Source organism: Betta splendens, chromosome 21, assembly GCF_900634795.4.
Source record: "Betta splendens chromosome 21, fBetSpl5.4, whole genome shotgun sequence".
In the NCBI taxonomy this organism is placed as follows: domain Eukaryota; kingdom Metazoa; phylum Chordata; class Actinopteri; order Anabantiformes; family Osphronemidae; genus Betta; species Betta splendens.
The window spans coordinates 9,758,302-9,830,390 of NC_040899.1; the positions used below are offsets into that span (position 1 = coordinate 9,758,302).

General features: G+C 45.2%; 2 protein-coding genes across 5 annotated transcripts in view; both read right to left on the reverse strand.

Annotated features, from left to right (window-relative positions):
• Positions 1–36,213: 36,213 nt before the first annotated feature.
• On the reverse strand, positions 36,214–52,040 carry kcnj3a (potassium inwardly rectifying channel subfamily J member 3a). Its single transcript, XM_029136859.3, has 3 exons — positions 50,202–52,040; positions 49,199–49,415; positions 36,214–38,099 (listed from the first exon to the last, which is right to left on the reverse strand). The coding sequence occupies exons 1-3, from the start codon at positions 50,877–50,879 to the stop codon at positions 37,504–37,506; spliced, it is 1,491 nt and encodes a 496-aa protein (XP_028992692.1). The 5' UTR covers positions 50,880–52,040; the 3' UTR covers positions 36,214–37,503.
• A 4,372-nt stretch (positions 52,041–56,412) lies between these two features.
• Positions 56,413–72,089, reverse strand: part of galnt13 (UDP-N-acetyl-alpha-D-galactosamine:polypeptide N-acetylgalactosaminyltransferase 13) — an 18,241-nt gene continuing 2,564 nt past the window's right edge. Inside the window, exons 3-14 of one of the 4 annotated variants that reach the window (XM_055505154.1) lie at positions 70,249–70,417; positions 68,965–69,131; positions 68,336–68,543; positions 67,180–67,350; positions 66,611–66,728; positions 65,855–66,035; positions 64,329–64,468; positions 63,373–63,471; positions 63,069–63,203; positions 62,856–62,885; positions 60,735–60,955; positions 58,437–58,574 (exon numbers count right to left, since the gene is read on the reverse strand). In XM_055505154.1, coding sequence (XP_055361129.1) covers positions 60,770–60,955; positions 62,856–62,885; positions 63,069–63,203; positions 63,373–63,471; positions 64,329–64,468; positions 65,855–66,035; positions 66,611–66,728; positions 67,180–67,350; positions 68,336–68,543; positions 68,965–69,131; positions 70,249–70,417 — 1,604 coding nt within the window. In that variant the 3' untranslated portion in view covers positions 58,437–58,574; positions 60,735–60,769. Of the gene's footprint in view, positions 58,575–60,734; positions 60,956–62,855; positions 62,886–63,068; positions 63,204–63,372; positions 63,472–64,328; positions 64,469–65,854; positions 66,036–66,610; positions 66,729–67,179; positions 67,351–68,335; positions 68,544–68,964; positions 69,132–70,248; positions 70,418–72,089 lie in introns of all 4 variants that reach the window. The other 3 variants (XM_041068933.2, XM_055505155.1, XM_029137214.3) reach the window with 3 other exon arrangements.

A 72,089-nucleotide genomic window follows, 5' to 3' on the forward strand; every position in this document is an offset into this window, starting at 1 on the left:
CAGCCCTCCCAGTGGGAGTCACTGCTGTGGGCTGGTGGTTCAGAGTCCCCTGTGGAGGACGGTGCCACAGAGAGTTTCACAGCAAGCACCAGACCTGTCACTCACCGCGGCCACATGGTCCCGCACAGTAGGAGGGGTCTGCACGCATGGAAAATATGGCTTAGGAAGAATTTACACTCGCGTTTTCATGTGTGTTCAGAAGGTTCTCATCATACGCTATGCTTTACCTATTCATTTCTGAATTATTGGATTTTGAAATTTAGATGTTCAATTTTGAGACAGCTGTTTTGGAGAAACTTCACATGATCAGTATGTACAGTTTTTAATTTAATTGCACTGTGTGTCTGACACAGTAGTAATAAAAAGAACCTCACAATATAAAGACACCGTCAATGAGTGAGGACTGGTTTAAATGACAACACACTCTTTTTTGGCCATTGTTGCGCCGCACAACTGCCATGAAACTGTTAATGTACTCTGTATTTAGATTTAAGTTTAAAGCAAACACTGACTCCAAAACATATCAGGGTCTCAACTAACATGAACCCAGTGCCGTGGTGTGCTGGCCACCGGGCCAGAGCGGCATGAGGCCATCACACAGCGTTAGCCTGGCCCATTTGCCTGACTGTTGTTGTTGGACCAGTCAGAACCCCCACCACAAAACATCCAGATCTGCATCCGTGTCAGCGGGGAGCTGACACCAGGCATTAGCTAGCAGGGACCCTGATAGTACCAACACCTTCACCTTAAGCCTGGATCCCTAACATGATAATCCCCCACCAGGCCGAGAAACACCAGAATCTTTAAAGACCAAACAATGTATATTTACATCAGTGTTATTTCAGCTACAGTGTCTAAGGGCTGTTTCTTCTATCAATTTTAATAAAGCTTAGGAGTTTCCAAATCCCTGAACATACATAGATTTTAAAGATAGTACAAAAGATACTTCATTCCACACTAGCTAGTGTAGTCAAGAAAACTATCCAATTATGTTATATTTGCATATACTGTACTGTCATTCAGCTAGTTATGAAACACATGTTTGAAAACGTGAAGGAAGAAGTGAAGGGAGAGGCACTAAAAACAAATATCCCTTTCTCTAAATTTACAAGCTTCAGAGACAGAATGGAACCATAATCCCATTAACTGTAATTAGATTTGTGAGATGCTCACCTTTCTTCTATGACAACAAATTAATGATAAGCTGAAGAGAATTTAAACAGTGGTAAGTGAAACCCTTTTGTCCCCCCCAAGGCTCTCTCCTGGGTCCCGGCCTTACCTAAAAGCTCATGAGAATTTAGATCAAACCCCTCCTGCGTAGAGCTGAGCGATACCAGCCATAAATTGCTAATAGACTAAATGAAACAGGGTAGGAGGCTCCTGCTCTGCAGCAATTACCCCTTAGATGTAGTCATTTATATCCCTGCATGTCTCGCTTCATCAAGGCAGCCCTGGCACTTTGTCAGACCGTCTTTGTTGCACAGCTCTAGCTTGGTTTGAGAACTGACCGTGGTACCAATGTGCTGGGGAGCATTTGAAACAACAAAGTGCCGTTTGACTGGCTGGACGTTCACAAGAATGGCACCTCTTCCTGCCTTTCATGTAGCACAGGCTTTTATAATCAATTATTAATCAAAGTCATGTTTTGAAACTCAAACTCAAAGACAGTGTCTGCCACACTTAAGCATCTCAGTTTCTATTTGCTTGGCCACCTTTTCATGGCTTTGTTTAGGCATCGCTGATCACTTGCTTAGTTGCCTTTTGATATGTGCAGATGTGATAAATAGTAAAAATACGCAGATCACGATAAAGGATGCTACAAATTAGGATAATCTGTAAAGGACAGCCAAATGACAGGATGTACCATTTTAGTGGCTATTTGGCTACATAGGTTTGCTTCTGCAACAGAAAGAGAGCATCAGATGCACAGTAGCCCACAGTAAAATCACAACTAATATTTAAAAAAAAAAAAGGGCAGAATTATTTTAAAAGGTCCAATTTTTAATTCACTTTTCAGTTTTAATTAATCAATTGTGAGCGATCATATCAGTGAAAAAGCAGAGAAAAAGAAAAGCTTCAAAAACAGTACGACTTTCTGCTACTGTAAATCAATAACACTAACTGTTGCCGTGAAATCTGTACTGTACATTTTGGCTTAAGTATTGTGTCAACATCAAGATAATAAGTGATCTAATGGGCTTAGCTATATTTGCCTCAATCACCTTGTCCACATACTGTACCGTAAGTGTCTTGTATGATCCATAATAGCCAAAGAAGTGTGTATGTATGTGAGATTTGTGCGTGTAAATCAAATTCTGAAGTAAATCTAAATAAAATATATAGTGATGTTCCTGGACTTAAACTCATTACAACATTTTACTTGTTTTGCACCCACAGCTAGTGTTACATAAGAAAAAAACCTATAGGCAAGTTATATTATTCACTTTTCAATAAGATAACAGTGAATAAATACCAATGAATACATATTGTGGCACTTGCAATTCAACTTAAGCATTTGATTAAAAAGGCATCCATTGTTTGGAAAACTCCAAGTCCTCTGTCCACCTTTTGTTGTTAGACAAATTGAAGTGCACTTGGAGGGAGGCCAGCAGCAAACACACAGAATCTATTTAGCCATCCCATTCCAGGGCTGAGAGGAAAGAGGGGCCCTTCAAAGACACAGGCAACAATGTGAGTGACATCAGGTCATCCTGGCTCCTCACAGTTACCTGGCTGATAGAATTGTTCTGGGGGGAGATAGGAGGGACCTGTGAAGCACAGCTTTTTTGTCACTGCCATATGTTATGATTGATGGCTCCATGGCCGCAGTGAATCTGCCCTTTTTAAATAATTTATGTTGCCCATTGCTATGGACAAGTAGCTTATAACCGGGTTGTTATTTTTTCATTGACTGAAGCGATCAATACTTTAAAGACATGACATAGCCACTAATGAACTACTTAAATCTCTCCCTTGAGTGCAAAACAATTGCTGTGTTTACTCAAACCACAGAGAGACAGTGTTTTATTGCACTGCAGTAAAAGTACTTTGATGGTAAACAAAAAGACACCGGAGGTGCGGGCTAAAGTTACAATCCATCCTCTTCATCACCAAGCAATCAAAAACTTGAACAACTTTAGGAAGGGTGGGCCCCGTCACTCCATGAAAACAATCTGATACATAAATGATGGAGTTGTTTGAGCTGTTGAGAGCAAATGTAATTAATAATAAAGCAGCTTATGCTGGAGTGGTTTAGACTTTAACCTAACATATTACTTCTGCGTTGCTCAAAATCCTTAAAACACGCAGATCATTTTATCTTAAATCAAGAGACCCTTGTTCATTCTCCCACCAACAAAGTGACAAATTAGCCAAACAATAGTGTTTGAATTCTTATTAAAGTTGATTAATTTGTATCATTAGTTAATCACACAACAGCTCATAAAATATACTAAATTATTTTCTTTGCTGTGATTAATATATGAAACACTTCAATTAACATCAATAAATCAATTAGTGAATCAATTACATTATGATGTTTAAATACAGAGCTAATAGTGTACATTAACAAGCAGTGTAGGAGTAATCGTATATCATTTGGCCACGCAAAAAGGAGGAGCGCAGAAGCATCCTTAAATGATCTATGATGGAGATCCAACTCTGACCCTAATAGGACCCAATACATTTTGCATGACATTGTTACTGTAAAGGGTGGGGTATGCTATTTACCAGCAGCAGGATTCACTGTAAGCCATGCTTCCTTTAATCGCAGACTTATTATACAGGACTGACTCATTTCCTTTCAAATAACTCACAATTAGCTGCTGAGACATAGTGTGATATGAAATATAACAACAACAATCCTGTATTGTTGTGTTGTGTTCCTATATAAATCTCAATTTCTGGAAAATGTACACAACCAGTTTTTACTACTATCTGAATAACTCATTTTTTATATACGGGATATTTTAAGCACAGCGTGAAGTGAAGACACTTCAGACAAGAATTAGCACTTGGAGATTGCCTTGTATAAGTGACTGCCCACACCCGTATGAACAAGCCAGCTATGAAACGCATGTCAAGGCTTCTTTCCGATTCCAGAGGGGAGAACTACAGACATCGCTGCTCCCTTACAGAAGTGCTACACAGAGGTGTGAGAGGTCTTCTCAGCCAGCTGTTGTGTGGATCAGTCAACAGAGCTAACGTGACACACTTTGTAGAGAATTACACCTCTGCCACAGTGAGCTTTGGACCTATATGGTCTCGCTAATAAACCCGGACCTTGTAATGGCTGTCTGATCACTCAAACGTAGGTGAAGCGGCAATGAGGGGACAAGGAAATGTCACCCAACATGGATAGAAAATGTACCTTCACTTTTGTTTAAGGTACATGTAGGCTGAGTTTGATTGGTTTCCGTGTTTGTGCCAGGGTCTGCCTTGTTAGATGTTATATGGGCACAAGTCTTGACTGTTATTTCCTCTAACCACTCGGCCTTCTTAGGAACCAGGCTCTGCAGCCAGTCTATGAATGATGCTACACTGTACCTGCATTTAAACTGACCCAAAAGCATTTACAGTAGGTTCGTTGTTTTCTTTAGAACTTGGATCCAGGCTCACCTCTACACAATGAACATCCTATTGGATTAAAAACACATTGTAGTTAAATAAATTTTAAGGCATCCAGCATTTTTTATTCCAATTTACATTAAGAACTTTATGTTTTTTTTTCTTGTAGTGGTGTACAATAAAAGTATACAGTACATGTTAAAGTCCTGAGGGTTCATTTAAGTGTTACTTAAAACGGCTGCTCTTGGTGCAGATGTTAACAGCCAGTGGCCTCCTCTCTTTCCTTCGATAGTGATTCCCATTGACTCAACTGATGTAGCTTATGATATTATAAAAGACATACTTACGAATGCATTACTGAATTAAAGCGCTTACCGACTTCAAACAATCCATTATTACAGAGGGGGCTGTATTAATTCCTTCTCTTTTACCAGGAATTGCTCGATGCTTCAGAAAGATAATTTGCCATGTAATTCTCTTCACCTACACAGATGCACAGACATAGTACGTGCTTTTTTTAACCCCGATAACGACCGTTAATTCATCAAGAGTAAATAAAATGTTTAGTTGGGAAGGGACATTAATTATCACATTCATCTGCTTGCTGTTTCCAAACTGGGCTATAATGAAATGTGCTGTAATAGAGATTGCTCTTGGGGAGGCAAGCCGTTTATGAATCGCTAGAGGTGCAGCAGCTGCCTTCCCCCTTGAGAGATAGAAATTTATGCCGTATACCCCGCTGATTGTTGAGAAGGTAAAGAACCAATAGCAGCATGTTCAGAGGTTTAATTTAAAGTGTGTTTCTCACTAGGCTGCTCACAACACTTAATTAAACTCTGCTGTTTTGGCAATGACAAATGCTGTGGTGCAGGAGGAAGCTGGGCTGCTGTGACTGAGAGGCTTTTGTAATTTCTTTCATGTGCAGCGATGGCCAGATCCAGGTCAGAAACTGTAGAATTAAAGAACTAAACAAGATTTAGACATGGGGAATGGGAGGGCAAGGGAGTGGGCGGTTACAGTCATTTCTTTCACAGGCATACATCTATTTTTCTTTATGTCCTCTCGCTCATTTTTGGAAAGTTTTGTCATAGATTTATGAGGGCTGAGCTTCCGTGCCTGGTTTTTGCACTCATTGCCTTTCACACTGTCTTTTCCTAGGGCGCGTGTCTGCTTGATGGAGACTTCAGCATTGTACTGAAAGGTATGAGGAATAAAATGAATAGCAGATTTCTGCACAGTTTCTGCACTGTTCCTAGTATTTTTAAAACAGCGTGATCCGTTCTATTACTTTAAGTCCCTTAGCATGACTCTTGATTTGCCAACCCACATGTTCACCATGGAAGCATTACATTTAAAATATGCAACTAAGTGTGAAATTTAGCTTCAGAGGTCTAGCACACGAAAACCTCAAACAGTAAGCAGTCAACAAACTGACAGGGAGTGACTAATAGCTTTTTTCTGGGTAGAAATTCAATTCATGCCAAACAAAAATCTTATTTTGTTTCTGTAATGGTATGACTGTATTATTGTGCATTTCATGAGATCCATTTAAAAAGGTGGAGCCAGTCTAGCACATAGTCACTGCAGATCCCTGCCTGCTGCTGTGTTATGAAGTCGCAGAACTCTGGCTATACTACCAGAAAATAACCACAGCGATGCCTGCGAGGCACAAACAGGAGCTGGAGCATTTCATTCAATAATGTAATCCATAGTTTTAAGTAAAAGACCTCAATTCTTATGTTCTTTTTTATTACTCGAGTAAACAGTACCCCACATTATTTTTCTGTCACATGTCAATCTTTTTTGTATAGCTTTATACAAACTGTGTAAGTAGTTATTTAACTGTCTGTGCTGGTAGAGAAATACAAAGATACCATTCTGCAAAAGGCATTTTCCCACATGCTGCCACCAGCTAAACATATTTTAAATCATATTACACATGTCATCTTCACAAACTAATACATAATGTACACATACAGTACTATTAAAGGTTCATACACCAAATGGCAACAATAGCTCTAATCATGGAATTATTTTTTTTATCTCCTACTTACATTGCAATAAGCCAAACACCAACAGACTGTAACCAATCATTTATGTAAAAGTATGATGTTTGTTATTATAACATAAATGTGTGTTCATTTAGAAGTATGTAATTCCAGTAAAAATGTTTTTGCTAAACCTTAAATGATAAAAGCAGGAGCATATGAATAAGGAAAGAAACAACATAATTTATCCTGGTTTATATAGGGGATGCAAACAACTCCATATGTATTTTGGTGTTCTGTAAATGCCAGGGAGACACAGCAGCATCCGTTGGAGTTAACGGTGCAGCACTTTTGTGTTCAGTAGCACAAATCATTAATCATGAGACTGGCCATATTCTTGTAGTGCCTGTGCTTTCATTACTGGGCCTAATTAAACAGTTCTGTGAACTGGAATCTCAGATTCCTCTGTTACAGATTATCATTAATTATGGTGAAAGTGCTCAGAGATGTTGGACTCAATTATATTCTGCTCAACCCTGGCAGTGGGGTGATTCATTGTTCTGAGCACTCCACAGCCGTACTGTCTCTGCTTATCACCAACCTCCACTTTTGTAAATTGGGCTCTGCCAGCCAACAAACTAAGAATTATGTGCTGCTTTTTTCATTACAAACATGTTGGAGGAGCACAGACCAATTAAGGGTGGGATATTTTGTGTGGAGTGATGAGGCAGGCATTGGTGCAGGGAGATGGGGGTTGGATGGGGGACAGTACAGGAATGAGCTCACAATGCTGAAGTTGTGGCTTTATTACCACGTGTGGTGCAGCTCTCCACCTGGCCTCCTGACTGATTACACTCAGCTTACTTCCTCAATATCTCAAAGCTCTGCGTATTGTAATAGTACAATTAGAACAACATTATTATTGTTCAAGTACTCCATTAACACCCAGATTTTCTTCACACTGGAGGTGGGTTTAAAAAGAAGATTTCTATTATACTGGGAGGCGTGCATGTGTATAGCTTGGAGAAAAGCGTCTTTTCATAATATTTGTGTACGACATGCAACTTTTTATGCAGCTGTACAAAGTCAATATTACTTCTATGGTCTTATGTAGGGTACTGGGGGTCTGTGATGGAAACGGTGTGTGAATGAGATTATTGGCCACCTTTTTGGGGGGGTCAGAGAATTGGGAGGTAAACCTGAATCAAAGAGAGGCACAAGTTCCAATGGTAAGCTTAGGCCTTAGTGGTTTGCACAATTTCATATGCCACAGTAGGTAGTGATTTTAATATATATGAAAATCAGCCGGAGCTGTGTGCATGTGTCTCTTACAATATCACCGGTGGGAGATTTTCAGTGCCTTACAAAGCAGGACTGTTCTTGTTTCTCCTCACTACAGTGTTGTCTCAGTACAACTCGCAATAAGATACCTGTCTCACTTCTACTGCTTTCAGGAATTAACACCTTGCAGGCATAGGGATGTGTGTGTGAGGAAAACAAAGCAAAATTTAAGATGTCAAAATTTTTTTTACTATATCTTGGTTTCTTTCACATTTCCTAAAACTATGGTTGGTTTAATCTTATAATTCCCCCGACAAAAGAGCAAGAAATGGGATTTTCTTCTTCTAGTGACATAGCAGCAGCTCATTGAAAATGTAATACACTACTTCCAAGTCACAGGTCAGCTGGCAATCTGAATTTTAAAAGGACTGTGAATAATATTCTGTTTTATTTTGAAAATGAACTTTGTGGCCTCCATCATGAAACCAATATATGTCTTAATCTTCTGGGCTCTTGAAGCCCACAGCTCTGGAAGAAGGCCTTTGACTCCTGAACCTAATAAGGAAATCACTTGTTTTCTCATCCGTCTTACCATTTTTACAGAGACTGACATAAAACAGCCCTTTATTTTCATTATTCTTTTATATTAATCACATAATAATAATAATAATAATAATAATAATAATAATAATAATAATAATAATAATAATAATAATAATAATAATAATAATAATAATAATAATAATATAATTTATTATTATTATTAACAAATTTCATGATCAACATCTATTTTTATTTGGAACAGCACATGGTTGACAGTGGTCTTGAACATAAGCATTAATTACGCAATAACCTTTTCAGAATGGATATGTAGACATGCTGTGTCCTGCAGATCTGAATACTCAGGAAATGAAAACATCCAACAACCAATCAGTATCTACTCACATTAGCATAGTCTTTTAAAGCCCAGTCCCCCCACAACATGTCAGGGAAATCTGCAGCTATTTATCTTAAAATAGCCACTTAACTTTGACTGACACTAATTCTTAGTACATGAAACTGAAGAAACCCCTTCATTTCCGACTTCTGTCTCTGTCAGAAAATTACAAAAGACAGAGTTGGTGATGTCCCCAGTGTGCAAATTCCTTTATTCTGTCAGATTACAGCATTTGATATGACGTAGTACGGCATTCTGGCCTCGCATGTCTGCCAGAGAGAAGGGACCTGTCAGCAGCAGCAGAGAGCAGTGCAGATCATCACTCTGACTGATCCACAGGCCCAGAGACTGTCATCTCCTCCGACTGTACAAGTCAACACAAATAAGGAGGAAGTGAGGAAGCAAAAGCCATAATGGCTGGGATAGATCCAGGCTCATTGTGGCCGTTACTTGTATTCAAACCTTACAGATGACATGATGTGAAAAATGAGCCTGTGTCTAGTTGGGTGCCCATTAGTGAGTGAGCACATTATCTCCCCTTTTTCACATTGAATCTGCTCCCTGCATGCAGTGGCAGATGCTCCCGAGGAGTCACTCACTTTTATGGGCTTTTGACTGCCATACTCTTTTAAATACAGAGGCCTGCACCAGGCAGAGATGACGTATGGTTGTCAGTGCTCTTTACTTCACTGACAGATGCCTTCAGTGGACCCCTCCTTAAACCTTCTGTAGAAAACTATGGGGGACAGCTAACCTCTTCCTTCAGACACGCATGTATCAACCTGATTATTACAGCTACAGGGGTGATTCCTAAGATTATTTATTACTAGACAATTACTAGAATATAGTCTGAAGGCAATAATGAAACACAATTTGCCAAAACGTGTAAGAAAGACACAAAAGTGAAACTGCAATTGATTAATCAAACACAAAACATGCAACTTATAAATCTACTAATGACGATTCAACATCGATTTACTCATTTAGCACATTGTCAACAAAAAGAAAATTAGTTTTTTTTCAGTGGTTGTTCAGCTACTAGCATGAAAACTCCCCAAAACATGGTCCCAGGTGGAAAATAACATGTAATTCTACAACGTTAACTAAAAGTGGATGCAGTGCTACAGAGCAAAACTATAATAGTGAGAGGTTGTGTTCGGTGGCAGAGTGTCTTGGCTTTGCTCAGGCATGAGTATGAACCAGAACCACTTGGTTCAATCTAATCTCTGACAACAAACAACAAGCCTTTGGGACGCACCGCAGTCCACCTCTACACTGCACAACATCATAAGCAGAACAACTCAGGGGGTTAAAGCTACTGTAGCTGTCAGGGGAGAGCTACGCTTCCATTTTACCACTTCAGTAGCGCAGAGGACCATACAAATGCTCCACTATTTCCTTCCTTATTGCTTTGCTCGTTTTGAATCTTCATCCTCTCTCCGCTGCTCCTGTCAGTTTCCTTCAGTACACACACTTGAGGGGTTCCCCAGTGGCTGCGACGCATTACTATCCCGAGACAGCTGCACAACAGAGCCCACTGTCCCCTGTGATACCACCGACTTTCCCACATTCCCATGTCAAGGAAAGCGCATGACAAACAGGATTCGGAAGTTAGTGGCACTGGCACAGTTGTAATTTGGTTTCCCATTTCTCTGTATGGAAACTTCAGCATCCTGCACATTTATGGCTATATCTGTAAAGCTCAGACTATATCGTTAAGGTAAGGCTTATCATAAAAAAACGCTATTAGTCTCTGAGTTAAAGTCGTTAAGGCTGTTAAAAAAGAGGAATTAGAAAAAAAATAAACATTTTCACAAGACAAAGAAAGACAGATGAAATATGCCAATAATATTCAGTATTTGTACACACAGCACATGCTTTTAGCCATTGCCCCAGTCTGCTTAGCTGTTAGTGTATATTCAAATATACCAAGTTCCTGATTCCACCAGGCTCTCAGGGATGATTGTGCTAATCACCTGACACACCTGATTTCCTAATTCATATTCTCCATTCATGTGGAGCAAATGTGGTGACAGCTTGCAATCTGTTTGTTTTGAGTTGTCAAAAAGAAGCAAAGGCATGTATCAACATGAAATAAATGCTACTGAGAGATGTCGCCAGCTGCACACGATAAGATGAATTACAATCATATGTTAATCAGCCAGAGTTGCCGTAATGGGTTGTTTACACGCCGTTCCATCACAAACCTTTTTGGGCTGCTTTACAGTTACAGATTCCTGAACATATGCGCAACTAAAAATTCATTTAAGGAGCAAAATATGCTTCTAGTGAAAAATTACCTTAGTTTGCTCTTGCAACTATAATTACTTTCATTCTGCACACATATACAGTTATACAGTGCTCATCAGCCAATTGCTGCCAAGCCTAACAATTTTTGAAACCCAATAACAAATATGTAAAACCATATAATGTACAGTATATGTACATTAAGTCCACAGTAATGGAGCTGCCCAGAAAGAGATATACCAATGGCCTAAATACAGTAGGTGTATGTCACTAACAATTTACCTCTTTATTGTTGGCTAAATGTAAAAGATCTAAACACTATTGGGAACAAGGTAATAAACTTGTTATTAAAGTTTAAAGGAAATAAATGTACATAGCACATTCTTTAGCAGTGTTTACTATTTAATGAACTAAGTGCCTTCCGTTCCAAACAGCTACCTTTCATTAAAATTAACCATTTAAGGCATCAGCCGTACAGGTGTGACAGTGTAGTGGTTACCTCACAGCAAGAAGGGTAGCGTGTTTTTTCTCTGGGTACTTCGGGTTTCCTCCCACACTCCAAAGACATGCAGTTGGGTTGATTGGTGATTCCAAATTGCCCAGAGGTGAGTGGGAGAGTGAGTGGTTGTTTGTCTGTGCTTGTGGCCCCGTGCTGGTCTGGTGACTGGGTATGGTGTACTGTAGACTCCAGCATACCTGTAACCCTATGGATAAATGATAAATGAATGGATAAAGCGGTGAGGAATGGGACAGTGAGTTAAAACATATACTGTATGCAATAATTCAAAGTATGTTTATATATGCTCTACTACTATCATACATTACACCATACCATTCAAATGGTGAGTAACTAACTTTATTTAAATCACATACAGATGTCTTCACCAAACATCTAAGCTTAAACAAAATAAGCAAACATAAACAATTAAACAGAACAAAATCAGTTGGTCCAAAAACACCTACATTAAATTCTCAAAATGGACTGCGATTTGGAATTTTACTTTAATGGAACAATCTTTAGGATCCTTTAAATAAGCATAAATGTAAAACCAGGCAGAAATTTACAAAATTAGAAATAACAGTATAACCCAAGTAATCCTTACAGTATATGAAGGGTTACTGTGTGTAAATACATAAAAAAGGAAAAAAGAATCAAGAGTAAAAAGAAACATCACAAGCACAGACACACTTATAAACTACGCTACAACTAAATTGCTTCCACACTCCATGGGCTCAATATGCGATTTAAAAGAGCCTGGCGGTGGCAATATTCCTCTGATAAGGTGTTAGTTTTAATAGGAACCCTCAGCTCAAATATGAGCTGACAAACACAGCAAGACAAACACAGTCTCTCGCCGGCAATGAAATATACACTATCAAATAGACCTGTACCTTTTTGAATCCACTGTGTGGGTGAAACTAAAGCGCAGAACAAACAGCATTCTGATATGGCTTTGAGGGTGATAACAGCGTCTGACAGGGTGGAGAGAGCAGGCTTTGGGCTCCGTGCGAAAACACAACCTGTGATTGACATGATTCCCTGGCCTTAGAGAAGTTTACCTTTTAATAAGAGCTCAGAGAGGCCCTCTCAACAACCAGGTCCAGGCTACGGCTGGGGAGGTGCACGTGTGTGTACTTATGTGTTTTAGGGTTATTTGTGTGTGCGTGTGTATTGATGCAAACGTGTGGACATGCATGTCCGTGCCCACTTGTAGCAGATTTCAATCAAGGATTGCAGCCATGCCCAAATACCCCTTCTCTTTTGGGCTGAGTTGTTTGAAGAAAATGAGTGGATTCAGGATCAAGAGCCTTTCTGGAGGAATTTAAGTCTGTTTGAGGATTATGACTTCTTCATCCTGTACAAAGCCTGCAAAGAGACAGCTATATGCTAGCCCTTGGAGCCCGGGCTTACCAATGCATTCCAGACGGTGATATAGGAGTGATAAAACCTAGGGAGGACATCACAGGCACAGGTTTTCAAAATATTTTAGTCCAAAACTTTGCTGTTTGCTCTAGAAGGGAGGTTCTTTTGTAGCAGGAGAATATGCATGGTTATAAAATGTTACACATTGACAGTCATGAAGGGAAACAAACCAAAAGGAAGGATTTTTACCTTGGGAAAATGTTGCTTCTAAGCGCATAAGCTCAACAAAGAGGCTGCCGACTGCCTTTGTGTGAAATTCTGCATTGGCTTTTAGACCAAAACTAAACTCGACAAACTGCTGCAAACGCCACACCTTCTTTCATCTGACTTGTGAATAACAATTAGCACACAAACGCGTCCCCTGCCACCTCTCATCACCATCCTCAGGTTTCAACCTGGCTCTGCGTGGCATCGACAAAATGCCCAAGCTTTTTGTGAGAGATGTCACCGCTGATTTGGCCTTCATTCAATGGCTAAAACAACCGTGACTGTCACTCAACAAAACCATCATCAGTCACAGAGTGGATGAGGGAACCAGCTCCACAGTGCAACCATCTACAGGCAGGTGTCATTTCCAAAGCTCAAATCTGTCATTGTTTAGTCTGTTTACAGCATAAGCTGAAAGGAAAACTAGAAATCAATTTGAAATGGGGACAAATTACTGTAAGTGCCAATATTTAAGACGGATGAGATGAAGGAATCTCAGCCTTTTCAGTTACCTTGGGCTTATTGAGCAGAAGGCTGGGCGTCAAGGGCTGATAAAACCATTAGGTGGTTGTTGATAAAACTATTCACTATCATTGATTTAAATATAACAAATGGATGTTAACAGATAAGATCAACATCCACAAACTGCACACCCCATTTCGTGGTACAATACATATTTCCAGGAGAGGGGTTTTTCATTGTAACAACACTGGTATCGTCAAACTATGTCTATCCTATAAATCTTCCACTTTTTTAAAATCTGTTTTATCATGCACAACACTTATACTTGGCAAAGATGTGGACAAACACACCACCTCTGAACAGTACGAGAGTCTCCAGAGTGCCGGCTTTGATGAGAAGGTTACGGGACTTTGTTTGACCCCGGAGCAATATGACTCTTAGGACTGTGGCGCTGCCGTACTTCACACTTATATCTTTTGTTCTTGATCAAGTGCACCCACCCCCATAGACCAGGCAAGGCGATCATCCTGGGCAAATGAAGCCACGAACAAGCAGGAAAGAGGAAGTAGCATCTCCTACAGACAGTCGCAGCAGGGGGCAGACTAACTATAGCCACATCAATGACTAACTCTCACAGCAAGGACACCTCCCTTCACTTTGAAAAGAAAATAAATTAAACAACAAAGGGGGACACTGACATTCACTAGCTTTCAGTTTATTGCACCAAATAACTTGTCATATGTCCGGCACAGGAACATTTGTTGAATTGAGCGGCCAGTAAAACGCAGAAGTATTTTAAGAACAAAGCTGCCTTCCCAGCAGGAATGATTATGGCCATATGGATTTGTAGATGAACCAGAAAAAAGTTCCCTCATTTGTTGGCCTAATATGGTCATTCCAACACAGGAGGAGACCCATCTTTGTACTTCTTTATGCATTACACACACAATCAATAATAAAAAAATACAGTGAGAAAGGCCTTAGTCGCACTGCCTGCAAGCGGCACTGATAAATGATTTTGTGCCAGTTATGACAGCAAGGTGCATGCATTGAAGAGAGTGGAAGGCCTTTTTAATAGTGCAAGGAGAGAATTAAATCAAACCCAGGAGGGCCTCCACTGGAAGGGAGAGATGCTGCATCTCTCTGCTCTAAATCAAAGCTCTACTTAAGCCGGTCCCCTCTCTTTCCCCATTTTTCTACATTATCACAGGAAACCTGTCACTGCTGTCTATGGGAAAGTTTACAAATCATGATTTATCAGAGAGAGGATCTCTAAACACCTGTGAGAAAATAAGCATCCCCTGCATTATTAATATAGGCCAAAAAGTTTTTTAAGTCTTCCTTTGACTTAAGAAACTATTCAAAACATTGTACTTCCAAAGCACGAATGTTCTATCAATGCGCTATATTGTATATATCTATTACACAATACATAAAATTACAATTTCCATAATACAAAAGCAAACAATTTGCCTACTTCACATCTTCAGTGCAAAAACCGTGGTGAACACTGCTCCTTATTATCCCAGGTTGGGCAAAATAAAACAGGGGCTTAAAAAGGAGTGAAAAGTTTCCAAAGGTCAAAAATTAATCAAACTCATTACCTGTGGAAGAGAAGAATCCTGGTTGCTACAAACTCGTTTAGCAGATTTTTAACCTCTATTTTCTTTTCAAAGGGCTGGAGATTCCCAAAGGAGCAGACGTCCATGACTCCTCGTTTACAACTGGATAAGTGAATCATAATGAGCCTCGCAGGTTTTCTGGAAAGACAAAAAATATATATACTTATTTTCAAATAGAAACAAAAAATGCACACAACTAAACCTCATATCTACATGACCATCATTATATTATAGAATACACCATTAAATACTGCATTTCCTGAGAGTTTACAGTATCTGCTTCAAGAACCCCGAAACACAACCCAGTTTCTGGTCACTTTTTGTATTACAAACAGGCAAAGCCACACTAACTAGGGAGAGAAAATCCTTCTTACTGGCCACCAAGGCCAGTTTCTACCACTTTATCCAGTAAATACTGCAGAAGAAAGCAAGCAAGCGACTGGGGAAGAAGTGAACCCAGGGTAATGGGCACACAGTCCACAGTCTTGTTCCTGAAGCAGAACTTTCTCTAGGCAGGAGGTTTATATCGAGGAAACGCACTGATCACAGACACGCAGATGCTTGGATACATAAATCTTAGGAGAAGCCTTTTATTTCTCTCTATTCATAAATAAATATGGCAATCATGGCTGCAAATATTTAAAATGCATTTCCTGAACTGCTAAGCAGGGACTGAGCTTGTCAGATAATAAAATAAGCACATATTTCTAATATCACATCTGAACTGTTATTCTACTCATTAATTAAAATATACAAATCAATAAATGTTCTGTACACTGCACATGTTCATTGTTCAGACAAATTGTACATGTTAACACATTGTGCTGCTAATAATAATAATATTTTTAATATTTGACAGAAAATTGAAATTAATGTATTTTAAATTCTGTATAAATGGACAGTATATGGCAATTTCCCATCCATAAATAGCTATGAGCCGGCTCATAACTAGTTTGGGGTTGTTCGGTTTAAGCTTAAACATAGTGCTGATATAAAAATTATGTGCACAGAAAAGTAAGAGAGACAAATAATGGTAAAAGACTTTATAAGGCCACACAGTAAGTAGGTCAATGCAAACCTACAAATGAATTTAATTTCTTTAATTATCTTTTTAATAAAATAGCAGCTTTTAGTTAGAATGTTTCTGCTTTAGCATTAAAATCAATGTAAAAAATTTAATTTACAATAATCTGCATTTAAATGATATATACAGATATAAAAATACTCTTAATATTAAATATGAATTAAGAAATGCAATAAACAAGTTTTGCCTCCTTCATGTCAAACAATAACAACAAAAAAGACGAAACCCGCTAATGCTCTAAGGGAAGTCCAGGCTGTAAATGTGCACAATATTCCACATTATATACATGTCATTTCAGAGTGCACTCCAAGTGACGCAGTGTCAAATCTGTGTGACAGATTTAGGTGAATGCTGGTGAAGGGAGCCCTGCGTGGGGAGAGCGGCTTAGGGCTGACTCAAGCAGCCAGTACAAGATCTCCAGCAGGCAGAAAGGAGCCCTGGTCACTGCGGAGCCGCTGCCTGTCGAGCCCGCCAACACTGACAACCCAACACCATTGCCATCTTCTGATTCTATTCACACATGACTTTGAGTCAGCTTTTGAGTTGAGACTTTACAGGAACAGCGAGACTGGCTGAACACAAACTAAAAATACAACTTTAAAATGCTTCCAGGGTCAGTGTCAAATGAAATAAGAAAAACAGAACACTCAAAATTTTGGCATGGGATTTGTTTATAAATTTTATAATATATCCATCTTGAAATAATATGAAACAGCTCTGTATGGCATGCATATGTGGAGGTGCTTAATGTGGAGCTAAGGTTATTTATTTTTGATGTAATGTCTCCCTCTTTTGGCAGACATGGGCATTAGGATGCATATAACAGTACGCACTCCCATTAGCACATAAACCTAAATCAGGCCAAATATGAACAAAACAGAGCAATATTTATATATTGAATTTAATAACCATTTATCTCACTTTTAGAATAGCCTGCATCTAAAAGTATTAGTTAAAATTTGTTGTTATCTGACGTTCAGACAAGAAAACATTTTCACTTGCAATAAGATATCATGATTCCCTTGATTATTAATATTTTGTTAAACCAAGGTTATACAAGTAAAAATGATTTTAGACAGAGCAGACCAGAATATCCATTCTAAAGTCTGGTCACTCGCTGACATCTAGTGACTGCTTCTGGAGTAACACCAGCCAAGTGCAAACTTTAAAATGGCATCTTAATTTTATTATTGTTGTTGTGGTTATTGATTTAGATTAAGTCATACTGTAGATATTATTTACTATATACTCTATATATATATACACACTCTAGTATATATCTAGTACTCTAGTATATAATATATACTCTAGAACCATTAGTGCTCAAAGACACAAACTTACAGTATGGATTAATTTACATAACCATGTGTGCCATACAGACACACTTTAAGGTGTATTCTTATACTTAAAATGCACATGTCCATGCAGGACTGCAATTGTTGTTTTTATGCAATTAATTAATAATAAGCATTATTATTATTATTATTATTATTATTAATATATACACACACACACACACACACACACACACACACACACACACACACACACACACACACACTCTATTCTCACCCTCCGCGGGTGGTCTCATCCACTTTCCAAGCTCGGGTCCTCTACCAGAGGCCAGGGAGCTTGAGGGTTCTGCGCAGTATCCTTGCTGTTCCTAGGACTGCACTTTTCTGGACTGAGATTTCGGATGTTTTTCCAGGGATCTGTCGTAGCCACTCCTCCAGTTTGGGGGTCACAGCCCCTAGTGCTCCGATCACCACAGGCACCACTGTGGCCTTCCCCTTCCAAGCCTTCTCCAGTTCTTCTCTGAGCCCTTGGTATTTCTCTAGTTTCTCATGTTCCTTTTTCCTGATGTTGCCATCGCTTGGTATTGCCACATCCACCACTACGGCTTTCCTCTGCTCTTTATCCACCACCACAATGTCCGGTTGGTTCGCCATTACCATTCTGTCAGTCTGGATCTGGAAGTCCCACAGGATCTTGGCTCGCCCGTTCTCTACCACCTTGGGAGGTGTTTCCCACTTTGTCCTTGGGGTTTCCAGTCCATACTCCGCGCAGATGTTCCTGTATACTATGCCAGCCACTTGGTTATGGCGTTCCATGTATGCTTTGCCTGCCAGCATCTTACACCCTGCAGTTATGTGCTGGACCGTCTCTGGGGCCTCTTTGCACAGTCTACACCTTGGGTCTTGTCTGGTGTGGTAGATCTGGGCCTCTATGGCTCTGGTGCTCAGGGCCTGCTCCTGTGCAGCCAGGATGAGTGCCTCTGTGCTGTCCTTCAGCCCAGCCCTTTCAAGCCATTGGTAGGATTTGTTGAGATCAGCCACTTCAGTTATGTTCCGGTGGTACATCCCGTGCAAGGGCTTGTCCTCCCATGATGGTCCCTCTTCCAGCATCTCATCCTCTGTTCTCCACTGCCTGAGACATTCACTCAGCACGTCATCTGTCGGGGCCTTATCCTTGATGTACTTATGGATCTTGGATGTTTCATCCTGGATAGTGGCTCTCACGCTCACTAGTCCTCGGCCTCCTTCCTTGCGGCTAGCGTACAGTCTCAGGGTGCTGGATTTGGGGTGGAACCCTCCGTGCATGGTGAGGAGCTTTCGTGTCTTAACATCTGTGGTCTGTATCTCTTCCTTTGGCCACCTTATTATTCCCGCAGGGTATCTGATCACTGGCAGAGCGTAGCTGTTTATTGCCCGGGATTTGTTCTTGCCATTGAGCTGGCTTCTTAGGACTTGCCTTACTCGTTGGAGGTATTTGGCTGTTGCCGCATTCCTTGTTGCCTGTTCAAGGTTGCCGTTTGCCTGTGGTATTCCAAGGTACTTGTAATTGTCCTCAATGTCTGCTATTCTTCCTTCTGGGAGTGAGACCCCTTCTGTGTGGATTACCTTGCCTCTCTTTGTCACCATCCTCCCACATTTCTCGAGTCCGAATGACATCCCGATGTCCGAGCTGTAGATCCTGGTGGTGTGGATCAGCGAGTCGATGTCTCGCTCACTCTTGGCGTACAGCTTGATGTCATCCATGTAGAGGAGGTGACTTATGGTGGCCCCGTTCCGGAGTCGGCATCCATAGCCAGTCTTGTTTATTATTTGGCTGAGGGGGTTCAGACCTATGCAGAACAGCAGTGGGGACAGTGCATCTCCTTGGTATATGCCACATTTGATGGATACTTGGGCAAGTGGCTTCCCATTGGCTTCAAGGGTGGTTCTCCACAACCTCATCGAGTTTGCAATGAAGGCCCTTAGAGTTCTGTTGATGTTGTACAGCTCCAAGCATTCAGTGATCCATGTGTGTGGCATTGAGTCATAGGCTTTCTTGTAGTCGATCCAGGCTGTGCACAGGTTGGTGTGTCGCATTCTGCAGTCTTGGGCGACTGTTCTGTCTACCAGGAGTTGGTGTTTGGCTCCTCTGGTATCCTTACCAATGCCCTTCTGTGCTTCGCTCATGTATTGACTCATGTGCCCACTTATCTTAGCTGCGATGATGCCTGACATGAGCTTCCATGTTGTGGAGAGGCAGGTTATTGGCCGGTAGTTGGATGGGACTGCACCCTTTGAGGGATCCTTCATTATCAGGATCGTTCGCCCTTCGGTTAGCCATTCAGGGTGAGTCCCATCCCTTAGCAGCTGGTTCATTTGTGCTGCCAGGCGCTCATGGATTGTAGTGAGCTTCTTTAGCCAGTAGGCGTGGATCATGTCAGGGCCAGGTGCTGTCCAGTTTTTCATACCTGAGACTCTTGGATGTCTGCCACTGTGATACTCACTGGATTCTGTTCAGGGAGGTTGCTGTGGTCTTCCCTCAGATCCACCAGCCACTGTGCATCTCTGTTGTGTGATGCCTCCCTCTCCCATATCCCTTTCTAGTACTGTTCAGTTTCCAGGAACCAGAGCACCTTGGCGAGAAGTGGGCTACTGGAACAAGAAAGAAATGGCTGAGATGCGAGAACAAGGCTCTGTTGGAATGCTACTACTCAAGTAACCCTAGTCAGAGGGGCTACATGCAAAGAATGTGCGGTGAATGGGAACGGAGAAACCCACATTCAAGGCTGACGGCGAAGCAACTAACAAGACTGGCTATGGATACCGACTCCGGAACGGGGCCACCATAAGTCACCTCCTCTACATGGATGACATCAAGCTGTACGCCAAGAGTGAGCGAGACATCGACTCGCTGATCCACACCACCAGGATCTACAGCTCGGACATCGGGATGTCATTTGGACTCGAGAAATGTGGGAGGATGGTGACAAAGAGAGGCAAGGTAATCCACACAGAAGGGGTCTCACTCCCAGAAGGAAGAATAGCAGACATTGAGGACAATTACAAGTACCTTGGAATACCACAGGCAAACGGCAACCTTGAACAGGCAACAAGGAATGCGGCAACAGCCAAATACCTCCAACGAGTAAGGCAAGTCCTAAGAAGCCAGCTCAATGGCAAGAACAAATCCCGGGCAATAAACAGCTACGCTCTGCCAGTGATCAGATACCCTGCAGGAATAATAAGGTGGCCAAAGGAAGAGATACAGACCACAGATGTTAAGACACGAAAGCTCCTCACCATGCACGGAGGGTTCCACCCCAAATCCAGCACCCTGAGACTGTACGCTAGCCGCAAGGAAGGAGGCCGAGGACTAGTGAGCGTGAGAGCCACTATCCAGGATGAAACATCCAAGATCCATATGTACATCAAGGATAAGGCCCCGACAGATGACGTGCTGAGTGAATGTCTCAGGCAGTGGAGAACAGAGGATGAGATGCTGGAAGAGGGACCATCATGGGAGGACAAGCCCTTGCACGGGATGTACCACCGGAACATAACTGAAGTGGCTGATCTCAACAAATCCTACCAATGGCTTGAAAGGGCTGGGCTGAAGGACAGCACAGAGGCACTCATCCTGGCTGCACAGGAGCAGGCCCTGAGCACCAGAGCCATAGAGGCCCAGATCTACCACACCAGACAAGACCCAAGGTGTAGACTGTGCAAAGAGGCCCCAGAGACGGTCCAGCACATAACTGCAGGGTGTAAGATGCTGGCAGGCAAAGCATACATGGAACGCCATAACCAAGTGGCTGGCATAGTATACAGGAACATCTGCGCGGAGTATGGACTGGAAACCCCAAGGTCAAAGTGGGAAACACCTCCCAAGGTGGTAGAGAACGGGCGAGCCAAGATCCTGTGGGACTTCCAGATCCAGACTGACAGAATGGTAATGGCGAACCAACCGGACATTGTGGTGGTGGATAAAGAGCAGAGGAAAGCCGTAGTGGTGGATGTGGCAATACCAAGCGATGGCAACATCAGGAAAAAGGAACATGAGAAACTAGAGAAATACCAAGGGCTCAGAGAAGAACTGGAGAAGGCTTGGAAGGTGAAGGCCACAGTGGTGCCTGTGGTGATCGGAGCACTAGGGGCTGTGACCCCCAAACTGGAGGAGTGGCTACGACAGATCCCTGGAAAAACATCTGAAATCTCAGTCCAGAAAAGTGCAGTCCTAGGAACAGCAAGGATACTGCGCAGAACCCTCAAGCTCCCTGGCCTCTGGTAGAGGACCCGAGCTTGGAAAGTGGATGAGACCACCCGCGGAGGGTGAGAATAGAGTGTGTATTAAATAAAATGTAATCACAATATCACTGTTTCAGACCAAAAACTATTATTAGGGACCGAATTAAAATCAAATTATCACTCTTATTGTGAAAAATGATTCTATCTTACATATTTGGTAACATATAACTGTTGAACATGCTTCAGCGTTTGAGACAGTGGACACAGTACACAATGGCGACATCTGCTGGTGAAACGTTGATATTACACTTTGACTAATCCATGGTGAAAACTAATGAACTGTTTAAACTGCATTAAATGTGTTTATATTCAAATGTGTGTATTCCATTATTGACCGATATTAATCCACTGAACAGCAATGGCCTCTGTTCACACCAGCCTTTGACTCTGATATTTTTTAGCTTTTTTTAGCTTCATCACCTCTTGACTTCTTGAGTCCTAACTCCCCTTCAGTCCACACTGTGCCATGCAGGAGATTCTGTGTAATGCAAACAAATGTTGGAACAGCACTCTACCAATTTAAATAGTTAAAACACTTGCCAATGTACTACATATCAGTCCGTTAATGATACGTATGCTCTTTTTTCTAAGTTATGGTTAAACAAAAAATGATTATATGAATGTTTTGTTAGATATGTACTGTTTCTTGTACTGATGCGTGGATTTAAAATGACAGATTCAATATTCAGTTGAGAGTTCAACTGGTCTCACACAACGTTAGGTGGCAGCAAAAGCACTGAAAGCGTAGAGAATAATTCATTCTAACACCAAACAGTGGTCATTTTAAAGTGACTATAAGTAGCGCTAGCTTAGCTTAGCATACCCGTAATCTAAATGCTAAGCGAATACCTACAGCACCTGAGTTAGCGTTAACTACCTTTTTGTTTTTAAATTTGGTCGGAGAAGCAAAAAAGCGCATTTAATGATAAAATACAAGGTTAACAACACTTACTGCAGGATTCCTCTGAGAAGGCTCGAACTTTATCAAGGTGAAGTTGCTGACGCGCGACACCAACCGGAAGTGACCGCTGCACTGCCCGTGCTGGCTGTATTTGCACATACATCTTGAAAAACGAATGACTAGCATAACTTAGCACACATTTAGGAATTCGTCCATTTGCAGTGACGTGACGCAAAAAGTATAAGTAGCGGACGAAGGAGGGAACAATGCTTAACTGACGACGGGACCATGGCTTAAACCACGTCTTCCTCAGCATCAGGTGGGATGACTGGGCGCGTGCATCACTTACCTGGGCAACGCATGTCACCAAAATGCATTATGGGAAGTCTGCGGAGGCGGCTGTACGCTTTGGGCAGAGTTCTGCTGGAAAGCTTCGGGTCTGGCCACCCCTCTGGATGTTCCTTTGACACGCACCACCCACCTCAGCTCTAACTAGGTTCTTATTTCTATGAGATGAAAATCAAGGCTTTGTATTTTCTCACAAGACTCCTTTTTGTTGCTGATACATTCTTATTTATCTCGTTTTTATCACATTTGACAAAAAACACAAACTGTATAAAACAGAAGCAAGGAGACAGCTTTAAGTACTGTTTATTATTTCATTCTTCTAAATATGTAGCAGCACTGCTAAAATAGAGTAGGTAGAAGATGATGATGGTGATGGTGACTAATAAGGAACATCCATTGACTTATTAAAGTGGGACTTGCAGGTTGATGTATGCTTTTGAGGGTAACGTGTTCTTAAAAATTCAGTAAGCTAATGAAGAGAAGTTCAGTGCTGACTAGAATGTGAACAACACTGCAGAACAGAATTAGCATTCTGGTATTTGCTTCTGCCTTTTATTCTGAGAGCATCCTGTCTAAAAATAGTACAGACAAAAATATACAGACGTAGAGAAAAAAGCGTGCGCGCTAGAGCTTATTGCAGTTCAGCTTTAACACAGACCATGCAGTGAATCACGACATATACTCGCATGCTGTAAACTGGCATGTTGGTTTGAAGCGAGGGACCTGACAGCCTTGTCATCTTTATGCTGACAGGCGATGGCTGTCAATCATAAACTACAGTATGTGTGTCATTGATGGATCGGCTGTAATGCATACTGACGTACTGTATGGGCTGAAGCCACGACGGGCCGTCTTTAATGGAGTGCAATGTGAAAGTGGTTGGGGAGAATGAGACCCTGAAGGGAACATTGCTGAGGTCGCCATCTGACCACTTTGAGCCCAGTGGGAAATGAGAACCACTGGTGAAGAATAACGAAGCACTGCACAAGTGTTAGTGATCATTGATGCCTTCAGGAATAAAAGCAGATGATCACGTTACCTCTGGCGAGCGCCTGAGTTTCTTTGTTGACAGTGCTCCTACTGAGCATTAGATGGCACTATGCCCCTTATAATGTGACCACAATAGCTCAGGTGAAAGCAGGGCTTGAGCATAACCGAGACAAAGACACAACTGCTACAGTATCAACAAGTTGCAGACTTTCTGTACTTCCATCTAAAGCACAGCCTCTGTTGCACACATTGCATTTTTAATACAGCTAGAGTGCTGGTGGCAAGAAAGTTTGACTAGTGATGGTTTACATGCTTATGTAATGATGCAGCTGATGCTGGAGTGCTATCAACACAATACTGCAAAAAAACTGGAAACATGAATAGTACAAAAATAGATTATTACGGGGAAATCTATTAAAATTAATGTCCGTGGAAAGTTTGTAATATAATGTACTTGCTTTTGCAGCCAATCAATTCCAGAGGCACCTGGATAATTCCTGGTGATGAATGGAATTTGACACGTGTGTTATAGCCTGTTTTCTTGTGATACCCCCTGACTCTGTAAAGATTGGCTGGTTTGCTTCATCTATTTGGAGTTAATATCACACAAGCCCAGTGTTGTCATGTTAAATGAAGATGCATGGTGCTAACAGGCTCACATCCTGCAGCCACTTTTCCTCCTCGGTGTACTCTCCTTTAATGCGTACTGTCAGAACCAGGAGTTATGAACAGCAGCAGACTGTGGATACGCGGCAAGTTTGCACCGGGGCCGTGAGGAACTTATACTAAAAATGGTGTAACTCACAGAACTATTGTACACACTGTAAAAGGTAGCAGTAATAGGAAAAGAAGCTGTTTTAATGTTACACTCTAATTGACTTTTGTTTTGGTTGTTAAAAACCTAAACAAAGGTTGAACTAGCTACAGCTCGCTGGGTTCCGAAGCTCTTGGTCTTTACATTCGCTGTATGGTTTTCTACTCTCTAATGCATGTTTAACTAGCTAGAGTGGTTTGTTTGTGTGTGTGTGTGTGTGTGTGTGTGTGTGTGTGTGTGTGTGTGTGTGTGTGTGTGTGTGTGTGTGTGTGTGTGTGTGTGTGTGTGTGGAGACAACATCATTTGGCTTAGGCCATGTCTACTGGCGGCACCATCAACTTATCCAACATCCTTCTGGATCATATTCCTCATACAGTATATGTTTACAATCTTTATGTTATTCCACATACCGTGAATCGATTGTTGTTCTGTTCTCTGCTCCACACACACACACACTAGTCATCCATTAAGAGGAAGTTGCAGTTAAAAAGCATAAATACAATCTTTGCTAGAACCTGACTTTACCTCATTTTAAAGTCAGGACATTAAACACGAATCATTTCTCCACACATCTGAGATCAGTTCCAGGTCTACACCATGAACAGCATGGGGTATTATGATGGAAACACTTTTTTACAGCCCTTACAGAGCACTGTGACCTGAGCTTCACATCAGAATGGAAAATCTTCGACACCTGACAGCTCATGTGACAGGAGAACTGTTTCATTATAAGTGACTCATTATCTCACCTACAGTATAGTCCTCCGTGTGTGTGTGTGTGTGTGTGTGTGTGTGTGTGTGTGTGTGTGTGTGTGTGTGTGTGTGTGTGTGTGTGTGTGTTTGCCTAAGCGTTAGCATGTGTGTCTGTGTCAAATGATCTTTCACATTTCACGCAAACACACTGTGACCATCAAAGGGTAACCGTTTTATACACTTCCATAAAGTGACACAATGAGAATGGACGTCAGCGTTTTAGTGAATGTGACAATTCTCTGACCTTTACTGCGCGTCCACTGTCGTAACTTACGCACATCCTCACATTGTCTCTCTCAAAATGGGACAACTTTCACCTCTCTCCTCCCCTGAACTTTCCAAATAGACTTTGGTCTATTATTCCATCCGCTCTTGACGCAGCGCCGACTCTGACTCTGACTCTGACTCGCTGGAGAACCCTTTTCTAAAACCCGCTTTTCTGATTCCAGTCGCTTTTGCAGGGACGCGAGCGATACACCATGTTTTCCACTGGAGTGGCTGTAAGGATGATATTAATTAGCATAATTGCCACGACCATGTGGACTGAGATTATTGTGAGGCTGCCGGGCTGTCTCTTCTATTGTAGCTCCTCTCAGAGCCTGTGGATTGCTCATTGACTCACCCAGCAGTAGCGTTTCCTAGCAACGCCTCTTGAATGTACTGTACAGTACTTCCCCATCTCATGGGTGCCTTTAATAATCTGCTTTGCTATTTCCATGTAAGCTTTGTTAAAAGATTTATGGTGCATTTGAAAGTGCGCTGTTCCTTCGGCGTGCCGCAGTAAACAGGCTCCGAGGTGGGGATGACGTCTGCAGCGGCGCCCTGTTTCCGCGTCGGGAGGATCGACTCAATGCGAGGATGCGAGAACTCCAGGTCCTGCGACGACGGCGAACGCGCTGATGAATGAAGCGCCTCTGAATTACGGCTATGTGTGCACTCCTGCAGCGCGGCTCTGACCCGGGCGGTTTCATTAACTGAGCCGCACCGTTGATAGACAGCTTTAATAAGTGCAGGGTAATTCCACTAAGTCCTCGCTGCCTGGTGTTACACAATGCATCTGCATCGTGGCCTCGGCGCTGCGCATTTTGAGCGTCCGCAGGTTCACGGGAAGCGGCGCGGTGGAAAGCTGCGAGCCGAAGGGCAGCGGGGATGGAGGCGGGTTATCTGTTAGCGGGTGATGAATGCAGGCATTACCGCTGCCTGAGTCCCGGCTGTGAGGCCCATATAAAAGCTCCTGGTCATGCGGCTGACACACAGTGTACTGTATATTCTGCAGGACAGGAGATCATGGCTCCTGCTGCCTTTTGATGTTGCGGCTCCGATGCAGGGCATCTTTCTGTATGTGGGCTGATCCTGTATCAATATGTGCAGTTCGCCCTTGTGTTTTTATTTTTCCGATTTTCCACCGTGCCCCTTTAACCGGACTTATTCCAAAAGTCCTGACCCAGTCCTTTCTGCAGAGAATCTATGTTTCAGGGTCCGTCCATGTCTGTTGCTAGTCTTTCACCAACTTGGTGTGTACTGTAAATACCAAGGCCTATAGCTCCACCGCGTGCCTCCTTCACTGCTCATCCACATCACGAGGTTGTCCTCGCCTCCTGTTAAACTCCCATTGTTCAGACCTTATCTGGCGCCACGATTAGTGTTTGACTGTGTGTGTGTGTGTGTGTGTGTGTGTGTGTGTGTGTGTGTGTGTCAGAGCCAGCCTCAGCTCCTCAGCTTTTTATTCCGCGCTGCTGTTTCTGCCCCGTGCTCTCCTCTGAGGTGAAGAAGATGTTGTCTCCCATCTGGCTGACTTCACAGCAGACTGACAGTCTGCTGCAATCCTCCCGTGGCTTCATGCTGCACATCCCACATCCCACTGCCAGTCGACCCGACGAATTTCCATTTCGCAACCACAGCCCTACACCCGGAGCCTGCTTCGTCCTCTCTGTTAGAGACAATCTCCTGTTTTATCTTAATATCCAGTAGGTCTCCGCTGCCTGGGTGTGAACAGGCCATTGTGCGTGTTTTTACATAATAAAAGATGTTAACTGAGCGAGCAGCACAAGTTCTTTAATCTGAATAGGCAGTCATCTTGCACGCGTAATCGCTCCTTAGTGTCAGTGACTGCAGGGAAGAAGTGTCACTGATATTACCCCCACTGAGATGAGATTCCCATCAAAACTATCCCATACATTTAATTTGTTTCAGAGCAGATTAGGTTTTTCATTTGTGAATAAGCTCGAAGTATTAAAGTACAGTGAATGCAGCATGATTTGTAGTGCAATCCTACAATGTGCCTTAATTAAGCCATTAGCAGCACATTTTCTGGACCTGGACCTATCTGCAGAGTGTTAATGAGCCACCTCAGCTGTCCACTGTGGTTACCTCCAAGGCCGCGCTTGTCTCTGGGCGAGGGTGAAATGGAACGAGGAAGCGTGAGTCAGCGGCGTGATTAAAAGCAGCGAAGGCCCTTTCTGGGAGCAAAAGATTAAGATGCTGCCACTCTCTCATCTTCCTCAAAGCCCGAGCCATTTGATGCGGCCCCTCGCAGGCCGGCCGCCCGTGCCCGCGCCAACATTTTCCCCGCCAGTGAAAATACACATACTCAAATATGTTTTGATGAGAGCCACTATCATTAGACGATAAATTGAACGATTGCCTTGGCACGTCACTGGGTGTATTTGAAATTCCTTCTGCTGAGGATTTGGCGGCTGAGTAGATTTTATCAGTCCGAAGCCAGACGTTTGCAAATATATGAAGTACTGTACTGTAGTTCTGACACTGGTGGAATCCATCTGTTTAGTGATTATGGCTTTAAAAGGGCTGAAATCACAACACTTATGCATGGTTAGAGTTTGTTTATAATGTATAATGTTATAATTGTTTAAACGAAACACAGCGGCAAGAAAAAATCCCTCTCACCTTAAACTTTGCTCAAGGTGCTTAAATCGGCACAGTGACAGACGGATGGTGGGGAAAACGCGCGAGGAGCAGCTGGAACGGCTGGTTAGAGATGCTGAAGTTTGAATGCGAACGCGTACTTGGGTCACACCCGCCGCCCAGCGCTGTTTGTGCGTGGGTGTTTGTGTTGATGCACATGCTTTACACTGCGAACGCATGCGCGGCGCTTTCCAAAGTGCCCCAGAGGCTCATTACATATTCCATTTCCATATGTCCCTCATATATTAGTCAGGAGATAATCACATTTAGGCGAGTCAGAGGGTTTAAATGAGTGCTGGTGTGCGGCGAAATGACATTAACTAATGTGTATGTTTATAAATGTGTCACGTTGTGACAAAATTGTAATGGGTTCAATTTATGTTATATTTTTAAAGGACAAATATTCATGGTCAGGGACAATTCTGTACTGAGGCAAAGACAAAATGTGATTTGGATGAAAGGTTGTTTTGAAGGCATTCATGAAGCCAAGGCCTCCCTCCTTTCACTGATTTCCTGCAGAAATGGCCATTGTACAGTACAGCGCGTAGCTGATGCATTAGTACAGATACATTAAACATGAGCCATGAGCCGGGCACTGGAGTAAAATAGAGCAGATGGTCCTGTAAGCATATTTTGAGCCAGGATGAATAATTCCCCCCCAAATGATGACACAGCAACGCCAGCAACAGCCATGAAAAACCTCCACTTTCTTATGAGCGAAGTTTTATTTAGCCTTTGTTTAATCAACTCGTCATTTCCTGTCAAGAATGATGAAACGATGAAGTGAAACTGTGTGAAGCTCTACGTTGACCTCTGTTTGTTACATTCTGTTGAAGCTCCACCTTCTGTTGCTGGATGCCCTCAAACTGGCCTGTCTGTTTACATTAGCGGTACTTTTCCTTTACAGTAAGTACTAGAGTGAAATCCACTTGGGACAATTTACGCACCTTGAACGACTCCTTTCTGCAAAGGCCAGAATGAACCTTCATGCATTTTTGATCTAAAACCCTGGAATTATAGGTTTTCCACATCAGCTCACATGCTCAGCAAAGGGCTCCGCTCCGGTCACTTCACTGGTCACTGCCACATTAGGCCGTGACCTTGTACTGTCAGAACTGTACTCATACAGTAAGAGCTCCCCGCCTGTATATTACGCTCGGCTCTGGCAAACATCAGCTCACACAAACAGCTCATTGCTTCAGCCCTATATTGTCGCACAGCTTCCTGCGTTTTCCGCTCCCTGCCTTTCCTTTCCTTTCTTTCCCTCCTCCTCCTTCTCGCCTTCGCAGCGATGATGGGTTTTGACATTTGATGATCTGGCAACCCCGCCAAACCACCATAGTCATTAGTTCTCCGGCGTGGGAATATATATTTTTTTTTTGCAGTAAAGTTTTGCTGGGCTGCATTATACATTACAGTTGCTGAATGATTTATTCCGTCTGACAAGTAGCCCATAATTGAATGTAGCCTTCAAACGCAATGCTGTGAAAGCTATCGCATTCACCCTTGTTCGACTCCACTGCCTCCAAGAAGCCTACTACCGCATCCTACCCCAATTAAGATTGTTTTTCACTCTTATTACCTTCAATAACAAGGGAAAGAGGGAGAAATAAAAGAGAGGTCAAACGAACGTCTGGGCAAACCAATTAAATTGTATTTTTATGCAGCTACATTTCCTGCACCATGTTTTGCTTTTTATACTGGAGCCAGTCAGTCATTGTGTTGTCTGGATGTAAACAGATCAAGTGTCGTTTTCCACCTCTGTGCATATTAACAATCCGTTGTATTAAACCCAATGAATACGCTGTGAATCACCCAGTGTCACCAGTGACCTTACCTACCTCCGTTTATCTTCATCTTCATTGTCCCGGCCCGTGTCACCTATTGATCTCGCCCGTCCTTCAAAATAACAGCAGGAAAAAGCAAATGAGGGCCTTTTGTGCTCGCGTGACCCTGACATAAAGGAAGACGGAGCGCGAGAGCAAGCAGCGGTTCATTCTGCAACATTTAGTCCAATCAGTTTCCTGGGGCTGAGCGCCGATGGGAGGACGAGGGCCCTGCGGAGAAGTGGAGTGAAGACGGTAAGCCTGCTCAGCAATACACGTGGGCAAAGTGCATCACAAATGACATGAGGAGTCCATACAGCCTATAAGCACATGGCCGCTGAGCATCACACACCGCTTACGACTGGCACGTATGTTATGAAGCATCCAGCATGAATATTAAAGATCTGTAGAGTCTGCGGGGGCAGCTTATACTGACTTAGATGCTTGGTTAACCCTGCACTACCATTAATATTAATCTCAAACTGCAGCTTAGAATGAAGATCAATCTTAGCGCCACAAACATCACCGGCGTGAAGATCCTTCCAGTGCGTTTAATAATGCAGCCGCTGTAATTGTGTATTAGCTGCTCTAACAGCAGGGCTTTGGGTACGGCGGCGTGTAAACAGCTGACTGCCTGGGGAAGAGTCCAGCTCTGTTTACAACCAAGGTAACAAATGGAACACGGTGTAGGCTGCTGAAATATTCATCCCGCTGCCACAGCCGACGCTGAAACGGCAGCGGGAAAAAAGGACAATGATGAGTCAAACTGGCAACGGCGCGATCGGGACTCTCCAAAGCCGAGAAAGAGCCGCTGTGGGTTTTACTCCCTCCGCTTAAAATACAGCGATGAGCTAAAAATAAAGCGCTCGCTCCTATAGAACACGTAAAGTTCAGATTAAAGCGCGTTAAGTCCTGGCAACAAACGCATGCAGTGTGGTCTGGTTGCAGTTGCTAGGTAACAAGTGCTTCAGGGGAAACCCTCATTATGAAGTATTTAAAACGCATCATTAATTGCTAATTCGCAGATAGAAGTATTTGAACACTTATCTTAAACACCAGCGTTCACGTCAGCAACTTGTGCATTTCATTTCGCTGCATCGCGTTCGGATCCCTTTGTGGAGCTGTACTAACACTACTTACAAATTGCCTGGTAATTATTGGGGTTTCTTTCACGGACGACGCACAAGAACAGCTGAATGCTGGGAAATACTCTTTATTTACTTGATGGAAAGGACTTATGGCCCGGTCGTGTCTATTACAAAGAGCAGAGAGGCGCAGTTGTGTGCAATCTCCTTTCCGTGGCTCCGTGCTTATCAAGCTGTTGCCTCCACAGCCACAGAGCCGAGGATGCTGCCGAGAATCCGCCACCCTCGTCTGAACAGGCTTATTTTTAGCAGGCATGGATTGTGAGAGAGCACTTGTTTTATTTCAGTCCTACTGGCTCTGCCTGGAGCACCACAATTATTCGGTGCCCTTCGAGTATGCAGAGTCATTTTCCTCGAGCATACATCCAGCACATGGGCGAACAAAAGGCGGTGGGCCTCGTCAATGCTCGCTGCGGCCCAATTAAACAGCGCGTTAGTGATGCTGCAGGAAAAGCAAGCTCGCGTTGGGATCGTTTGAAATTCACAAATGTTCACGAAACACGCAAGCAGCAAAAATCGAACAAGCTGTTACATCAAACACACGGTATCAGTCCTTGGTTTTCATTTCAGTATGAGAGTGATATTGAGTTTTTGTTTTTTGCTGAGCATCACACCGACGCCAGACATGCTGTGGTTTCCTCTGGCCGGAGGAATTGACCCTGCGCTGCCCGTGCTCTCACAGCAATATTTTTGGCAGCCCCGGATTCATCTTAAAGTAAACATGAAATGGAAAGGAGCAGATAAAGTGAGGCGCGCAGGCTCGCTATTGTGCAGTAGGAGTGGGCTCGGTGCGATGTGTCCTCCTCTGCTCCTTTCTCCCTGCGCTGTTGGCGACTAAAGCAGAGATGGATTTTGACTCAGGTGCAAACTGAGCTGTTTTGCAGACGCCCACAACAGCCCGTTATCTTATAAATACAATACACCAGAGACAGGGCATCTGTTATGGCTGCGTGAGTGTGTGTGTGTGTGTGTGTGTGTGTGTGTGTGTGTGTGTGTGTGTGTGTGTGTGTGTGTGTGTGTGTGTGTGTGTGTGTGTGTGTGTGTGTGTGTGTGTGTGTGTGTGAGGATGGTGAAGTATGCAGGGCTGTGTTTGTGCGTCTGTGAGCATGTGGATGTTTATCCAAAAGAGAGACGATGGAATTTTAAGCATCATTTGTCCTCTCCACCTTTGTTTCACACACTCTATAATATATACACTGTATATATATTTATAAGGGGAAGACTGAAGCGTGAACCCTGTGTACACGTCAAAGTGCTAAACGCAGCAGCAGCGTGCTCCCCCCGTAGCAGCGGCAGCTGTTACCACAATGAATTACCAAGCCGTTGCCAGGACTGGAGCCAAGGGATATAGAGTGAAAGTGTAAATGTAAAACAAGTCATGACAGAATCTGACAAGAAGCAGAAATATCCTCTCTTCCCCCTCTGGTGTTCTCTTTTACACTCCCAACCATTTTAATATCCCCTTTAATACCATCCCTTCCAGACTCAACTTTGATCACTGTCATTTTGCAAACGTACAGGATTGGAAGGATTGAGACAAATGCATTATTCATCCCAGGCATCCGCTGAAGTCTTCCCTGCTGCCTGTAATGCACTTCTCTCATCTCTCTTACAGTTCGGCTTTTTTACAGGATGTTGAAGGATCTGAAACGGACTGGAAAATATAAAAAGAAAACATCACCTCAGAAATTTGTGAATAAAGGTTAGCATCACAATTATTAGGATAATATTGAAATGCATGAGCTAGTTGATTGTATTTACTGTAAAATACTAAAAGTGGATCAAGACTTTTATTATTTTGTTCTCGGCATCTTTCTTCAGTGATTTGGTTTGAGTTTATGCTCAGTGTCAAAAGGCGCATTGAACCACAACCAATAAAACCACCCCTATATCTGTTTCATGCTGCAGATATTGTCCATCATAATTGCCTTGAGCTGGAGAGAGTCCATCACAGCCTGCCCCTCAGTACTGTAAATCACACCCAGCGCTCATAAGTCTGGAGTCGCTGCAATAAAACTGACATGGAAATTAACACAAAGAGTCTGAAAGTTCAGACGGTGGAGGAGGTGAGACTGAGTTAAAACATCCCCATATAAAACACGTCTGACTCTGTGCGCTCCACCTGTAGGATGCAGCTCACGCAGACAAACAGCTGGATAATAATGCATAAATTTGATGCACATATATTTGATATAGAACACAGAGAGTGACAACAGGACACATCTGAAGCCTCCCTCAGACACAGGAAGGAACAAAATCAAAGAAAAAAGATGAAAAGAAACAATGTGCCAGCAGGATAACAGTCATTTAATTGGTGGTTCACTAAAGCCGAGCCACGGACGTATTTAATGCTGCTATGTCTGTCGAACGGCCCTTTCTTTCAGGCTTATACCCAGAGAATGATGATAATGGCGCATATACGGCTCTATTAAATCTCAAAGTATCAATCTTTCAGACAATGGGGCCCTGATTTCAGTCACTTCTCTGCATTTACCCGATGGAAAAGTGACTTATCGCCAGCAGATTTCAACAAATGTACAGATCTACTGTAGGTTATTAAACTAACAATGGCGTGTTGGAAACCAATAGCTTATACTTTAATGTCCCCCACATTAAGCCTTTTAACACTGCTTAAAGCGGCCGAGCTGGAGACTAAGGTCTTTTGGTATTTTATCAAAAAGAATAGAATGAATGCCATTTGAATGGGACTGTCTGCAGGGACTCGTTCTTCTCTCTGACTCTATCCTACACATCCTCTATAAGCTCAATGAAGAAATAAAAGCACACTCTGCATTTCTGCTTGCAAAGCTAAAAAATATATCCATGAGGTGATAAAGGGTGAATGAGTTGGCGGGTTAGTAGATAGTAACAGACCCCCAGATAGAGGGATGGCGACAGCGTCTTGTTTAACAGCCACCAACAGCTCGCTCTTATGTTTCACATTGCTTCGCATGCGCTGTGTCACATATCGTCTCATCCTGACGTTGACACATTGTGAAGTGGCCTGAGAAGTGAGAGGAGCGCTCCGACAGCCAGTCGGCACGCCATATTTCACTTTGAATGTTCAATGGAGTTTGATTCACATTGTTTGTTGACAACAAAGTAGGAAGTGGCAAGCGTCTCGCTCGGGAAAGGCCTCCTTGTGAAGTAATTAGGAGAATAAGTAAGAGGGAAATATTTCAAACGGGGACAAACTGTGAGGGAAAATAAGTAACGCTGCAGCGAAACAGCAAAGTTCTCAGCGAGGAGCGTTTCCTCCTCTTCGCCGCGGGCTGAGTGCGCTTTACTGTAGATATTATTAGTCAGAAAAGCTGATTATAACAATGATCAAAACATCTCCCAAGCAATTGGATTTTTGTGGAATGCTAACAAGATTTTAAACTCTGAATAACCTCATGGTCGTCTCCTTCTACAATCCTCCCACACCTTCCGAATGGAGTCAATTATTTTAGTATTCAAATGTTTGACGCACCGATGACTCGCTTGTCCTGTGAGAAAAGAAAAGCAATAAATGACAGACTCACACTGGAACACGTGGATCGGGGATCTCAGTGCTAAAGAGCAGTTGTTCCCTGGCAAAGCGTGACCCAGAAGCGTTTGCACCCGGTCTCCAAGGAGTCGCAGCACAACGCCATCAGATGTTTTGATATTCTGATACATCCCATGGGAAAACGCTGTGACTCTGTGACTCCGGAGTGACGGTTATCTCAGGATAAGCCCGACATCCTGTCACGGCGCCGGCTTCATCTCCGCGGGTCCTTCAAGCGGTTTCTTGAAAAACAGGCGATATTTACACTGTTTATTTGACAGCAACACAGATTAAACTGTGAAATGAGAGGAGCAGCGGGGATTTCGCAGGGTACGATCAAAACAATGGAAACCGCCAGAATAAAAGAGTTTTTTTTTTTCAGTGACACTGGCTCCAGGTTGATGCATGATCCTCTACAGTATCTGGCACAGTTTTCCGTCCAGATAGAGAAATGCATCGCATCAATTTGCAGCTGTGTACTGAGCGCGTTGTCAATAAGATATAGTAAAAGCCCCAAAATAGCATGAGTGATCCACTGACTATAAAAAGAGCCTGCATTTCTGCCCCGGGGATTTTGCTCCAGTTTTCTACTGAAACATAGTTTAGTGTCAATTGTAGGAGGAAATTCTGGGTCCAGTAAAAGCACAAAATTAACTGTCAATTGTAGAGTAAAGGCAACGTGAAGCTACAGGTAGCAGGACACTGTGGGAAAATGTGGGGGCTCCACATGGGGGGGTGGGCTTCTGTAACTGAGGCTGCTTCAAGTCTCACTGGCTGCAGCTTCACGTCTTCACAGTACAAACACGGGAGCCTTGGCAGAAAGGAGAGAACGCACATTTCCCACAAGGCCGCCTTATTCCCATAGGGTGGGCAATGAAAACGCTCCTATCCACAACAATGGAGCGAGAGCTCAGCTGTGGGTGATGACTGGACTTACACGCTGCCGTAGATAAAACCCACACATGGCCGTTCTTCGCTCCGCGCTGCAATTTTCCCAGGTCCTTCGTCATTTCGACCTCCCCCGTTAATGGGCTTATTGACAACTGGGAAGCCATGCGGCACATCTAGTCAAAGTAGCAGGATGCTTAACAGTTATCTTAGATCTTTATTCCTGAAGAGGTTGGGTATCATACAATGTCTTTGATGCATTTAGAGAAAACCAGATTTCATGGCATGAATTCAGTAAACATAATGAATACGGGGCTGTGATAGACCCTGTGGCTATAGAAAGATTATATTCATTATAATATTATTGCTTTCATCACAGAGGAGGGAGATTATGGGCCCTTAAGACAAAGCTTATGATTTCCTTATAGGTCCACCTCTAAATCTAACCAGTAACACCTAAGTTGAAATCCTGCAGCGTGTGGTGTGAGCACACAGGCCTATACTGTAGATTAAGTTGATTTTGTTTTACAGTAGCATGAAACAAAGTGATTGCACAGTACTGAACTACTGCCCCAAGCAGTTAAGTTATGACACAATGCCCATAAATGCTTCCTAATATCACAGGGGATTATATGACGGTTGCTTTGTGCTTATCACGTACAAATGTCGACTCTTTCAACTTAAGTGTTACTTTAATAAGCAAGTGAAAATTGCGTAGCATTGTGCCCAGTTCAGACTGGTCGTACCGTGCCCACGATGCATTTTAAGCTGGAAAATGCATCCGCTAGCAACAAGGTCGTCTTTGATAACTAATAAAGTCATAAAGTCACACATGGTAAAATAGTCTATATATGAAATACCAAAAATACAGCTGTGAACAAACATGAAAATGGAAAAAAAGGTAATATAATTAAGGCTAAACATCTTTGTCTATTACCTTTGTATAGCTAAGTCAAATAGAGGAGCATGCAGTCAACGTAACATTGCCACAGTTTTACATTAAACAACAAAAGCAATCAACTCAAAACAAACGTATGTGCCTTTCGCCGCCACGAACTCCGACCATGTAATGTGGCCTCCCCACGTCATAAACCGTATGGCTTTGTGCAATTTTTCCAATGTCTGTAAATTCACCAATGAAACTGTTTTTTTTGTTTGTTTGTTTTTTTGCAAAATAATATATCGATAAATGTCATGCCAGAAGGAGAGAGTCTGCTCTACATGCGCTGTTTCTTACATGCCAGATTGTGCTAATTGTACATCATCCTAAAAAAAAGTTAGAGGTCTTTCATCGTCGCATGTACACTCACATCCACGGACAAATGTGCTCAATTCCGTCACCCTACTTCATATAAGGTACCTGTGCACACATGTTACATTTCCTTTAATATAAGAATATCCATGTCCATTAATAAATTAGTAGTAGTACAAGGACCTCGGGTGAGGAAATAAAGTCGGGTGGCGTAAGTTAAAATGCGTGGCCTGCTTTATGTAAAGCGGTCTGAATTCATCTTTCTGAGTTTGGGGGGCAGGTGTCCGTCCATGCGGCCCCCTCCTCCGCCGGCCAGCCGCTGCAGCTTGGGAGGCAAGTCCGCCACCGACTTGCTGATGGGCTCCGTGCTGATCTTGGAGGCCTTTCCCGTCTGCTTGTCGTCGGACACGCCGGGGACGGAGCTGATCCGCTGAAGCTTCATGGGCAGGTCGCCGAAGCTGTACGTCATCTCCGAGGTGGTGGAGCTCATCCTCAGCAGCTTCTTGGGCAGGCCGTCCCGGCCCGTGATCTTCTGGAGCTTGGTGGGCAGCTTGGTGGTGCTGTCATTGTCCTCCAGCGTCTCCAGGCAGTCCAGCGAGCTGTTCTTCTCGCCGCTGTTGCACAGGGACGGCGCCATGAGCGGCGACGACAGCAGCAGCGCCTCCTCCTGCTCCTTCACGCTGTACGGGGGGGTCGGCACCTCGAACGTGGCATGGAACTGCGAGTAGTCCACCTTGAAGAAGCCTTCCTCCAAGGAAATGACCGGGAAGAAGCGGTGTCCCCACAGAACCTCGTCCTCGGTGTAAGACGTCCTCGCTTGGCAAGTCATCCCTGCGAAAGAACGCACAACCAACTTTGAGGCTTCACAAATGACAAATGATGTGTCAGTGTCTCGCCGCAGCCCGACACAGTACAGTCCTGATTTAATTATTTACTTGGCACTGCTCCACCAGAAGCCGTAATATGATATTCACTAGGATTATTGCCATTTTCAGATCACAAAGCAAACAATATTGCAGACAAATTGCCTCAATGAATACGTACTCCATTACAGAGGCAGCTGTCTAAATAAAAAGCTTAATTGATTTTCAGTTTCTGAACGTGATGTTTATGAGCAATTTCCAGGCTAACTTGAAGAATAATTAAGCATACGGCTGAGTTATCGGGTGAGTGTGACAACTCATTTGACGATAGAAATGCCCAGTTTGTTCTGAAACAACTGGAGGAGCCTGTGTCAGACTTCAGTCTTCTGTTTGGTTTGACTGTGGTCGAACAAAAGCAATTAGCAAAAGCGTTTAGCTTCATGCAAACCTGGATGTTTATGAGTGATTGTTTTTAATCAACACTAAGCAAACCCCATTATCTTTGCGTGGTTAACAACAGTGCTGGAAACAAACGTCCATTTATTACTGACAGTCCGCATAGAAAATCTATAATTAGGTTTACACCTCAGACAAAGCATCTAATTGTGGCGGTGTTCGGTGGGGGCACTCGTGTTAGGGCTCGTTGGAGTTCATTAGGAAATCAGCAAATGCAGTAAGTTATTATCACATATTTTAATTACCACCTTAATATTGTTCGAGCAGCGGCAGTTGGCTGCGAAGCAACACAACAAGCCCGTTCATAGCGAGACACCGCTGATTGTGAGGGCGCCGTCGCAGGAACTGGAGGCATCTGCGGCGGCGCCTTATTCCCAAGGTCACGGAATAATTCACAGATAACAGCCCCGCGCGCGCGCGATCCCAGCTGTGTGAGCGGCTGAACATCAAGAGCGTTTGGGGTATTCACAGTATTACTTCTGCACTGTTGCTTCAGAGACCAGGAGCCTTTAGGCGTATGGAAGTGTGCAGCGGTGAATAAAGCGTGCAGAGCTAATGAGAACTTCAGGGCCAAAGCAATTGAGAGTTAAGTGTGAATGAAAATCTTATTGTATTGTGAGCCTGTTAAACTGCCTCCAGTCAAAACACAGTCACCATTTGATCATTAACGAGCTCACGCGGACTCATCTGACAAAGCCGCGCTCTGATATTCTCCCCGTGTAGGTTCCGTAACAGCCGTTTAATCAGCTCCGCATTGAGCAAGCGACGCGGACTGGACGCGCACACAGTTCGGTAATATTCAACCAGCTTCACCCATTATTAATGCTCTATTGTTCATGCAGATGGTGTAGGAGTTACTCTAAGACATCTGTCTCTGGAAACTCAAACCCTGGAGGCGCGAGGCCGAGTCCCTGCTCGCGTTCCCCTCTTTGTGCCACTCAGCCCACGAATAATTGAACTCTACCCTTCTCCACTCAGCTTAATTAGAATCAGTCATTAATAACATACATAAATTCATTTCCATGCGTTACTTAAAGGTGCCGGAGCCGTTGCATAATTGTAAACACTGCGTCGTGCGTATATATGTGCAGCCGTCTTCCTAAAGTCTCTGCGACGCCCACGCTCATGTGACCTGTGCGCATCAAGTGCCAGTCAGGCCACAACGCAATCTGAGATGAAAACGTTCTGATTATAACGCGCTAGACAGAGAGCTGGATGTCACGTAACACGGAGCACAAACAGCTCTAAGTAAATAATAAACCTTGTTGTTTTATTGTCTTGGGTTTGTGTCGATTACTCCTAAAAATAGAAATCCAGTCAAATCAGAATACCTAAGAGAGACTGTATTTCCACTGTATTACTAGAAAAGCCTTATGTAACTCTAAAACACACGACTGCCCAGGACTCGGTGTTTCTATGGAAACAACTGTAGGAATGTGTGCTTGCGACAGCCATAAACCTTTTTCGCTGCTGAGTTTGGGCAAAAAAACTAACAGTGACAACATAAAACAAAAGCGTCTGCCTTACACAGCTCACAGTTATAAAAAAAAAAAAAAAAAAAGCACCCAAACTGCTCAAAATGGATTTTCCATCGAGTGCAGGCTCAAATCATCTCTACAGCTCTAGAGTCCGAGCAAAATGGATTTACGCGATGGGAGCTCTCCCATCGTAACGGGCCGAATCACAGCTTGGCCTCCGGTGACCTTTCATCAGCGACGGTCGGGCCTGTTATTACAAATGTCACCTACGATAAAGCAGACGACAGCTCTCCCCCTCCACTGTCCGCTATCAGCGCACAGATAGCGCACGACGGTGTAACGTTAGCACTCACATGCGCTATCACACCAGCAACGTGCCATAAACACACAGTGGCGGCTCTGTTTCCTCAGAACGAGCGAGCGGCAGCTGAAACAGGGACCGGATCCCGTGTTACTGTGCGTTAAAGGGTGAAAGCTGAGTGACAGCCTTCCATCTCTATGAGGATAACTGGACGGGGGTTTGACCTGAGTCTCCATTGCTCAGCATCCACATCCATCCTGTCTGTGCAAATCACCTGTTTGGTCCAGTCTCATTTTCTTGGTCTTTCTTTGCTTCTTTGCTTGTTTCTCATATGTAAATGTCCTTGTGATCATTTTAAAGCCAGGGTGTGAACAGGGCAGCGTGACGGGACACCGGCGCCTTTCACTTAAGGTGAAAGTCGTCGAATCAGCGTCTCAGATGAAAGCAGCTTTTATCTGTGCTAGCAAATTAGAGACGAGCCGGATCAAACTATTGACTGTTAATCACTGTACTATTGCACTAAGTCAGCCGTGAAAACAAGTGAGCGCGCGTGATTAAAAAAAAGAGCCACTTTTGTTTCATCTCTCCACTTTCAGGAAGAACTAGCAGCTCGTTTCATCCCAAAAGCGAAGGCGAACGCACGCTATGGCTCGGTCCTGTACATTCTGTTACTACAGTACACACATACTGCGAGTAACCCCCCCCCAAAGCCAGTATCTCCAGCATGTGGCAGCACCGACGGCGGCGTCACAATAATCCTCCACTGAACCCACAAATTCAAGACAAATCTCATTAAAAGTAAGACGGAGGAAAAAACATTTTTAGTATCCATATGTGCTGTGATTTTCCTGCCCGCTCAGCAAAAAAAACCCGTTTTTAACTGAAGCCGCGAATAATCCCAATAAGGAAATGAAATTTCCCCAACTGGAGACGACTTCAGAGATGCAGCGATCGGTGCGATCGCATCGCGCGGTCTGATTCAATTATGGACTAAGAAAGGGGAGCAGGTTGTGCCAAGAATAAACCTTTGGACCGAGCAGCCCAAAAGCCATCTCAGCCCCAGACTCTAAATAAACGCACTCCTCCTCGATAACGCAGAGCTCGCTGCTTCTGGGTTCTCGCAGAGTGAAACAGCCGCGGAGCCGGCGGAGTGACAGCGGAGATAAAGCGCTGTTTGGTGGCTGGGGCCGAAAAGCAATGTAAACTCGGAGGCAGGCAGCCAGCGCTCCTTGATAGTAGCTGAGAGGAATGAAGCGATATCCGCTGATATCTGACGGAGGTCTAACCGGGCCGAAGGGGCCGCAGGGTCACGCAGCGGCCGCGTGGTGCCTGGTTCTGCCCCCCCCCCGACCCACCGGGCCCCGGGAGGACCTGAGCCCAGAGCCACGTCACGGCGCCGTCACATCCTCCGGGCTCCTTCTCAATTGAGACATTTGAATTTTTAATGAGATCTGTGCTATTATATGATTCAACGGCCCACAGGAAACCAGCGCATGGCAGTCAACGCTGAAGGAGCTGTGAAAATGAAGGTTTATTCAGATGACTTCTCTAAGATGAACTCACACAATGCGAGTCGCGGAAAAAAAGGAAGGTGGGCGTCAGAGTTCTTCGCAACCTCCTATTTAGTGACAAAAATCACAAATAACCTCCCTATCACCCTCCTCCCGCTCACTCTTTGTGTGTCTCTATCTGTCTGGCTCTCCTTACACTCAGTCACTCAAATGGTCACACACAGTAACACACAGACTCACACACACACGCACACACAGACTCACACACACACACACACACACCACTGCAGTGCTGTCAGCCGAGTCCCCTGACGCTCTATCGCGGCTGCGGAAGCAGCTCCAGTGTTATGTATGAGTAAAACACAGGCAGAAACAAGCGGGGAATTCTGGACTTCGGGAGTGCGGCTCGGTGCGGCTCGCTGGCGGTCGACCCGGAACGCTGCAGCGGCGCTGTTGGATTGGACGAGCCTCCGTTCCAGAGAATTATTGCTCTCATTGCGGAGGACAAGGAGCAGAACTGCTTCCTCACCACCAACATATTAAGACATGAGATGAAGAAGGTAATGAAAAGTGGAGAATTCGGGTGCAGAGCTGGTTCTATTCACACAACTGGGCAACGGAGCTGTGAATAATTCGGCTGTTCACAGTCGACTCTTCAGTAAAATGTGACCCAGGTTGGAACGAACTGTACAATACATCTAACGGTAAATCCCATTTGGTGCAGATACTACTATTGTGGCCACAAAGACCTGTCTGATTATCTGTTTCTATGGTGACCACCATCAAGTGGTAAAATGTAGAAGGATCCAGAAGCATCCGGTGACCTGTTTTTCACAGTTTGACTTTTCCAAGATGGAAAGACCCCCACACACACACACACACACACACACCCACCACCACCTTCAGCTGCATTCAGTTTAGTCCATTAGTAAAGGCTCCTTCCAGTTGTTTGCAGCTGAGTTTTTTTTTTTTTTTTTTTTTACAGCGCCGCCTGAGCATCGAGAACAAGGAGGGAGGAGATGGAGGGAGAGGCAGGGGAAGTGCACTGCTGTGGGGGAGGGGAGCGAGCGCCCGGATGCCGAGGCACTAGCTCGTGTGTGGAGGCTGCTGGAAGGAGAGGGGGGGGGGTGCTGCCAACCAACTCCACGCAAGGTGGGGTGTCAGGCAGGCTACAGGAACATATGGCTGCGGGCCATTAGCGCAGCCGGCGCCGCACACATTAGCGAGTGGAGGCAGAGCCCAACGCCGGCAGCCGGGCCGAGCGGCGATCGATGGGTTTCCTTTAAACCAAACAACCCTCTAAGTGTCATGTGAGAAAAATCGCACGGGGGACGCGTTCACACCGGCTGCGGATGTCAATGATTTTCTCTTCGGCGGGTATCGAGCGCCCGGATGATCAGTAAAACATTTTCTGCCCTTAAAACACACAGAGCGGCCAAACCTGCAATCTCGCATCGATCTCCGCTATTAAATCTACTTAAATCATGAAGAGGAATTACAGCAGAAAGGGGGACAAAGGAGCCCCTTTGAAGGAGACCTCATGCTTAAATCGCGCTAAAGAGCAGTAATTCACCGTTACGATTGTTTCGAGTGCCTATTGTTTGGGGGTCTTTTTTCCATGTTTAGCACTTGAGAGCAGATTAGTCCCATAAAATTGTGTCTGAGTGACAAAAATAGACAGAGACGCCCCCAGAGGAGGGTCCTGCTGGAAGCCCGCCTTAGGAACAACACGATGGTGTGGCCGCTGTGATTAGGCTCCGGGATTGATTCACCTGCACTTCGGGGACAGTTGCAGCGCCCGCGATCAATGCTGCCAATGGGCCGAGGCTGCGAGCGCAGCGCAGCCCCCCCCACCCCCACCCCCCGCGGCAATAATCTCAACCGAGTGGAGAGCATTACGTCTCCGAGTGTCCGTCCTCCCTCCAGACGGGGGTTAATAGCGAGGGCGCCGGGTGGTGTTGCTGATCACAGAAAAAAAAAAAAGAAAGAAGCCAAGAAGCCTCCTCGCAGCGACGAGACGAAAACAAAAGCGACCTAGTCAATTATTTCTAACTCTTCCTTGCGTGACGAGGAGACCGAGGCGTCTGCGCCGAGTGCATTTCTGCTCGCTTTCGCCACTGAGCAAATTCATCCCAGGTTTTTTTTTTTTTTGCCACCACACCTCGAAACTACCAATGATTTATTGTCTTCCAATGGGGACTTGACAAATCCCTAAAGACACAATTATCGCACTTCCCCTTGGGAAGTCTGCATAGTTCGCCTAAAAGGCATAATGAATCTCAGTATGTCATAGTTGGTTCACTGCGATGCCCATTATGCAGAGTTCATCCCCGCTGCAATTATGGTACAGTAGCTACGGTAAACATAGGAGCCTCGTGAGTCTCAGAGACATTCAATAGTCTTGTTTATCTAACATTAGCAATATGAATGTCATCATTTTTCAATACAACCTTCAAGCTAAATATCTGCCTGTGTGCAGAGCATATTGACTCACGATACTGGACAGTAGCTGCCAATTTAGAGTAAATATTTAAATGTGTGCATTCAATGTGTCTTTTACGGTCCAATCAAACTATACAGTAAAGCTTAAATAATAGATAATAATATTAACGTAATAGGTTTTGTGAATCCAAATCATGAAAAAATATTTGAACATAGGAGCTGCAGGTATCCAAACATGTGGCTTATCGCCTCAGCTCCTCGAGTGGAGCCCAGCGGAGACAAGCACTTCTCTCCAGAGTTTCACCCCGAGCACAGCAGATTTAATTAGACTCGCCCGCTCTCACCTGATCTGAAGCATTAACTTCCACACCGAGCCCGTTTTAACCCTTCGACCCGCGGGGCTGCGGCGATGCCGGGCAGTGACTGAATCACGGCCCGCTCCCCCCAGTGGGGGGTCTCGCGGCTCGTACCCGAGATCCGGCCCTGCCCAGACCTCCGGGGCTGTCTTGCTCGTATGATTGGAGCTATTAGGCCCCGGGTGCAACACAAAGCTCTCCATTTTCATTTCAATTACGGCCGCTGATGATACAACACAGATCGGGCCGTGACATTGGCCGGCATTTTAATGAGAGGAAAAAGATGTTTCCAATAATTTGACTGTTGTTTGCTGCCTTTACGACGAGACTGCGCCCATCAGAGCTATTACTATACTTCACTTCATCTTCTAAATGCATTACACAAAGCCTCCATTGCAGCTTTGATAATTGTATTATTGTTACACTGCATGCAGGCCAAGAAATCGGGCTCTCATCACAGGAAGAATTGATATATCAAAAATCTCTAGGTACATTTGTATGATTCTAAAATTATTTTCTTTAATTTCAAAAGCAGATATTATTTTAATAATACACCTTTAAATCATTGCACACGCAGGCAGTTCATTATGTGAAGCTAGTGTCTGTAGCCACACTCTGTACTGTAGTTAAGCATGTAAAGCCGCATGAATAAACATTACAAGTGGATCCAGTCTACAGTATATCCAACCTGCCCCTGCCACCCACACCCGTTTTAAAATCAGCAGATTGCTAGGATTTTCTATTTTTCATTCAGTGAATCACAGGAAAGCCTCGCATGGGAGTGGAAAGAGGGGGATCTGTGAAAACAGCACAGATCAATACGCAACTTTAATAAAGAGGCGCTCTTATAATTCAATTTGCCTCATAATCAACTTATGTGAAATGCGACACAGACCCGCGCGCGCGACGACAGACGTCGGGGGGAAAATCACTTTCAAACGCTGAAATTATTAGTTCAGTACGCAGAGCGTGTTTGCCCGCAGTCGAAATTTGCTTTGTCACCAGAAGAGCCTGCCTGAAACTCACTGAGCAAACAAATACGAGAGCCTAAATGAATATTTACACATCTGAGTTTATCACAGAGTCAACGCTGGGACTATAAATCCTGAGGAGCTCGGCTCCTTTGGGGGGGGAGAACACACTTATTAAGCTAATTTATTTGCAGAACTTTATCGCTTTCACCGCGAGCGTGGTGGCTGCACACATGCTGTACAGTGGGTGCATCCACCTCAACGATCGAGGAGGACTTTTATGCTGACGACACAGTTCACGCTTCTTTTCATCAACTTTGAACGCACTCTGCAAAGCCTCAAGGAGACCTCGGCTGCACGCAGCCCGAATCATCATACCGTGTTTCAGGGAGCGGCCGTTGAACCAGCCTAAAATAACCTTAGCTACAATGCACTGGGCGGTTTCACGGTTAGAGAACATCGACGGCTGTTACTGGCCGCTACAGTTTATTTTGGTTCTCAAAGATCCGCTCAGATAACGAACAGATTGCCTCCGGCTTGGTATTTAAGCCTTTGTAATGTGCAACAGCGTTACTGGTGTTAATGGCACGCTTATCCAAACTCCCCGTGTATTTTAAGACCGCGAGTAGGTCTGAATCAGCCGGTGAGTCAAAGCCGGGTCATCGTCGTCGGAACAAGGAACGTGACCCTGCAAAGCTAATACGTCATTATATCACAAGGTGCTTTCACACCTAGCAGCGCAGAGGGATCGGCTGGCGTTGGCAGCGGTCGCACGCGCTCATTTGGAGGCGCTGCACACGTGCCGTACGCGCCTCGACACCTGCTTAGGTCAAAGGTCAGGGGAGCCGTGGGAACGACGACGGGCCGAGTTCTCCCGTCATAACAGGAGTCGGGGAACAAACGGGGAGGTCGCACAGGCGTGCACCTATTAGCTGCAACAAGCACATTCACAATACACTAAAGATTTCTGTAAGTATAATGTAAATTATTATGTCTTGACTGAGGGAAATGCTAAATGTGTGTATCTATGCAACATGAGCATATGAATAAACGTGGTCTGGTTGTCCAGTAAACTCCAGCGTATCACAGCTGAGCAGATGTTGCTGTTAACAAATCGCCAAACTCTGCAGCCGAACCCTTTTCACTGCATTGTCCGCGTATCATTATTTATTGCACAAAGCAGCGCGCGCCACCTACATCGGCTGGAATTCGGTCCTGCCTTGTTATTCGCTGTAGCAGCGTTAAACCCAAACACCTGTCACGTCGGTGAAGCGCTAATAATGCAGAAGTAACTCAGCACCGAGGTGACGGGGGATGAGGCTCCGGCGCAGATCCTGCCGTGCACGTTTGCTCCGTAGCCACTGACACTGTAATAACACCGAGGCTCCTTGATGGGGAATTATGGGGTTTGCGTTGTTTGTATTGATTCTTACTGTGTCTGTCTATGCTGTGAACTCAGCTGCGACGCCAAACGGGTTTCTCTCCATACAGTCAGTTCATAGCACAGTGACGTAAAGCTTGTTTATCCCCAGTAAAAAAAAAAAAAAATAAACGACTGGTTACCACAATGCGGCAACTGGCCTAAGTCCAGACCCAGATTTGCCGCTACCAGACATCCTACATGTCTCATTTGGAAGGTGCACGGTACCGAGGTGGTGATCAAAACACCACCATGGGCTCCTGTTCAAAAGGAACAGCTCCGCAGCACAGAGGCCGTCAAAGGTCACGGCAAAGTGGAACGATGCCACTCCTACGTGTTCTGAGTTCAGCTCAGCGCAACAGATTCATGTGATCCAACAAAAGTTTACTACATATGAGTCGTGTTTGTTATTATGTGGTGGAAGGACTGAAGTCAGCTGTAATTTTTCAGCAGTGAAGAATTATTTTTTTTAATATGTCCTCCACACAGTTTTTCCACATATTACTGAACAGAAGAACATCAATCTTGGAAGCCGGACAGCTCCTTCACTAGGAAACACCAGGCCTCATAAATATTTCATCTCATTCTTTCCCTGCTGTATCACCTGTTCCAGTGAGCAACGGCTTGATGGTACAGTAATGCCTCCGTGTGCGAGTCATATTTTAGAGGAGATCCTCTTCAGAGCCAGATGATGTTGTCAACAAAAGCAATTTCATTTTGCGGCCGGTGACGCGTTCGCCTGCTTTATTACCGAAATGTGTTATGATTCCTATACCATAGGAATAAAAGACCTAAGTTTAGGTGCAACGCTGCAATCCTGACTACTCAAGGAGAGGTTGCCATGGAAACAGAGTTACATTGCCCAGAAATGAAAGCATCTGAGGATTTAGAATTTCACTGTACATCAATTTTTAACCATAGATTGTTTCTACATCAGCTTTCCCACCAACACCACAACGGGTCGTCCATGAGGGGTTTTCTGTGAACGCGAGCGACGGAACGACACTGAAAACGCAGGCGCATCGTTAGAACTGAAGCAGGAAAAGGATCACCGCTCATGACACAAGCATCAGCCGCTGAAATACTTCACATATCGGATATATCAGTAATTAAATCATGTCCCTACACTGATGGCATGGAGCAGGTTCAGGTTAATTAGCTACACGTTACAATTGTTCTCATATTCATTAAAATGATGGAAATATCACGTTCAGATCACTTTTCATACTGCGATTTCAGGTTATTAGGTGAACTATCAAATAATTAACAGAGGACATAAAAGGAGAACGGATGCTGAGGGAAATCAGCAGGTCAGACTCAGATGGGCTTGTTTAGCACTTTACAAAGAATACAAAATACTGCAAACTCCATTGTTAGTTTTCGCATTAACGTTGCTGCATGCCGTGTTTCCAAACACGCCGAGTCTCATCACAGTGACACATAACGTACGGCGAATGCGGCACGTCACAAGCGATTCCTCCGCCGCGACGGCGCTTTAATAAAACTGCTAAGCCGAAGTCCAATCTGTCCATCAGGGCCTGAGCATCTTTGCTAATTGCCGTGTGCAGTGTCAGCCTGCGAGGCTCCCTGTCACTCCTCCATATGCCGCTCGCCTCCCCAGCAGCCTTTTTACGACTGCTCCCCAACACCGGAGGCACCCCCCCCACACACACACACACACACCTCCATCAGCTGTGTCGAATAAACGCTCGCATTTAAAACGGCCACGGTGGAGAGTTTCACTCAGGGCATTACTCATCTCGTGGAAATGGAATTCCCTAATTCCAAAGGGACCTTAGAAAGCAAATCATTATTCCCTGGGAGAATAAGTAGCCTTGAGGTTAGGTGGGGACGCTGGGGCTCAAAGAGGAAAATGGAATTAGTTTCAGATGAGAAAAGGGGAAATGTGTGCAGCCTGACACTGACCTGGATACAATGTGTTTTACCTCATACCTTCAGAATAAAATCACTGATGTTTGACGTACCACTAAGAGTAGGAGTTCATGCTCAGTGATATATAATGCAATGCCTACAACACACCACCAGCTACTGGACAGGCGGCCTGCAGCCACCAGGTGCAGCAGTGTAACAGGCAACGCGGTCTCGCGTGAAGCCCGTTCGCCGTCACTCACCTGTGGTCTCCACGATTCCTTCGAGAATCACTACAATCTCAAACTGCTCCGTTTGCATGGACCTCTGGGAGAGGTCGTAGAAGGGGCTTTTGGTGTCAATCACATGGCAGATCGTGAGCGGCGAGACGAGGAAGAGCTGGTCGGCGCCGGTGCTGAAGCCCACGTCCAGCTCCAGCTGATCCAGAGGGAGGAACTCTCCTTCGGGCGTCTGGCGAGACTAAGGGAGCGCAGGAGGAGACAGAGACAGAGCCGCTCGGTGTTGGGGCAAAGGGGAACGGCGACGCCGGCGCATCCGCGGGCTGAGCCGGGGCCTTTGTGTTGTCTTTTCACATTTTAGGTGCAATCAGAGCAACCAATCATCAGCCTATCACAAAAATGACTATAATTTTCCTAAATGCTGAAAGAATAGCCGTCTCAGCTCATGATGTGAAGTGTGAATGAGTTTAAAAATACCCCCCCTGTTGAAAGAAATGAATCAAATCACCAGATTTCAATTCCTGGATGCTATTGGGTTTATTAGGTTTAACCCCACCTGAACAGAGAACACTTATTTCCAAGATGGTGGCCTTTGATAAAATGCATTGCTATTGTACTCACTTTAGACTTGATAATAGCCAACGATTAATCTCACTTGGGTTTCTGCATTTTACCAAGATGGTGTATAAAGTTATAGTCATTTCTGACGGCAGGGGGTGAACAGCTGGCAAAATCCCCCTCAGAACGACAGCACAGGCCCATTTTAAATGTAAACCGTGCCAGAATCTAGAAAATACAGTCAATAGTTAAAAGGTAAATATTGCCGTAGCCTCGCGTCAAAGTTGAGAGATACAAATGTATGCAATCATTATGTAAACCGCACCTCGTGACCATCAGAGCTAATGCTGGGGTGCAGCTCCGTCCACCTCTTACCTTTGAACTACAGTTAAGCGTGCGCCTGCGTTAGGCGGCTGCGCGCAGATTCCTAACGCAGCCACGCAGCGGGCCACCGAGCAGCGTCACTTACTTTGAGCAATTTGCAGCGGATCTGCGCGGAGACCATGTGGCTGTTGCGCAGGTTGCCCACGCGGAACATGAGCGTGAGTTTCCCATCGCGCATGGAGATCGCCGCGTGCTCGCTGAACATCAGCGTCTCGGCCCGCTTCTTGGGCTGGGACATCTTGATGAACATGCAGCCGATCAGAAAGGCATCGACGATCGATCCGAGGATCGACTGGAAAAGAAAGAGGATGATCCCCTCGGGGCACTTGTCTGTGATGTATCTGTAGCCATATCCTATAGTGGCTTCGGTCTCTATGAAGAAGAGGAAGGCTGAGGGAAAGTTGTAGACGTTGGCCACGCACGGCGTGTACTTGTCATTGTGCGCTTTGTTGAGGTCTCCTCTAATGTACGCGATGAACCACCACATAGAGGCCATGAAGAGCCAGGCGACCGTGTAGGTGAGGATGAAAATAAAGAGATTCCAGCGCCATTTCAAGTCTACTAGTGTCGTGAATAAGTCTGAGAGGTATCTGCTGGTTTCACCACCCAGGTTCCCATGCTGGACGTTACATCGCCCGTTCTTGTCCACGAACCGCTGCCTCTTCTTCTTTTTCTCGGGGGGAGGCTGGTTGAATCCAGACCCGCTGGATGAGGTGGTCACTACCTGATAATCGTCCCCAAATTTCTTTCGAAGTGCAGACATACTACGATGGCAGCAGCGAGAGGAATAGCGAAGGATTCGTTCGAGTGCAAAAAAAAAAAAAAAAATGGGTGAGGAAAAAAAAAAAAGGTCTGGGTCGTAGTTGCTGCAGTCGTTGATGCCCGCGCGCAACCGTCTCCTCTTTGGGAATAAGGCGATAAAAGTGCGCGGTGCTTCGCCCCCAGTTACTCTTGCATCCTCCTCTCTCGCCACGCGCTACTGGTGCCGTGCACGACAGCCATGGAACGTCAGGTAATCTGGGAACAGTTCACAAACCCCGAGGACAGGAGCCATATGACGGCGCGAGCGACGCACGGGATGTGAAATCCAAACGCGCCCGTCGCAGTCGGCTTCTGCGGGTTTATCGGCTGCCGCGTCGTGGATTAGTCATCGCCCGTCGGGGGAAGCGCACTCACAGAGTATAAGTTCTCACGCCAAAGTTGGGAGTCCCTCAGAGCTCCATTAAAAGCCCCGATATCTCTGCTCGACGAGTCGCAGGCTTCGGGGTGAGACGTGTCTGCGCGCGCTCGCGGCCGCGTCGGAGATCGGTAAGTTTTCCGGTCCTCCTCCGGTTTTCTTTTTTCTGGCGTGGCGTGAACACATATGAGCTGCATCCAAGCATGTGACCGCAAAGAAAGCGACGAGCTGGAGGAAGAATAATAAAAACGTTAAAAAAAAAAATCACCGTCCCGCTGTCGTCATTTTGGGGCTGGCGCGCGTCGACGCCGACTGCCAGGCTGCTTTTCGGGGACCTCTTCCCCTCTCTCAGAAAAACGTCGACTGGATTCTCGTGGTTCGACCGCGGAGATCCATCAGATGCTCTTTTGGCAGCTTCTTTCCATTTGATTCCGCTGCGCGGCTCCTGCGCACTTCCACGGCTCCAATGATGCACTCGCTGTTGCCTAGTGGTACTACAAAGACAGACAATTTGGAGGAGGAGGGAAGAGCTTTCGCCTGATTTGACAGTTATTTTTCTTTTTTTTTTACACAAGTGATCAAATATATGAAACTGCAGTCAATATTTCATGATGGCTTTTACATAATCACAAAGAACGTCACATTTCTTGCCTCCAACAGCCAATAACTGGCGCTGTTACTGCCAAAAACTGTTAATAGGCTGCGATGATCCAATCTAGCTGGTAAAAATAGTAACAAAAGCCTCAGCATGTTACCATTTTACCTCATGTTACGTGGAGCACAGATTTACGGTCACAGCTCCATTCTTCGCCTCGTTTTATCAACTCAGTATCTGCAGATCAAGGAACGGCCCCTCCATCAGCCGTGCACTTTCACAAGCGCTTGCTCTTCAGGGTCACCGGCGCCCACGGCCGCCGAGGAGGGAGGAACAAGTTGTGCGTGTGGGGGGGAAAATGCTGCTGACGGTCACGCGAACGCGTATTCGATCTCAGAGGCCGCCGTTCTGCACGGCGCCACATTCACTTATCACATTACCAGCGCCGCGGCCATGGAGGAATACACCCACACCATAGTTACCCAGGCTTCTCTCTGCACACGCGAGGTGGTCTGAACACACACACACACACACACACACACCCACACACACACACACACACACACACACACACACACACACACACACACACACACACACACTCCCTCCACCCTCTCTCTCTCCCTCCTCACTCAACATCGAGATGTTCGTTGTCACGGAACCTGCTCTTTTTCTCACATTTCTAACGGCTACACGTGCAATCGCCACCTCAATGATAGCACTGATGGCCGCGGCATTGTGATCCCCCATCAGTTTGGGGATCAATTCAACTGTGGACCATTTTCACCCAAGAAAAGATTAGAGACAGGCCAAACACCAGTATATACATGCACTGTCCTTAACCAGAAGGGAACAGAAGGTATAGATCTTTTTTACCCTTCTTTTCTATGTAAAATAACCTCCCATTGTAAAATGTGGCCGGCTCATTTGTCTGAGCTCACAGGGATCAATAAGCTGTCAAATCAGGCCGGCTCCAGACAGAGTCCACCTCCTCTGCGATCCTCTCGCTCCCCGCGGTTCACTCCACCATTTTCCACGTCCGGCCCGAGCCCGGCGCGGCCCGCTGCACGAGCGGCGGCTGCTAAAAACAGCACCGAGGGCTGACATAATCATTTCCAAATGAACAATTGCACGGCGGCGCCGACGTGACTCCGAGCGTCGTCTGCCAGGCTTCGTGACTCGCGCCTCTTCTGGGGAAAGACGGGAGAAGATCTCCCCCATCAGTCATTGCCAGGTGAACATTGAGCCACAACTCCGGCAGGACTGTGCCTTTATAATGAGCGCAGGCAGACACAGGTCATCATCCACCGTGCATCCAGTCCTCATTAGGAGAAAAAGGCTATTCACATATTTGCAGAGCAAAAATAAGGCTATTAGTTTTGACTGGCCAACAGCCAGTCAGCCGAAAACCACCAGCTAGAAGTTTTAATTGCCGCATTTCACTGTTACACTCCATTGAAACAAAAGCCCCCCCCCCCCCCCCCCCCCCCCCCAAGCCTTGTCAACGTGTCATTACAGTGTGTACATTGAGAAAAAAGCCATTAAGCCCAGTCCTCTTCTCATGAGTGGATGAGTCACGGCTGAACAGTTTAAAAAACATCCTAAAGTATTAAGAGCGGAAAACTCGACTAATAGCAGGGAACTGGGAGAAAACGAGGGCGATGGAAGTCAGTAGAACTCCGAAGTGAGTGTAACAGAGCGGGTTAAAGAAGCGCCGGTGGTCAGTCACAAACTAAACTCAGCAAAGCCTTCATTTGTCGGCACCAGCCCCACGCACGGCGGAGGTTAAGGCCCGGTGCTGTTCCTGTCACACACCAGCAGGCAGCTGATGTGCAACACAGCACGCTGAATGGGAACATATGCAGATGAGCTCCCACCTACAGCAATAATGGGTGCATTTTTAAGAAGCCGCGCTTATTAAGAAAAATGTGTTCGATCGTCGTCGACGCGGCGAAGATGAGCCGGGTTTTTTTTTTTCTCCCTTCATCACAAAGCAAAGCAGCAGGTGCATCCAGTCAATGCTTCCGTCTGCGACTCCGTTTAGCCCGTGATCAGAAACACCGCCATGATCTCCCGTCGCCCGTTCGGTGAAAATGGCCGAGCAGAGCTGATGGGCGGGCGGGGATGGGATTGATTTATTAATCTAATCAGACCAATGTAGGCCACGAGATGCGTTTGTCCTCCTCTGTGAATCACCCGGGGAAGCACTTGAGGTCATTGGCTGTGAGAAGATCAGCCAATCACTTCAAACAATCTCTTCTAATTTTCCATCTTCCTTTATAATCTCCACAATCAGAGGCCGAGCAGAGAACGCTGCCTCCGCTTTGATGTCGGCTTTGATGGATTTGCCCCCCCCACGAAATATTTTGCCAGCGCAAATATCCTCTGTAATCTTATTTCGCTACAACACTATTGATTTTGGAATTTTAAAACAAATCGTGCGCTTCTGGTGAACGACGTGCTCTGTGATGTTCCGCCCCCGTGGAGATCGGGCGCATCCTGGTGTGAAGCACGCTCGCCGGATGCTGGAGCGCTGGCGGGCTCTCCTCCATGTTGGGCTCGCGGCGCGAAACCATGTGGCGCGCGAGCAGAGCTGATGGGGGGGGTTGCAGCAAGTGGGTCAAAATATGAAGCGTTCAAAGGATATGTGAAGTTGTCAGCATCTTGTGGTAATCAAAGCACATTGCAGCTGCTTATGACTGACTAATGAAGTAGCGGGAGGCCTTTCAGCCATCGAGACGCCAAACAACGGCGAATGCCGACACAATTAAAGTTCAAATGGAAACTCGCATCACTTATGAGCAATTCTCAAGAAGCCCATGGACTCATTGGTCTTATAGGCGGCTGCTTTCATTCCTCCCCAGCTGAAACGAGACATAATTAGCTGTCACTGCGGTCAAAAATAGAATCTAAACAGGCGGCTTTTGTGGAGCGGCTCCTGGAGATTGACGATTGATTACCACACAATTACTGCTGAAAGCAGCAGGGTCCCGCGTCCTAATCACTGCTTTCATCGCTAAAAGGAGATTATCGCATAGGAGAGGCTTGTTAGAGCCACTTCCTCCCTGCAAATCAATAAAAATTACTCAAGAGATTTTGAGCGTACCTCACAAATGTCTTTGTTAAATTCCCGGGCTGCCGCCGCACTTTGAACGAGAGCTACTGTGCTTTGCTTGGTGCTGTGGGCGTGTTTGCCTCAGGTGTGGGTGGATGCAAGACGATGCCTAATTAAATGTGCTTTTCGAGGCAGGTGCCGTGGAGCCGCTGGTCGCCTCAGAGCTGGAGAGGCACGTCCAGGGGGCGGCTTATTCCCCCTCGCTCTCCCACACGTCTGCTGCCAATTATTGGATCCACTTAAGTGACAGAAGCCCCTCTATTGAGCAAGGAGGAACCGGCGGCCCAGAGTACAATTAAACACTCGCGGAGGTGGGACACAAAATGTCCAGCGTCCTATCTGAAGTTGAGGCACGAGCGGCTGAGAGCGGCTGGTCATGATGGGGTAATGGAGGCTGGTTAAGGGGGACGATCGCACCACCGGGGTGTGAGAGGTCCAAATCCCGCTGCTCTGCCCTTGAAAGCAGGCCTGCATAAAAGAAATGGGTGAACACAGCGGCTTTTAGGTGAAACAAAAGGCTTTTTTCACCTCCTGTGTCCATGTGTAGAGGAGCTGAGCATTACCCCAGTTGGATCACCTGTCCAAACCATTATAGAACACAATAGTTCATAGCTCCTGAAGACATAGAGTTATAATTACTAAAAAGAAGCGTGTATAATAATTGATACGTACAGCCTAGTCGATCTTTGCTTGGTGAGAAGATGCCACAGTGTTCTATGTTTAGCAGGCCACAGATAAGGTCTCCATTAGAGCTTTTGTTTCAGAGCCTCTCAGCTCTTAATGGAGTCCCTGGGCCTCAGCACAGGCCCTCTATCTTATCCCCAAAGGCCCAGTTAACCAGTGTGAGTTGGACTGTCAGAAACTCCAGTCGGGTTCCCTGCTGAGCCTGTAGCAGGCTGATGAACTGATGCGCCGTCAGCTCGGAAACTGCAGCTATTAATACCTCGGTAGAGCCTGGATTGAAGCTTACAGAGCTGTACAGTTCACGTTATTATGATATATCTCATCATCTTTTTCAGCAGGATGGTTTTTATTCTAGCGCTGAAACAAAACATTTACAAAGAATAGCTCAGAATTTCAGAAAGAAGAAATCATATTTGCTTCTGGTTCAAGACTCGATAAGAAGCTCTCTGTCACTTTGGATATGAGGCTGCTCGCAGCTCTGTAGCTTAGCTTAGCTTAGCTTAGCTTAGCTTCGCTAGCCCTGCAGTCCTGCATATGTTGGACAGCACCGCCCATGTGTTCTTCTCAGGGCATCCTCTCCTCTAATAGTCACTGTTAAAGACAGGCTGCCATTAGCCACCTTTAAAAGCCTGATAATGAGATGTATGAGGGCCTGAGTTTATTTCGCACGCTCGCGTGCACATTTTGATCAGTCCCTCGACGCAGGAGTTAATGCTAATTCTGTGTTCAGTCCACGTTTTATTTAAAATTTCTGCCAAAAACGGTAAAAAGGTACAAGCAGGTAACATCAGACAAGTACAATAGAACATTACACTCCTGTTTTAACGCCATGTATTTTAGGATAATGCAAACAATAAAGGGTGTGTGTGTAAAACAAAGGAGGTGATTGATTTCAGTCTTAAAGCAGCATCGATAGTGCTTCACCATTAGTCGCCTCATCATGTCGGCCCGTCTAGCGTCCTTTAGGTACTGTGAGAATTGGTTTCGTGGGACCGCGGATGATTCCCAACTCCCAAGGTAAACACTGGCTTTTATTACCTCCACTTCAAACAAAACACTGCAGCACCTCGCGATCTGTTTATCATTCAAAACCCTTTTTTTCTCTCTGAGGAGTGTTCAAGTTTTACAGCTTATCTTAGAAAAATAATTGGTTCTGTATGTACAACAACAACAACAGCAACAACAGCAACAACGACAGCAACAGCAAGACAATAACAGCCTGATCCCACACAACGTAAGTACCTCTGACATGTGCTCAGTGCGTGTTGATATACAGAATACTGAGCTTATTAATGGGTAGTGAGATGTTTAACTCAATGGTGATAAATTAATGAGATATGGCTTCTGTTACATCAGTACATGTTTTGTCAAATGAAAAGAGACAGCGACAGATAAGTCAAACGTCTTAAACCTAAGTTCTAAAGGCACCGGTACCTATTCAGCTCCTCGTGACACTAAAAAAGAATCGTGCAGCGTCTTAAGTGATGAGACTCTCAGCGGTGATAACGCAGTGCAGTAAGATGACTTCAGCAGAGTCATTGTTGCTCAGAGGAGAACGTGGCATTCAATCAGAATTAATCAGATGTGCTCAGAGGAGGTTTGATTACTTTCTCCTCCCCGTCTTTGAACTTTGCCGATCCAGAGAGCTCCAATTCCTGTTTCATGAACCTATTATTTTCTTAAAAGTAGACAAGCATTGTTGTACGTTAGTCTTCATTAGTCTCCTTAACAACAAAGTATTAGCGTCTCACTGATAAAATGTGAGATGCACATGAATTTCTCTGTTTTGTCTCCAGTGCACCGATTCATTTATTTATATTGTAAATATCTCAAGCTAGTAAAACGTAGCAAATCTTTAAAATTGTTCATACTGATACTGGTAATTTGACTAGTGCAAAATTGAGGCCGGCACAAACAACCTTATCCCCAGTTTCACAAAGTTCAGTCTGGTTCACTGCTTAGTCCCAAATGGTATTTCTTCATATTGTGTTTTTCCTAGTCAATATTTAAAGTGTTCACAGTGTAAAGTAGGCCTGTGGCTGCATTATTTCCCACCATTAACTAGAGGAGCTGAAGCTCCATCACTGATGGAGTCGGTGGAACTGGAGCCCGGCCGGCTACAGTGGCTCACGCGTTCCATATGCAACCGAATTCTCCTGAATGATGCATGTTTTTAAATCTTGAATCGCTGAACGCTCAAAGCCGACGTTACTCAGACACGTCAAAGAGAGGAAAAGGCCTTGTATGAATATTTAAAGAATACAAAGTAAGACGTGCAGACAGTACAGTAGCACTGGAGACGCGCTGCCTCTGCAGATGCTGCCAGCTGTCAATCGCTGACATGGGAAACCTCTTGAATCATAAGTGATGAATTAAAGTCTTGAATATGACTTTGCAGTAACTTCAGATCATCACCGTCCTCACTTTAGGAGCACTACTTTCCCACCATATGAATATAACCGAGATGCTGATATGAAAACTTTTAATAACAAGTTGTGTTTCCAGCATGACTCACTGCAGCAACAATAAAGGTCATTTCACACCGCAGGCCTTTCGTCCATCCCTCTCGGCTCAGGTATGAGCAGGTCCCCCGACATAAAGCGCAGATTCTTCAACCTGTAGCAAGCGAGGAGAGGAGGCGCCCCCAGCGAGGAAGACGGGCTCCGTGTTCTGGAGCGGGAGGAAGTGGGCGCCGCGGCGTGTCTGGATGATGACAGCGCGGCGACGGGGGCGCGGAGGCCGGGCTTCACGCGCCGAGGGTCATGTTGCGGAGCAGCCACTGCTGGGAGCGCCCCTCGTTGCAGTCTCTGAGGGTGGGCACCAGCTTGTCCTCCTCGGACGGCATGTCCAAACACTGGTTGCTGTTCACGTGCAGGAGCGTGAGTCGCTGGGAGAGGAAGAGGGGAAGAAGAAGGGCAGATCGTGAGACCACGAGACGGGCGCGAAGGTGCACAGACGGAGACGCGCTCTCCTGCTGGTAAATCAGTCGTCGGGTGTTTAGCGGTTTCGCAGTTGTTAATTTCCCCTCGCTTCCTCCGCGGCGGCGCTGCAACGGGATCCCCTCGCGCGACTGACGGGAGTCTTCACGGACCCGCGTTTCACAAAAAGGAGCTTGGGGATTGGGGAATAATATGCATAAAGAAGGTCAGATCCAAAGTCATGGAATTCTTTATTTTAGTATTATGCAAGAATTAGGGGGAAATATTATTCATGTGCAGAACCGACAACAGCAAGTCGGAGGCATGCACGGCATCCAGGTCATCATTACGGCTGAATGGTACCACCACACTACACAGCTCCCGGAGTCACGGATCATGGATCAAGAATGAAGCCACACAGAGCGGCGAGCGCCACTGTGCAGAACCCGTGTCCAAGCAGAAAAGCCAGGCAGCACGGGAAACGTCTTCACAGCGGCCAGAGTGTGAAAAACAGCCCCTCGCCTGTGATGAGCTCAACTCCAGCACACACAGTGGCCACAAAGGCTCCAGTAGGACAGAACAGAACCTGGCTGCTTCCTGCAGACACATACTGTACGCTTGTTGTAGGTTAATCAGTGGCCTCCATTTATCAGTCCTGTGGCATCCTGTTCAGACCCGGGATTGGCTTGTGAGGGAAAGCGATGGGGTAACGAACGTACAGCCATGCATGTACAGCACAGCAGCGTCCGCATACACGCGGGCGCTCCTCATCCTCCAATTGAGGCATCTTTCTTCATTAAAAGAACACTTTGCCTCGGCGATCGAAACGAGACGCTCCGACTAATGAGCACACAGAGACGCCGACGTTTGATCTGAAGCTGTAAAACACAAGGGGTCTGACACTGTCTGCCTGGAAACAAAGAAGCACGCGCACACACACGCACACACACACACACACACACACACACACACACACACACACACACACACACACACACGGCCCTACAGGGCACATTTGTTCAAACAGAGCAAGAACAAAGGCAGCAGGTGGTGTTCGACCTTAGACACCTGTCAGAAAACTAGGAAGAAACAACAGCGCTTCCTTCTCTTGATTTATTAAAGAAATACAGTTTTTAAAACTGCTACCGACGCAGGCGTTGAACAACAACATGCTGGAAAGGTGAAAAGCCTATGGAAAAAAAAACTCTTCTTCTCAACCTCCCAGAAAACAGTCGCTGTGGACGCACAGCCGAGACCGGCTAATTACACGACAACGGTCTCCGACCATAAACCCCAGTCGGGGAACATTATCCTCTCCGTCGCCATGTGTTGACTGTGGAAGGAGAGCGAGAAGAAGCAGATTCCTTTCGTCTCGGGGGCAGAGTCGGGCGACGGCCTCATTTGCTCTAATGGCAGCCTGCTCTTGTGTACGCGCTCGCCTAAGCCACAAGGACCTCTGAGTTTAAACAGCAAACCAGGCCATCTAGCAGCAGGTCACTTCACTGCCGCAGTTCTGACACGCACCAGCAGCCCAGGGAGCTCCTCACCCAATTTACCCAGCTTGGACTCAAAAAAAACGTGGCACGCCACAGCGAAATTGACATCTCGCTTTTTTTTTTTTGAAGGACACAACGGCGGAAGAGAACAGAACAGAACCGGCTCAACAGAAAAATGATGAGCCAAAGAAAAAAAAAAAAAACAGAAAAAACATGTAAATAAGCAGAGCGAGCGGGTGCAAGGCGTTGAATTGTGATTCACTGCTTCTGCAATGTGTGCACAGCTGCTTCAGGCCTGAGAGGCCAAGGCCATGAAAGGCAGGTTCACAATGTAGGGTCACTTCAAAAGGAACCTGGAAACAATGGCGCACCCATTTCAATCAGGCTCGCTGGGAGATAATCAACTAAAAATAACCAAATCCTGCTCCTCCAGGCACCACACGCCAAGAACTAGAGGTCTAGCTTGCAGCTGTACATCAAAGTCAGTGCTACTCATTCATACGAACCCAGTAACCACCCAAGGCAACAATCAGCTACAGTACATAGAGCTGAAGCTACGCTAAATCACATCACTACAGAGCGGCTCAACACACCAGCTCCTACTCTAGGTCTAATTTCTACAAATCTGCTCACCTGAGGACCCACAGTGCCCCAGAGCAGGCGGCAGCTTAGAGAAAGTAATCTGTGGCACTGAAGTACAGGCGTCTGGCCACCTCCAGGCGCGTTTGGTTGCGGAGGATCCAAGCCTGCAAGGGACTGTCGTTGCAGTACTCCACCGTGGGGCCGTAGGTGCCGTCCTCCAGGCGGCTGATGGTCAGACACGACTGCGTGATGATGTGGAGGAACGTGTGCTTCTGCGGCGAAGCGGGAGTGAAGGGGACACATGGTGGTCAAGGTAAGGCTGCGAGTCGTCCGTGTGATATTTGTAGGAACTCTACCGTCAGCACAGACGCTTCTTTTGGTCATTAGCGTTTTACCCGAGGATAATTTAAAAAATACAATAAATGTGGAACAATACACACATTTTTGAAAGAGACAAATAAGATATCTAATGTACAAAAAACTAATTTCTTCTACAAAATGAAAGATGGAAAGAGAGGAGGAAGCCAGGGAACATTTACTATTGAACTACACAGATCCTTTTTTAATAAGTTTCCGACAGCTTATTTTAAAATTACCTCTGCTTTGTTATTTAACCGAGCCAAAAACAACATTGTTGAATCTAAACAAACCCTCATTTAATGTGTGTTCTTTTGATGCCAGTGGACATTATTCCATTAGTATTAATGGAGACTTATTTACTGGAGCTTCTCAGTCTCGGATGATGGGACATTAGCATAAACATGTTGTGTCACATGAACCTGACTGTGATGCCCAGTGACTGAAATATGAATGAACTCAATTATGGCTCCACTTCTACTTTTCCTGTTGTCATTTCCCTTTCAACATCCACACGGTGAATTAGAGAACACTGTTTAATAATTAACAGTGGAGTCCTTTGAGATAAAACAACCTGATCATTCCCTGTTGGGAAACTGCAGCAAGGAAACGCAAAAAGGAAACGTAACCAGTATTTTAATGTTCTGAGGACGAGAGGCTGGTGAAAACTGCTCATTTCTGTCCGACAGACGAGCAACGGAGCCGCTGAAGGCTGAAGGAGGCCAGTCAGTCATGGCTGTGAATGAGTGCAGCAGCGGTAGAGACTGATGACCGGATGAAAAGTTAATGGGACTGTAGTCGCCCAGGATTCAACCCCTGTCCATCACACTTGATCTAAAAATAGCCCCGACCACTGGCGGCACTACAACCACTGGCGTTTACAACAGAGACTCCTCATTCATAAATGATTCAGAGTGTTCATGTTAAGAATGAACCCAAAGAACAACGCGCGATGAAAGGATTTCTCTGAGGGTTTGTCCAGTGCCTGCAGCTCTCACCTTGTCATGCACGTCAACAACAGGACGTCTCAATCACTGATAGATGACAGTGCACTGGCAGACGTCCTCTCCAACCCTCCGCCACCCTGCATTAATTGTTAATATAGAAGATGCTTTTGACTTGTACAACCCGCAACGTACTTAATGTTCCGAGTCGACGGGGGGAGAGGAGAATATTTCAGTTCTCCTCTGAGATTCGGGGCGCCTGCTTTGCATTTAAGCAACTCAATGAAACATCACTGTTTAAAAGGCGGTTTCTGAAATTGGCATTTATCTAATTTTAGTTCTCATCCTGATGCTAGAGAGTCCAGATGAATAAATCGTGACTGCCTCACACATTAGTATATTGTATAAATTTAGCTGGGTCTCACAGGCCAGAAGGTCGATTCTAGCCATAAAGAGGAGCTTCTACAGACTCTTTTTCAATCTTGTCCCAACGAGACGGTTTAATGTTGTAATGTCATGTTTAAGCCATAATTATGATTCTATTTTTAGCTCAGCCATTAGTTTGTCCTGTCACTGATGTAAACAATTAGGCCACTTACTGTTAACCTCTGAGTGAAGATTAATGTTTACTGTAGGTATAAATGTATTAGCTGCTTGTTGTTGTGGCGAGTGATTAAGAGATAAATATATGTTTAATAAATACATCATTTTTCACAGCACCCAGTGGATTTAACCTCAGAGATTTGGCGAAACACATTCAGTGAAAAACAGTTCATATTACGCGTTTAGGAGACTGATTCTAATAACAACCAACACTTCACATATCACCACACTGGAAGTAAACTAGGTGGACGAGACGTTTGCATCTTACCTCGAAGTCATATTCCCACTTGCCAACAAACTATGGAGGGAGAGAGCATGAGAGGACAAAGTAGCTAAAGCACACAGCGCCCCCTGCTGGCAACACATGTGTTTTCTGTTCTTCCACTACTGTAAATCACCCTGACAACCATGTCCTGCTCTTTTTAAGGAATCATCCACCTGTTATAATACCTGTATGTGATTCGGCTGTTTGTGACCTCACCTCAGCATCGTACTCAAACATCTGATTGCCCTTCATGTGGTGACACTTGAGCATGACGACAGGTCCGTTGAGGCGGGACACGTCCAGGCAGAGGTCGTCCGACCTAATTTCTTTATCCGCCGTGTATGAGAACACCTGCAAACACAATGAGACTTCCGACCATTATTCATTACTCACCATTTCACATCCAGAGGATTTTTTTTTTTCAAAATCAAAACAAAAATCTGTTCCTTCTGCATCCTTTAGAATTATGTGTCCAGTCTTGAATGTCATCACGTGAGCCATAAATAATGTCTTTCCTCACCTGGTTGCCGCCCATGCCGTGACAGTTGAAGAAGCCAACTTTCTCGTTCTCCTTCCTCCCCATGTTGTCCACGCACTGGTTGGTCTCAACGTTTCGTATCTATCGCCAACATGTAAGAGTTAGATGTTTGTAGTGTATAAATAGATACAGTCGTCAATGTACCTTCATGATTGTTGACTGGTATTATTTACTTGCTTCTCAGATTTTGCAGCTCTTTATAACATACTGCAACTTTATATCTACTAACCTTTTAAACCAATGCAAAGCTTTATAGATTTCAGTTACATTAGCAATCTCTTCATTTATTCTAGAGCATGTCCCATAAAATGTACTATTGTAACTATTACCGCTGTTGCTTCACAATAGCCCAGCAGCACAACAAAATATTAGCTGCTAAAAAATAAAAATAAAATAAACAGGTAAACTTCTAGAAAAGCGAATGCTGAGGTTCTACAACAAAACGTATAAATTGCAGCATTAGCAGACATTCTGACCAACATTTCTATTAATTTCCAAGCTTTGGTGAAACTACAGTATGTAAAATACAACCAAGAGCCTTATCTGGCCTCGCCACCATGCATGTAACCCTGTAAACATATGGATCCCTGCCTCCTGCACATACATCGTCATTCTTATTTATCACACATGCTCAGTGCAAACCGCTAGCGGCATTTGTTTTTATCTGTTCATTTAGCATTTTGCTGGATTCTGAGATTTTCAGAATTATCTTGCAGCAATATAGGCTTTGTGAAACACACACACACACACACACACACACACACACACACACACACACACACACACACACACACACACACACACACACACACACACACACACACTCACACACACACACACACACACACTTGAACCAACAGGGACATTGGGAAATGGCCTGAATGAAAGCCCAGCATATCTGCTGCCTACAAAGAGATAGAGTATGTGAAAGCACATACTTCACCAAGTGAGTAGTATCTTCTCGGGATCTGGGAGTCTGGGTAGATGTTCTCTAGATACCACGAGAACGGTTTGCACTTCAAGGCGTCGCGGAGGGCCTTGCGAGAGGACACGTCTCCGTAGTCCACCCGCATCACGCCTGCAGACAGAGGGCAGAGACACTGCTGTACAGCATAACCAACCATGTATCTCAGTGGTAACATTTCCATGTCCTGGGAAATGAAGGCTTGTTTTATTTGCTTCCATTAAAGTCACATGATGACGCTTCAATAAAGCTTTATAAAGCTTTTATTACCCAACAACAACTGTGGTACTGATCACACGCGTTACGGTCACAAAATAGAAACTGCCTGATGTATCAGCCTTGATGAAACGGAAGACTGAGGGGGGTTGGACAGCAACTGGGCACACTTACAAACACATTAGGCAGATGGTTTTCCCTGGAGTGGCTCTCGAGGACCCGTAGCCTGCATGTAGATAGATCCAGGGGGGTAATTTATCATGAAAGGGCATGATTGCAATAAGAGAAAATAGAGCTCCATTCTGAAAAACCATCCAAGATGTAAGACAGGGAGTCAAACGCTGTATGTTTATCCATCAACTAGGAGCAGGCGTCAATTTCTGGAATATCAACAATACGTTACGCTTTAATCTGGAAAATAAAAACGTCAGGGCGGCAGATAAAAGCTATGAGCCGAAGGCCACCGCCCTCCTCCTCCTCCTCCCGTGCATCTCTATTTCCTCCATCCGCTCTCTATACAGTCTGAACACATGTTGCGGATGATGAATAGCCTCTTTGATCTAGAAACCACCAGAGGAGGACCGCGGACGGAGAACCACTTTTAATAGGTTCAGTCGACGCCACTCCCTGACTCGGGCCCAGCAATGTTCTACGTTCCCCCCAGTGCCCATAAGTGGGGTCTGGCAGCAGCGTGGCCCAGATCATTTTCCCTAATGTCCTGGAGGAACAGACAGTCGTTGAGGGGCCAAAATACCCAGAAAGCCTCATCCATCACACTCTGGGTTCTGTCCGCGCTCGCCCCGTGGAGGATCTCCACTGGCTGAGCGGAGGGAAGGTCGCACTCTGTGCTGCGGGAGCTGCAGATTAGAGACGACTCCTTTAGCTTGGCAGACATCTCGCACACTTAAACACGGAGCGCCAGGACAGCGCTGAAGGCCGATCAGCACTGATACTGACAGACCTCACCTGAGCTGAGCCGCTCTCGCGCTCAGGTACAGTAAACACAAACAAGCAGTCAGTTCATTGGAGCTGGAGGGCAAAAAAAACACGATTACCTTTCAAATTAGGAGAAACATTGAGAAAAAGATGGGAACAGACGCATTTTCATTTTTACACCCATTTGCTAAACGCAACAATCAACAAGCAGCCCAGAGGAGGGGCGCTCATATCTGACATTGTACAGTCATGCACAATGAATAAAACATCTATTAAAATCTCTGACTGGACTATTTGTTGCCTGAAAGTGTGATTTTAGTGACTGGAGGCCTCTTCATTGCTCTGTACCTGGTGATATGATGTAGAAGAAATCTTTAAAATCATCCATCCACACTTCAGCCAGGCGCCGGTTGTTCTTATTGATGACCTGGCCCGTTCCTCCCGGGAAGCTGTACGGCGTGGCCTTCCGGAAAACGTGGCCCACGTGGGAACAGGTCACGATCTCCAAAGAGCCGCCGCACTGCCAGATCTGCAGGAACACACGAGCAGGTGGAAAGAAGGAGCTAAAGTGAAGTTGGCACAGATTTACCAAACACTGGGTTCATGCCAGTGCCCTTAACTGATTGTTCCTCAGTCCCTGATCCTCAGGTGACCCACAGAATTGATCACATCTGTAGCCAACAAGGACATTTTGCTCCTAATTTGCGAGCCGGAAAAACAAGGAAACAAGAAACAATGGTTTATTGGAAATCCTTTGAGCAGCGAGAGCTGTTTTAAAAGCGTTACAGTAAAATCACCCTTTTAATTCAGAAGGGGCACAGAAATAGATACTGTACTGTACAAAAGCTAAATACTGTACATTTTGCAGGATAAATGATACAGTAACTGCAGGAATCATCTAAAACACCCATGGCCCTGGACTTTATTTAGGATGTTTTAGTCAGTTCACCTCAGTGTTTAAATTTAAGGTAAAAGGCCAAAGAAAGAAGAAAGATTCCGTCTTGCATCCAAAGTGAAAGCACTAAAATACCAACTATAGAGCTTCGGTGACTGTTGTGCCCGGTGTCAAAAGCCCAACAAGGATGATGAATGTGGGTCACTCACTCTGAACGACATTTCCAGATTCTCTCCACCCCAGATATCCATCCCTGGATCATAGCTTCCGATCTCTTCAAAGTATGTTTTGTCTATAGAGAACAACCCTCCTGCCATGGTGGGAGTCCTGCAAGTCACAAGGCACAACAAAAGACGACTAAAAGAGTGAAAACACGTTCATAATAGCACGTTCCTTCGCGGTTTTATTGGAATCGAGGGGAACAATGTAATAAGAGACCAACTTAACCACAAAACAAAGCCTTGGAGGGTTAATTACTTTCATCTTTTAATTCATTCCATGTTCTAAATTATGGATAATGTGTGTTGCTGGGAGAGATTTGTACACAGTTTAATGTAGACACACGAAAAAGTGTGAGCAGAGATCCTATTTGTCTATTTTTAACATAAATGAGCTCACACGCTACAAAAGGGGGCGATCACAATGACAGCTGAGGAAAACAAAACAGATTTTGTCATTTAAGACCTCTAAAAAAATCTAACTTTAAACAGCATCCAATCTTAATCCTAACTGCAAATCAAGTACAGTTAAGGTTTATGTTAAATCTTTTCACACGGACCTGACGGGAAGCGTTCTGTCCCCCTTGCGTCGATCCATCTCCCGCTGTGGAACTGGGTACCAACGGAAGTTGAGCTTCCAGTTGAATCCGCCGTACGTCATATCTGAGCCGGCCATGTATTCGAAGGTCTCATCGCTGATGACATCAATGATCGGACACACCACCGCTGTCCTGAAAGGCAATAACGCACAACACTCAATGCTCAAATACTCAAAGCTTTGCAAGGTTTATACATTTAGAAATGTGAGGCTGCGTTAGAACTGATGCGTGTTTCAACACATCTTTTACATCTCTCAATGTAAGTAAGTTCACAGCCAAACTCAAAGAGTAATTTTTCCTCTCACCAATAATTCAGTAAATAAAAATGGTTAAAATATGTTTTTCCATTTTGTAATAATTCACACAGTTTATTGATTGGACGAAGCGTTACTGTCACAACTGTATCAATAATATGAATGTGGAGTGGTATGTTATGAACTTTCTGCAGCAGCTCATCATCTGTGCCTGTTCTTATAGATATCATTCCATGTGTGGCATCATTCAGTAAAAGTGTAATGGCTCCATAATATGATAGTCGGAGTCATGCGATCCCACTTTATTCCTAAGGAAAAATTAATGTGTCTGCCCTCAGATAGGAGATGGATCACAGGGGAATGATTATCAGTTCATCTGTCTGTTCGTGTTCCACACACACACACACACACACGCACGCACGCACGCACGCACGCACGCACGCACGCACGCACGCACGCACGCACGCACGCACGCACACACACACTAGCAAAAGCCTAAAATAATAGCAGCGTTGACACAAAGACAGAGTTTCAGTGATTCAGTAATTAGAGCTAGGTTTTCCTCTGAGGCAGCGCCAGAAGCAGACGGTGCGAAATGATTGCTTCTTCTTTCAGCAGGGTCGGGCTCAGACTGTGGATTCATAACTGATAGGTTGCTGACCCGTCACAATTCAGACAGAGCCCTGGTTCCAGCGTCCACTGGTGCAGTTTAAGTGAAATGTGATAATGCGAGAATAGAAGATGTCCGTTTCAAAACTGAATAGGCAAGAGATTAAATTGACTGACAAGGACCAGTTTTACATATGTGCTTTAAATATCAGTAATTCCCCTTAAAACCTTCCTTGCGCTCCCTTTTTACCTACCTGTCCTCCTTGATGCGTGCCAGCAGCGGCTCCAGCCAGCCAGCAGTGCACTCACAGTGGGCGTCTAGGAAGGTGATGACCTGACCCTTGGTGGCAGCCGCTCCCCTCAGCCTGGCTCTGATGAGACCGGAGCGCTGCTCCATCCTCAGGATCCGCACGGGCACCTCCAGGGTTTTCACATAATCCTCCAGCTTCTTCTTCAGGAAGTCTGAAACAAAGCAGGCCTTTTTTTAGCTCGTCCAGAGAGTAACTGTCCAGCTCTTCGGCTGTTAGCCATTATCAAATGGAGGAACTCTTGAGCTTTAGAGTAGTATTGTTAATTACAGATGTAGTAGTTTACTTAAAAATGTATTGACTGAAATAATTAATAATATAATCCAAGCACATTCATTAAAATCATTAATGGTCTGTGTTGTCTTTGGTGCCTTATACTAAGGCTTTGTTTTTCACATTTCTTGATGCTGGAGAAACACCTGAGTTTCCCCACAGACGATCAATAAAGACTTTACCTTCTGATGCAGCAAACAGCTGCAGTGCAGTGAATGCACCACGGGGCTGGCTCTCGGTTCGTGTCTCCCACGCTGTTTGCATCGGTTTTCTACACCTCGCACCTCGTCGGCTGTACCCACCTCGCTCGCTGGCGTCGTCCACCAGCACGATCTCCACCAGCAGGCTCCGCGGCGAGCGGGCGATGGCGCTGTGCACCGTGCGCAGCAGGGTGCTCCACGCCTCGTTGTGAAACACGATCACGATGCTGGTGCCGGGCAGGTCGTCAGGGTACACTTTGGTCTTACAGCTGACGGGGCGACAGGCAAAGAAGGTTATGCAGCATGAAGCTAAAAACTGTCACTTTTGTATATGTATATATATGTATATGCATATAGTATATATATTATAAAAATATATATATTTTTTTATTTAAAAGCAGTGTGTTCATTTTTCTCCTGTCTGCATCCTGTTATTCAAAATGAAAAACATCCGAAACCCAAACTATCGGAGCGTGTCCTGCAGCTATCCACAGCTGATGTCAAGTCCAAAGAACCCCTGTCATAGCAGAGATACTGACAAACACCCCTGCACAAAGTAGAGGAGCGGCGCGCTCGGCGCGTCCTTGAACTGACGGCACGTCGAGCGCAGAGGAGCGAGAATGTGGCTAAGTTGGGACGCGGCACCAGTGGATGATGGTGAATAAAGAATGAGCTGCATTAAAGAAGCGGGGGAGGTGGGAGGCCATGGGCCTGAAAGAAGCCGTCGGAGCTCAGTTCTGTCGACTGGATGTGACAGGACAGACCGACACATCTGGGCCAGCGGGCTGCCTCCGGGGGACAGATGTTATCACCCTTTCACAGCTGCAACCGTGCACGACCCTGGATGACGGCCGCACAGCGGATCAGAGGCCCGATGACGCTCGCTCCTCGTGCAGCCGGCATCCACTTAATGAGAGCGCCGTGCAGTGCGCTTGAATATTTAAACATCAAGCCCTTCGATAATGTTTTGGAGGGGAGTGAATGGATGCGAACGAACGCGCCGACGTTTCACACAAATTGATCCGCGGGTTTTCATTAAGCGCTCAAGTGGATGCGGAGCGATAGTAAACAAAACCGCGCTCCCATTCAAACGTCAGGCCCAATGTACACACTGCTGACACGGGGCCCATAATTAGAGGTGTCTCCTCACACTGGTGGTTATAAACACCAATGAGCTCGTTGCGTTTCACTTTAAGCACTGAGAGCAACTCGACGCCGATCATTGGGAGACTTTCATCTGCAGGAGCGACGAGTCGGGAGGAATGGAGCCTTGCTGCGAGCACGGAAAGCAGCATCCACAGTGTCAGCTCTTGAAATAATCAGCTGATCCGTCGGTATCTGTCAGCGCGCGCGTGTGCGAGCATCGCGGGCCCCGGGTCTACGCACCCGTCCAGCCTCACGTCCGGCAGGCTGCGGTTCAGCGCGATCATGTCGCTGGCCATCAGGTTGAACTGGTTGATCTTGAAGAGCTCCTTCATTTTCTCCTGCTCCTCCTTGGGCACGTTCACCGCCTTTCCCATCTCCCCGGGGCCCTCGTGGCTGCGAGATATCACCGCTGAAAGTCGAGCCCAGACATAAAAAGCCACGTAAATACATGCCGGTCTGCGAACGGAATCTCACCGCTCACCGGGGACAAAAGGATCAATTATGAACAATGTCTTTAATATTGAAGCTGCTGGGCCACAGACACAGGTTGCTAGATTTTCTATCGCTGTATAATTTCCCACCTCAGTGCACATGTGTCCATTGGAGGCCTGTGCACACCGTGAGCACACGTCAGTGCTATGTTACACTCTCTTACCTCTAATAGCACATGAGAAAACAGCCATTACCACACGTGCACCGTGATGTGCAGGCGTTTTGCTTAAGCCCCGCCCCCGGTTGCTGGCTGCGTATTGAGCACCGTCACAGGCTATATTTAATTTACTTTAATCTATGGGGGGATTTTTCAATGCAGAGGTGCAGGAGGATGTGGACTATTAATATAGTATATTTTGCTGCGGGTTCCTGCAGTTACTGCTGTCGGTTCCCTGCCCCAAAGATAAATAGCCTTGCGTGGATTTACGGCCGTGCTCTCCCTCGCTCTGTAATAATCTCTCGGAGCAGAGGCACTTATTTCCATGAAAGGGGGGAGCGCGGAGTTGACATTAACTGCACGGCCCCAGGTTAAGAGGATTCCCCGCGACCCCTGGTGGAGCCGGGCCGCCGCTGGGCGCCCTGTTAACCTCAGCTGATCCGGTGCTTTTCTTTATTGCGCTGCCGCAGAGAGCGCTGAGCGTCGAACCCCCTCCTCTCTGGACAACGGATTAAATCCGATGGCACCGGCTCAGGAGCTGAGCTGGATCACTGCAGCGGGTTTCCGTCAAGCGCACGTCGGGCTTGTCTGTGCTGTAGGTGTCGTGAGTTTTCTGGAAATATCATCAGCGGAGCGGCTCTTTGAATGAAACCAACAGTCACACAGAATATACAGGACGAGCAGTTTTAGGGTTGACACTGATCATCTGGGAGGGAAACGGTCTTTTTCACTGCTGCCTGTCCATCATCATTCTCACAACCTGCAGGTTTAGAACTGACTTTATCCCAGATGTTGCTAATTAACTGACTGACTGTTTGTGGAGTCAGTGAACTGTTGCCAGATTCTCCACAGGAGTGATTAAAGCACGGGAATTAACATTTTCTCAATCCACTCGTCTGTTGTTCGTGGCAGTACATTAAATTTCTTTTAGTATAAGCTCACATTTAAACCTGCTGATGATGAACACTCATCGCTGCAAAACTCTATCAAGCAGTTAATTAATTATGAACCTAATTATTGTCATTATATCTTTGCTGCATTGTTTTTTGACCACAAACCAAGACTTTAACTTCAGTCTCACCGCTCAGAATCACACACAGAATATTCGTCTTAGAACGCCTGCAAAACGAGCGTCAATTCTCAGTCCACACAGTCTCTGGAGTGAACGACTGACCCAGTGCAACGCACTGCATGAATGATAATCGGTCTGAGAAGCTGGAAGCGCCGCCCGCCTTCTAACCTTAAAAGCAGCCTCTTAAGACTCTTAAGCCTCTTAAGAGACCTGCCCACTTACTGTAGGAGCAGGTACCAAACCCTGCAGAAGAGATGATGCTGCTGGTGACCCGAGGTGCAGGGACGCACTTGTTTTTATAAGAAATTAGCTTCTAAAATCTTTAAAAGTTACAAAGGTGTTGCTATGAAACCAGGCATT

Coding starts and splice junctions, on each gene's coding strand:
- kcnj3a (XM_029136859.3), bottom strand. CDS start 50,879: ATGTCTGCACTTCGAAAGAAATTTGGGGACGATTATCAGGTAGTGACC. Junction 49,416..50,201: donor TCCGCTGCAAATTGCTCAAA/GTAAGTGACGCT, acceptor GCGCTCCCTTAG/TCTCGCCAGACGCCCGAAGG. Junction 38,100..49,198: donor AGGAATCGTGGAGACCACAG/GTGAGTGACGGC, acceptor GTTCTTTCGCAG/GGATGACTTGCCAAGCGAGG.